At 39.5% G+C, this 72089-nt stretch overlaps 2 protein-coding genes across 2 annotated transcripts; both read left to right on the top strand.

Moving 5' to 3' along the window:
* Positions 1–49657: 49657 nt before the first annotated feature.
* Positions 49658–58883, top strand: LOC111141108 (purine rich element binding protein A). The gene is made up of 2 exons (XM_022493447.1): positions 49658–49872; positions 55628–58883. Exon 2 carries the CDS (start codon positions 55772–55774, stop codon positions 56738–56740), a length of 969 nt encoding a protein of 322 aa, XP_022349155.1. The 5' UTR covers positions 49658–49872; positions 55628–55771; the 3' UTR covers positions 56741–58883.
* Positions 58884–64709: 5826 nt separating this feature from the next.
* LOC111141265 (IgA inducing protein) lies at positions 64710–70355 on the top strand. Its single transcript, XM_022493714.1, has one exon. The coding sequence runs from the start codon at positions 70035–70037 to the stop codon at positions 70194–70196; it is 162 nt and encodes a 53-aa protein (XP_022349422.1). The 5' UTR covers positions 64710–70034; the 3' UTR covers positions 70197–70355.
* The last annotated feature ends 1734 nt before the right edge of the window (positions 70356–72089 follow it).

Here is a 72089-nt window from a genome sequence, read left to right as displayed (position 1 = left end):
CATGGATAGGCCCAGTTCCCAATGAAGAGAGGGCATGATTCAATCATTTCTAGCTGGGGGCTATGTCAGGAGTCCAAGGGTTTCCACTGTCCAATTTGATGAAAAGGGCAGCAATCCCTCTGTCCGAGTTCTTCCATCTGGGATAATAATACTTATTTCTTTGTAAAGTGCTTGGAGACCTTTATATGAAAAGTGCTATGTGAGTCCAAATTATTATCTCTTTTCCAGAGATCACTTTTAGATTCAAATCCAGAAGCTGCCTAAAATAGATCACAGCAGAGGTATCATCTGGACAGAGACTATCAGGTTTATATCATCACAGTCGAATAATATGTTCGCATTTCACACCATCAGTGGTTTTCTTTCATATGTCCGAGTATATCTAATTGAGATTGGGGGGAAAATGAGATGTCCTCAAGCTGCACGTTCTTACTGGTTAACATTCGAAAATTTGCCTCCCTCTGTTTTCCTGATTTGTGTATTTGGAATCCTCTCCTGAGGTCAACAGGAACTCTGAGGTTGATTCGACTCTGGGGGAGTGAAGTAGGATGAGGAGAAGAAAGTGTTCTTTTATTCCTAAATCCTCAGGCTAGTGTGCCTTAGAGTGTCCAAAGCAACCTTGTCTCTGTCTCATAATTTCTAGGTCAGAAATGTTAAGACTTTACCTTTCCTGAATTTTCTTTCCAATTCACAAGCTCATTTATTCATTCTCCCAGAAAGCATTTATTGAAAACCTACTATCCACACTGGCCCAGATGCTAAAGAAATAATTGTCATGGTTCCTTTTAGTTAGAGCTAAAATCTAGGTAAAGTGTAAGTCAGGAGCTAGCACTTGCCCTTGACCTCTCCCTGCCCCCTCTGCAAACACACACACAATTTTATCCTGTAAGGTCACCTTCTTCTTTACCTCTCAGGCTCAGTGACCCACCATTCTTTCAGCTCTCCCAATTCTGAGGGCAGAAAGAATTTTGCCATGCAAATGCTAGGTCCTCAATGTCTGCTAAAAATGACAAGTTCAATTCCACTAAGGGGTTAATACCTATTATGGCCTAATGCATCATCTCCTTAAGCTGGGCCTTAGTTTCTTAAACATTCCACATTATTCATTCCCATATGAAGTTCCCAAAAAAGTTTCTTTCATTCCTTCTCTTAAAAAATCCATTTAACACAGGAAATCCCTGCTCTTGAGATGCTTAGACTCTTAAAGGGGGATAGACGCTAAAAAGGAAACATGACATGAAACAATTTAGGAAGAGAAAGAAAAGAGGAAGAGAGAGGTTGTGAGTATGACTAGATTGGAAGTGACTTGGACAGATTACCACTTGCAGGGGTCTCTCTAAGAAGGTAGTATTTATTTGAGCTGAGATCTGAAGGAGGAAGAGGGGTTATCATACAGAGCTCAAGGAGCAGGGCTTTTGAGGCAGAGGGAAGAACACCATACAGAGGGCCCGAGAAAATAACAAACTCAACATGATCAAAGTATGGAAGGAAGGCCAGCAGCGTTGGAAATTGTTATAGCAAGGGGAAAGTGTGGCATGGAACGAGGTTAGGGATATCGGTAGGGATAAGACGTAGGCTGAGCCTTGTCAACCTATGATAGGTTGGATTTTATTCTGAGTACAATGGGAAGTCACCGGGGGGCATAAGTAAGGGGAATGGCATGGTCTGGTTTATGTACAAAGAGATCAGTCTCAGATGTGGGGCAGAGACTGTAATGATCACAAGAGTGGAAGCAAAGAGAGCAGTTAGTAAGCTGTTATAGTACTGTGGGTAGGAGGTGACAGTGGCTTAGACTGGGGTAGTGGCAGAGGAGATGAAAAATGGGTGGAATTCAAAATGTAATTTGAAGGTAGAACCAACAAGGCTTGCTAGAAGATGGGGTGAAGTGAGTACAGAAAATGAAGTGATTGAGGATGACTCAAATTTTGGCTTGAGTAACTGGACAGATCGAGATGGGAAACTTAGCAAGTAACGTAATGGGGCTGGAGGGAACAGAAGATTCCAGTTTTGACATGCAAACATCTCAGATACCTATTAGACATTCAGATGGAAGTATCAGCTGCACAGTTAAGCTGCACAGTTAAGTCCTCAAACCAGAGGTCAGAGTTAAAGGTTTGAACTGGGGAGTCAACATATAGATGTTATGTAAAGCTATGGAACTGGATAATGATGAAATGAGAAATCTGGTTGGGAAAATGATCTTGAACTACTGTCTGATAGAAATATATGTCAGATACTATATAATTTTGAATTTTCTTATAGCCTATTTAAAAAGTAAAGAAAACAGATGACATGAATTTTAATAACCCAATATATCCTGGGGTGCCTGAGTGGCTCAGTCAGTTGTTCGTCTGACTCTTAATTGGGCTCTAGTCATGACCTTTGGGTCATGGGATCGACCCCTGCATGAGGCTTTGCATTGGGTGTGGAATATGCTTGAGATTCTCTCTCTCTCTCTCTCTCTCTCTCTCTCTTTCTCACCCTGCCCCTCCCCCACCCGCTCTCTCTCTCTCTTAAAAAAAAAAACCCACAAATATATGCGAAATATTATTTCAACCGATAGAATAAATTTTAATGAGATATTTTATATACTTTTTTTCACATTAAGTCTGTGAAATTCAGAGTGCATTTTATGCTGACAGCAAATCTTATTTCACACTAGCCACATGGGGGTAGCGTTAGTCTAGAACTCAGCCCTGGAGCAACCCAACATTTAGCGATTGAATAGAGGAAGAGTCAGGAAAGGAGACTGAGAGTATGGTGCCATGGAAGCCAAGTGAAAAAGTATTCTAAAGACAGGCTGGGCAACTGTGTCCAGTGTTTATCAGAGACTGAGGATGAGAGAGAGCAGTAGAATTCACCAACGTGGAGTTCACTTGTGACCTTGACTACAGTTTTTTCAGTGGAGTGATGGCTTCCTGGAAGGAAGCCAGGATGGAGTCAATGAAAGGTAAGGAAGTGGTGGCAGCCAGTAAAAACAACTTTTTCAAAAAGTTTTGCTGGGCAGACAAGCAGAGAAATGAAGCACTAATTGGAGGGGGATGTGGAGTCAAGGGAATGTTTTCACCAAAACAGGAGATGCTAGAGGATGCTTATACGCTGATGGGACTGTTCCAGTAAGAAGGAAGACATTGTTGTGGGAGAAAGGGCATAAGTGAAGAGGGAGGTCCTTCAGAAGACAAGAGAAGATGGGCATGGCGGGGGTAGTGCTGCTCTTTGACAGGAAAAGCGATCCTTGTATTATAACCGAAATGAAGACAGGGATGTAGATAGTGTCCAAGTAGACAAACGGATTAGCTTATAGATTTGGATAACAGGAATCTTCATTTTAACATAAAACTCAAGCTGTAAACAACACAGAACAAACAGCAGAAGATACATATTTGAGAAATGCAAGCCAGAAAGTAAAAGGGTAGTATGTTTGTGGAAAGGGAAAGATGGAAAACTGTATTCTTTTTTCTTTCCCTCTGTAAAAATGACAATATGATGAATATAAGAGAAGACTATCCTTTTTCGGGTCTGGAATGCTGGTGTCCACCCTCCAAGGTATACCTTTTTCTGGATCAAGTTACCTAGGAAACCCATTTAGTAATCACAAGGTTCCTGGATGATCAGTCCCAGGGCAGTGAATAATCTTGAGTTCATTTCATCAAGCTGTAAAAAAGGCAGATGAGCTATCTCTGATACCTATAACAGGATTCGCCTGTCCATCATATTCAGAGTCTCTCTCCGCTGAACGGGGTTGGAAACAGAGGGATAAAATCTCATGATCCAATCTGTGGGACAGTCCACCTGAAGCCTATTTAATCTTACACCTATTCGGAAATCCAGGCTTCCTCCATGCCTTTAAGAAATTTGAAAGACTACCAAGGGGGAAATAGATCGAGCAGGATCCCAACCAGGAAATAATATTCTACTTGAAACAGTTTACTGAAAATAATTTACTAAAGGGACTATTTACAAGGATGTGGGCAGAGTTAAAAGAAAAAACAAGTATGGGGCCTCTGGGTGACTCAGTCATTAAGCATCTACCTTCTGGTCAGGTCATGATCCCAGTGTCCTTGGATCGAGCCCCAGGGAGCCTGCTTCTCTCTCTACTGCTCCCCTGTGCTTGTGTTCCCTCTCTTACTATCCCTCTCTGTCATAAATAACCAAAATCGTTAAAAAAAGAAAAGAAAAGAAAGAAAGAAACAGCAGGTAGGTCAAGGCAGAGTTTGTGGAAACCTTCCCTTCCCTAGACATGCAGGGGCAAGGTGAGGAGAGGGTTCCAGGATCCCAGGGAGTGCTGGAACAAAATGGGGGGTGTTGTTGGCAGCGAGGACAAGACCACCGAAGTAGGGGAAAAGGAGAGAGAAGAAGTCCCCCATTTCTTTCTTCTTCTTCTTCCTACCCCTATGCCAAGCTTCTGCTGAGCCCACCTGAAGCCAGAGGTGATAGCCCACCGAGGTTGGTCCTACATGGTTCAGAGCAGGGCTGGGCAGGGGGGAGAGTGAATCTGGTGGGGGGTGGGATGGTATGTGGAAATGGCTGGAGTGGGGCACCAAGAGTATAATTAATACAGCAAGAGGAGCTGTCCTTATAGGAAACAATTAAACAACTAAGTAGAAATATCAACTATGGATGATGTATGGAGCACTAAGTAGGTGATAGAGTTGAGGGAAGGGGTGGAGGGTAAGCTAAATAGAACTAGAATTCACAGTCGGGCTGCAGTAACTCTGAGGTTTCAAGCTTTCATTGATCTTTCTTATTAGAACAGGGATTTGGAGGGGTGAGGTTGATTATTTTGTGCTTTGTTTTATTAAAGAAAAGCATTTATTTCCCCTTGACTATGTAAAAGGCAAAAAAAAAAAAAAAAAAAAAGAACTAAAAGTAAAAATATTTGTTTGTTTGCTTAGAAAAGAAATCCTGGGCAGATTTTCATATCCTATTATTCTCGGTTCTACTATCTCCACCTCCTTCCACCTGCACCACTGGAAAGAGGCCTAAACCTCCAGGAGACACTGGCTTACTGAGGCTTAAATTTAGACAAAAGCTTGATGCAGACATTTGAGGTCACTAAGCTTCTATCACCATATGGACACAATCAAACAGAAAGCAATACAGCACTGTGGTTGAGAAGGTAGGCTCTGAAGTCAGACAGCTTGCGTTTGAATGCTTGTTCTGCTACTTACCTTGGTAAGTGACTCCTCTTTTCCTCTGTGCCATCTGTAAATGGGGTTAATAACAGTACTCACTCCACAGGGTCATCTTAGGATGACATAAGATACTTCATGTAAAGTACTTTGGATATTGTCTGGCATATAGTGAATGCTTAAAAAGAGTCTTGTTATTAAAAAAGCCAATTTTCTGATTCCAAAGTACTCTGTAGCCAATTCTAACTCTGTAATGAGCTGGCCTTGGTCTTCTGGTCACTTCTTTAGATCCTTCTCTAGAAACCTCTCTCTGACTCTGTGTCTCTGTGTGTGTCTCTGTCTCTCTCTTTCACTCACACACACACACACACACACACACACACACACACACACACACACACAGTAGGTAGTGGAAGCATCATTTATACCAAAGATATATGGATGCTTTTAAATTCATTCATGGGCTAATTTATTTATTGAATATCTCTTATATTCCAGCTACTGGACTATGTGCTAAGTATAACATAAAAGTGAGAAAAAACAAACTTAGTCTTCACCCCTAAGAGCTTGTGATCCAATGAGGAATAGAGACATTAATCAAATTACTAGGAATAAAAATTATGATAGGGCAATATCTTCTACTGAATTATGATATTGCAGTTCAGTTTTTTCAGATTCTGAGAAAAAAAGAGGTGAGCAGAATTTTGCAATCAACAAGTGAGACACCCAGGCTTTCCTGTCCAACATGGTAGCTACTCCCCACATGTGGCTCTTTAAAAATTGACTGTAAGCAATTAAAACTAAATAAAATGTTAAATTCTGTTCCTCACTTGCTCTAACCACATTTCAAGTGCTCAGTCACCATATGTGACTACAGATTACTATTTTAAACAGGGAAAATAAAGATTTCCATCATTGTGGAAAGTTTTATTGGACATGCCCTGCAGGGGACCTGAAATGTGAAAGAAGTTCACAAGGTCTTGAAAGGATATTTTGCAGGCAAAAGTAGAGAAAGTGCTATACATTCCAGAAAGAGGTAAAGTTTTCCAAGTCAGAACCATGATTTCTAGTAAACATAACAGTACAGGCATAGATTTACAATGTCTGTAGTCTCACATGGGCTCTCTTCCCTATCGATCACTTCCTCACCAAAATGACATGTTTTCAGTGGAGCTTCAGGTATTTTTCAGTTTGCAATTTTGTGATATGTCCAGGGAAAAGCAGAATGCCCTTTAAAATGAATTTTAATGTATACAATTCAGGGTTTGCTTGTTTTTTTATTGGAAACCTAGAGGGGCCAAGTGGCTCTTCCCAGAAGATACATTTTTAAAATGTCTATCAGTTAGCTCTCTTTCATACTTTCCTGTCTCCCCTGTTTCTTACTCATGAACGTACAACTTTTTCACCTTTCCTTTTCACCATTCTCTCTGGAACACAAAGCTTTGAGTCTAATTTCACATTGACTATGTTTCAATCCATGAAGTCAGAAGCAAGAGCTCTTCATTTCCCCTACGTGCAATCATTCTTTCAATGCTCCCCTTATTTTTTGTATATGACAAGTCATCCAAAAAATTCTGTAACTAGTATGGGGGGAAAATGGGACTTTAACATTTTGCATTCAGGATAAATCTGTCATGTGCATGGAAAAATAAGAGGAATCTTGGTGACAGGTGGCAGTTTTCTACCTGGAAAAAGAAATGCAAGTCACCAAAAGAGAAATGAAGCTTTGCCTCTTTTCTGGGTCTAAGAAAAATCTCAGGTGTTGTTGCTAGTGTTAAGAATTCGTGGGGCACCTGGGTGGCTCAGCCCTTTAAGTGTCCGACCATTCATGGGTAGTGGGATCCAGCCCTGTGCTCCAAGCTCAGTGGGGATTCTGCCTGGAGATTCTCTCCGTCTGCCCCTTCCCCTACTTGCACGCTCTTTCTCTCGCTCACACTCTCTATAATAAATAAATTAATCTAAAAAAAGAATTATTATCAGACAGTTTTAATTAGCAAGACAAAATATGGATACGGCTTCCCAGCTATAGATTTTAAGGGTAAATTTAAAAATGTGACTCCAGAAGCTGAAAACTCCCCAATATTGAATGCCTTCCAAACAGCCAAGCAGTTCAACATGTAGGAAGTGCTTCTCGCTTGAGGCTGCCATGACATGAGGAAGCTTAAGCCTCTGTGTGGAGAGGCCCACAGGCAGGAAAAACAAGGCCATTACCAACTGTCAGCCATGAGGGTGAGGCCATCTGGGACATTCCTACCATTCTCAGTGCCTCAACCAACACAACAGGATCCACCGAGTCAATTCACAGAATGGTGAGAAATAATCAATTGTTCTAAGCCCCGTAAGTCTGGAAGTCGTTTGCTAAAAGGCAAGAGATAACTAAAAGCATATCTTAGGCAAGACTATCAAGAGACTATAGCTTACTTCCTTTACGCACCTTATAGGTAATAGTAGGCATAGCTTTTGTGTTGATGACCTCAGCTATGTTGTGGTAGAAGAAAGAAAACTGAGAGGCCTTTCCCCTTCTTCCCACTACCAAGTACCCCAGTCTCTCCATAGCAAGGCTCACACTCTCTGCCTTTCTTCTCTCACACTGGAACAACTGTTCCTGTCCCTGTCAAAAGCCAACGCTGCCAGTTGTGTTCCGGACCCTCTTTCTTGCCCTTTCAAGGACTCACTCAATTATCTTTTTATTCTGCTACATCATCAATTTTTCCCCATCTTTTGACTCATTCCCATCAGTTCACAAAATGCCTTCATATCACCTATTAAAAAAGAAAAAAACTTCTTTGTCTCCATAGTCCCTTCATCCATTGTTCCCTTTTCTTGTTTCCATTCATAGCAAAACTTCTTGAATTAGTTGTCTCCACTTTTCTTTTTTTCTTTTCTTTCATGATTTATTTATGTATTTGAGAGAGAGAGAGGCAGGGAGGAGAGCACAGAGGGAGAGTGAGATGGAGAAGCAGACTCTCTGCTGAGCAGAGAGCCTAGTGTGGGGCTCAGTCCCAGGACCCTGAGATCATGACCTGAGCTGAAAGCAGAGGCTTACCCCACTGAGCCACTGAGGCACCCTCATAAAAATGTTTTATATGACAAAACACTATAAGCAAAGTCAAAAGACAAATGACAAAATGGGATTTAATATTCCCAATATGTATCACAGGGAAAGGGCTATAATTTTAAATTTACTTCTTAAAAACCTTCTAACAGTGGAGAAAAGGAAGACCAAAAATACTATAGAAAAATAGGCATGAGGTATGAACAGAAAATTCACAAAGAAATACATAATGATGGTTTTAAACACATAAAATGATGTAGATAACAAGAGATAACTAAATTACTGAAGCATATTGAGATATCATTTCTCATTCATTATGTTGGCAAAAAAAAATCTGACAAGACACTCAGTTGGTAAGGATATAAGAAAACAGATGTTCTCATAGATTGCTGGGGGAGAACATGGCAAAACCACATACAAATTTCCCCTTTAACATAGAAATCCCACTTGTAGAAATTTATCCTGAAGTACAACTCCAATAGTATTAAAATATGATGAACAAGAATATAAAACAAGAACAAGAATGAACAAGAATATAAAAATGCACATGAACATTGCAGCATTTTTTGTAATTTCAAAATATTGGAAATGACCTAAATAAGTGAAGGACCTAAATAATTTCAAAGCAATAGTACATTCATACATTGGAGTACTATGCAGCTGTGAAGAAGAATGAGGACACTCTCTGTGAACTGATCTGGAATGATTTCCAGGATGCATTAAATGCAAAAAGCAACACGTAGGGGCATCTGGGTGGCTCATTAGATAAGCATCCAACTCTTAATTTCCACCCTGATCTCAGGTTTGTAAGATCTAGCCCTGCGTTGGGCTCTTCACAGGCACAGAGCCTGTTTGTCCCTCCCCCTCTGCTCCTGTCCCTGCTCTCTCCCCACCCGCCTCAAACACACAAACAAACAAAACTTTCCCAAAAAGGCAACAAGCAAAAGAGCACATATAATATGCTACCTTTTGTATAAGGAAAAAAAGATCATTGAGAAATTACCCATTACCTTTACAAAACAAACAAACAAACAAACAAAACCAAAAAAAACACAGGAGGGATAAACTAGAAGTCAGTGAAGTGTGTTTCCCACAAGGAGTAAGGGTTCAGGAATGAATGGACGGGACACAGAAGGGAGTCATCCTTCTCTGAGTGTAACTTTTTGTATAGTTTTGACTTTTGAAAGCATGTTAATATCTTATATATTCAAAAATCAAATCAATAAGAAGGGAAGACAAAACTAATGCCAAAGCCAAATGAAACAAATGAATGTAATTTATTTCAAATGAGTACTATGCCCCCACTGAATGGGGAAAAAATTAAACAGAATGAACTAATCCAAGGAATTTATGAACACAATATATCCTAAGTTTTGAAGGGGGGTAGAGAGAAAAAAGTGCAAACAAATCCTGAAGTCTCTTTAGTAGGGTTGTTCATTGTCCTGGGATGGACAAAGCATTCTGAAACTATTTTAGATGTAATCCAGTATTGAGCAAATGAGTAAATGTGTTGCCACTCTTGGAAGGCAAGTTTCTCACGAGAGGAGGAGCATGGAAGTATGGAATGGGGGAAGGCAAGAAAGAATTCTGCGGAGATGGGTTGGAATTAAGGCAATTGGTGTGAACTCATGATTTCTAAAATATGAATATGTATGTGTACATATGTGCTTATGTATGTGCCCATGTATATGTGTATGTGTATTTGCATGTCTGTGCCTCCCAACTCTGGCTGTTCAAAGTTCCAAGAAGCAATACAACCCAATAGCAATGAGCATGCTTAGTGCCCAGATCTTGGTTTCCAATACCATTCCCCACTCAAGAGAACCTTGACTCCTTCAAAAAATGGCTAATTCTAGGGATGGGGCAAGGTAGGATCAATTGGAACCTAGAACATCTTATTATGCCAGAAAATAAGTGCAAAAAGATGATGGGAGTGTGTTGTGAGGACTTGGGGGCTAATTTGAAGAGGCTCCCATTGGCCAAATCTGGGACAATTTAAGCACCAAACTAAGTAAAAATAGTAATGAATTAGAAACTATTTAAAAATAACAATCTAGGAGCCTACATTACTAATAGATAGATGATAAATAGATAAATGAGGGAAAAGGGAGGTCTCTTACTTAGAATGCCAAGAGCCCAGAGCCAACGTATCCTTTAACCACAGTGTCTAAAGCCCTTGATACTTATTTTTTTAAGTTGGCTCCATGCCCATCATGGGGTTTGACCTCAAAACCCAGAGATCAAGAGTTGCATGCTCTACGGACGAACCAGCCAGGCACCCCAAAGCCTAGGTTGCTTTTAAAAGCCCACAAAAGTGTTTTAATTTTTATTTCTTTTAAAAGGAATCAAAGACTGGGGCACCTGGGTGGTTCAGTTGGTGAAGCGTCCCTACTCCTGATATCAGCTCAGGTCCTGTTCTCAGAGTTGTGAGTTCAAGCCCCATGTTGGGGTTCACGCTGGGCGTGGACCCTACTAAAAACAAACAAAAGATATCAAAAGAAAAATAATTGTCGTAACAATAAATCCGGCCTGGATCACAATCTTCTTTTACAAACACAGTCATAAAATGCAATTTAAACAAATTTTTATGGAAAAAGGGGCCCACGAGGCAAAGAAGAGCATAGGGCTCATGAAAATCATAAAGAAGCCCTGTGGGGGATAACTGGTATATATGGACAGGGTGCACATTGGAAAATCATCATTTTGCAATGTTCATGATAAAGATTGGATGCAGCAAGAGCCATCAAAGATGCTAACTCTTGGCCTGCCTGGGTGGCTCAGTCAGTTGAGCCTCTGACTCTTGATTTGGGCTCAGGTCATGATCTTAGATCTGGATTGAGTCCCCTATTGGGGGATTGAGTCCCCTATTGCTCAGCAGGGAGTCTGGTTGGGGATTTCTCTCCCTCTCTCTCTGTCCCTCCCCCCACTCATGGGCATGCTCTCTCTCTTTCTCTCTCTCTGGAGTGAATGGATAAATCCTTAAAAAAAAAAAGATACTAAACCTAGAAGAAATATTGGGTGAAGAATAAAGAATAGGACATTTACATGGTCTTAAACCATCTTACCCCCTTCCCCAACTTTTTGGTAGTTGAAAGAAAGAAAAAGAAAAGATAATCATACTGTGGGGAAATCAAGTACCACCTTGGCTGGGTGATCAAAATTAATATCCCCTACAAGGGACAGATGAACACCATTCACCTCCCGATGTAATACCAAGAGGTTAGGACAGCATCTACACAATATTCCTGCTAGAAACATATAAACTCAATATAATCATAATTTCCCTAATAATCAATGTAAACAAAAAATGTTCTATTTTCCAAAAAGTGTGGAGGAATTATGTACTTCAAAAATGGCAATGTCAAAAAAGGACAAAGAAAGCCTGGTAAATCTTCCAGATTTAGGAGATATGACAACTAAATGCTCCACCTGACCCTAAAATTGAACCTACACTGGAGGGGGAAAAACCTACAAGGAACTTACTAGATCAACTAAAAAATTTGGAATATGGGCAGTAAATTGGATGAAGTATTATACCCACGCTAACTTATGAAGTAAACAACTACATAGCAAACCCTGTTCTTCAGAAATCTATAATGAAGTATTTAGGGGCAAAAAACTATAATGTATATAACTTACTTCAAATGATTCCATAAAAAACATTGTGTGTGTGTGTGTGTGTGTGTGTGTGTGTGTGTGTGGTGAGAGAGAGAATAAAGGATAAAGCAAATGGGATTAAATGATAACAATAAGTGGATCTTTGTGAGGGGTATAAAAGTGTTCCTTGTACTACATTTATTTTTGCTACTTCCTGTAAGTTTGAAGTTATTTCCAAGTAAGTTTTTAAATCTTAAAAAATCAAAACACATGCTAGAGTGTCACATATTGATTATAACTAATATAGTATGAATAACATTGGCTGGATTTTTCATATTACAAATAGTCTCTCATGTTATTACATAATCTCTGAATATCTCTTAAAATGTCTGTGAATGGGATGCCTGGGTGGCTCAGTGGGTTAAGCGTCTGCCTTTGGCTCAGGTCATGGTCCCAGGATCCTGGGATCAAGTCCCACATCGGGCTCCCCGCTCAGGAGGGAGTTTGCTTCTCCCTCTCCCTCCGCCTCTCCCCTCCTTGCTTGTGCACATACTCTCTCTCTGACAAATAAATAAGTAAAATATATTTTTTTAAAAAATCTGCAAACATTCTATCAAATTGCACTCTAGAGTTTTTGAGCCATTTCCTTGTTGTTAAATATTTAGATTATTTAAAAATTTTCCTGATTTAAACCATGTTTATAGTACTTAAACTTAAGAGTTGCAGAGTCTTATTACCTATTTTGAAATCTCAACTCTGTTATCTACTATCTATGTAGGCTTGAGTCAATTACCTATTTTCTATACCCCAGTTTCTTCAAGTAAGCATAACAGCATTCACAGGGTTGTTGTATTAAATGAGATGTGTATGTAAAGAACTTACGATTGTGCCTAGCACATAGTAAGCATGCAGCAAATATTGGCTGTTTGTATAATTTTCATGCATTAAGCTTTTTATGTTCTAATCTTTTGCAGTATTAACAGTTTAATGTAAAGGCAATGCTAACATTCAGAATATGGGAAATAATTCATCATGTAGACATAGGAGTGATGGTATTCTGAACAATGACACCAATGGTTTTCCAACCCTTGCTTGCTTTAATTTAAAGAAAGGGTGCAGGAGTTCGTCTAATGAAAAGACATCTGCTATCCTAAACTGTACCACAAGGTGGCAGCATAACCAATTAATTGGCAATATTAATGTAAGTAGGTGGTTTTCAAACTCAAATTTACAAAAATCCCAAAATAGAAAGAGGGCTCTTTGAAAAGAAGTGTGGTCACACCAGACAGATTACATCTATGGCTGGTGAATCAGTTGAGGTATAACTGTCCCAACACCTCATTACATTAGGTTGGCTAGACATCCCTGAACTTACTCCATCATTGCTTCAACTTCATTTCCATCCAGCTTAGAAACCTTCCTCATCATTGCTTCAACTTTCATTTCCATCCAGTTTAGAAACCTTCCTCCTCCAGACCTTCCCATCTCAGTAAACAACACTACAGCAGGGCCATCCACCTAACTGCTGATGGCAGAAACTAAAAGTCATTCTATTGTGGCATGGAGCTTTGTGTTGTTCATCTCTAGTTTCGCTATATTATGGTTAAAAAAAAAAAAGTAGTCTGTATGATATCAACTCTTCTGTTACTTCTTGAGATTGGCTTTGCAGTAAAATTTTATAGGTTCTCTCTTTTTATAGGTTCACTCTCTTTTAGGTGAAGGATTCTGGTTATCTCCATTAAATCAAGTTTGTTAATTGTCTTATTTGTATCTCCTATATTCTTAGTAATATTTTGTCCATTTTTTCTGTTTCTGTAGGAAATGTAGGTAAAAATTAACCTCCCAGGGGCCCGTGAGTGGCTCAGCAGGTTAAGCATCTGCCTTGGCTCGGGTCATGATCCCAGGGCCCTGGGATGGAGCCCCCTGTTGGGCTTCCTGCTCAGTGGGGTGTCTGTTTCTTCCTCTCCCTCTCCTCCTGTTTTTTCTCTCTGTCAAAAAAAGAAATAAAATATTTTTAAAATAAAATAAAATCTTCACTCTTCACCATATTTGTCACTTTAAAGGATATTTTGTCTGGCATTAATATTATCATACTGACATCTTTTGGAGTAATATTTTCCCATTCATTGGCTTATGTTCTAGCTGTGTCTATAGTAAATAGTATATTGCTACATTTTTAAAAGATTTTATTTATTCATTTGACACAGAGAGAGAGAGAGAGAGAGATCACAATTAAGCAGGCAGAGAGAGAGGGAGAAGTAGGCTCCCTGCTGAGCAGAGAGCCCAATGTGGGGCTCAAGCCCAGGACCCTGAGATCATGACCTGAGCTGAAGGCAGAGGCTTAACCCACTGAGCTACCCAGGCACCCCTCGCTACATTTTTTGCACTATTATCTAGTATAAGCAGTTCTGGCTTTTAAGTGACAAGTTTCATCTATTTATATGTTGAAATTACTGACATATTTGGACTTATTACAGCAATTCTGATATTTTTTTCTAAATGACAATGCTATTTCTCTGATTCTTTTTTCCCACCTCATATTCCTTCTAATGGATTGATCTAGTTTTCCTTATTCTTTCTTTACCCTTATTGTTTTAGAGTCTTCATATTATGTCTTTATCGTTTTGGCAATTATCCTTACATTTTATTTTATTTTTTTAAGATTTTATTTATTTGACAGAGAGAGAGAGACATCACAAGTAGGCAGAGAGGCAGGCAGAGAGAGAGAGGGGGGAGGAAGCAGGCTTCCTGCAGAGCAGAGAGCCCGACTTGGGGCTCGATCCCAGGACCCTGGGATCACGACCTGAGCCGAAGGCAGAGGCTTTAACCCACTGAGCCTCCCAGGAGCCCCTATCCTTACATTTTAAACATGTATATTACAAAGTCTAAAGTTAATTTATCTAGTGTCTTCCTTGAATAAGGAAAAGTCTTAGATGGGGTGCCTGGGTGGCTCAGTGAGTTAAGCATCTGCCCACCGGTTCAGGCTCTGATCTCAGGCTCCTGGGATTGAGCCCCACATGGTGCTCTGTCCTCTCTCTCTCTTTCTCTCTCTCTCTCTGTCAAATAAGTAAATAAAATCTTTTTAAGAAAAAAAAAGCCTTTGAAAGCTTTATCTCTAATCATCCTCCCTCCCATCTTGTTCTTCACTGTTATCTAGTATTTTAGTTTCAACATCTTCTCAAGTTAGGCTTTAATATCACTGTTAATCTTGTTTACAATCAATGCTTATTTGGAGATGCTGTTGTGTGTAACGATTTTCTTGCTTAGCATTACTTTTTGGATTATGTTATTCCCTTGATTAAAATCCTTTGGTAGCTTCACAGTAGAAAGACTAATACCCAAATCCTCTGCGGTAGCCTACAAAGCTCAGCAGGATCCGGTCCCCGCGTGCTTCCCGAGTCTCCCCCGTGCTGCTCTTGCCCATTGCTCACTGCCCTTCAGCTACCATCATCCTCTCTCAGCTTTGGGAACAGGCTATGACTGAACACCAGTTTCTTTCCCACCTCAAACCCTAGGCACGTTATTTTCCTTCAATTTAGTATGGTGTTCTTTCTATTCTTCCTCTTGCTGGCTGTCTCTCCTTAGCTGAAATGTAATAATCTTAAATGATATTCTCAAAGAAGTTTCCCTTTGCCACCTAGAGAGATTAGGTCCTTCCCATCTCATAATTGTATAAAAGCACTCTGTTCCTTCGTGTACTTATCACAAGTCATAATTACATATTTGAATATGTGTTTCCTAGTTTGCTGCCTGCCTCTCTTGCCCAGATCGGGCCCTATAAGAACATCACTGGGAATGAAAAGTCAATGAGAATGAGAAACATCTTAAAAGAAGGAATTACACATTTCTATATCAAATTAGATAAGAGAGCAAATGCAAAGAAAACTTAAAGATATTCTAAGGTTCTCCTTCAAAAGTGTATAAGAGATCCTACTTTCAGAAATAGAGTAATTGGGAAAAGAATTCCATTTGAATGAAATTGAGGAAGGGGGAAATTACTCTTGCTTAGAAATATTAGAGCTATTAGAGCTAAAGCAACAGTAGGACACCCATGCGAAGACATTACAGGGACAATATACTGGTGGAACATAGGTTAGAGGTCAGGATCTGGGGGTCCTGGGGGGATAACTTACACACTTTGTCATCCCTTCTCAATTTATGTTCAATTTCTCATCGAGCCATTCCAAACTTTCTGCTTTGTCCCCATTCATTCAACAAATAGTCTTCTGGCTCTGCTAAATGCAAGGATACTATAGTTAAGTAAGAAGGATGCTATTCGTGCTCTCACGAAGCTTAGAGCATAAAAGGGGAGAAAGACGATTCAATATGCAGTTATAGTAGTCTGACCCACCCTGCCAAGGGATTAGATAAGAGTGCTATTAGGAGCACAGAGCAAGAAAAATTAACCTGGTCTGTGGAGTCAGGGAAAGCTTTCCAGGGGGAAGTCACGCTTTCCTGAAACCGCAAGGAGAATAAGGAGATATTCAGGAAATAAGGTAAAGGGAGACGCCTTGGTAGAGTAAACATGCATGCAAAACTTTAAAGCAAGAAAAAAACCTACATGCTCAAGTGTTCCTACTTTTGTCAAGGAAATATTCTCTATCCAGCCCCGTAAAAAAAATTTTAAGTTGATTGAGGTATACTTTATATATAGCAAAATTCACCCTTTTAATGTGTGTAGCTCTATGAATTTTGACAGACTTATATAGGCATGTAACCCTTACAACAATCCAAATATATGGTATTTCTACCGTCTTACAAAGTTCCCTTGTACCTCTTTCTACCCCTCTTGCCCTCAGACCCCTGGCAACTGCTGATTGGATTTCTGTCTCTATACTTTTTTCCTTTTCCAAATATCACATAAATGGAATCATACAGTAGGTAGCCTTTTCAGTCTGGCTCCTTTCACAGAACATAATGCTTTTCAGACGAGATCGGGCGCGTTCAGGGTGGTATGGCCGTAGACAACATAATGCTTTTCAGAGTGATTTACGTCGTTGTGTGTATCAGTAGTTGGTTTCTTTTTATTGCCGAATGGTATTCCATTGTATGGGTGTACCATGCTTTGTTTTCAGTTTTTGGAAAACACGGACAAAGCTGTTACAAGTACTACCAGCAAGGTTTTTGCGTGGGCACAATTCTTCATTTCTCTTGGATAAATACCTAGGAGTGGGATTGTTAAATCATAAAGTGAATGCAAGTCTAACTTTATAGGAAATTGCCAAACTGTTCCCCGAAGTGGCTGTCTCACATTCCATTCCCACCAGCAGAGGGTAAGAGCTCCAGCTGTACTGCATATCCTCACCAGCACTTGACATTAGCAGTTGTTATAATTCCTGTTGTATTAATTTAAACTGTTCTTCTAGGTGTGTGGGGATATCTCATTGTTATTTTAATTTGCCCTTTCCTAAGGACTGAAAATGTCAAGCATGTCTTCATGTACTTATTTGTCATCTGTCTGTCCTCTTTTGTAAAGTGTCCCAAAGTTTTGCCCGTTTTTCTCTCTTGGATTATTTGTTTTCTTATTATTGAGTTTAGAGAATTGTTTACCTGTTCAGGTTACCAATCTTTCATCAGTTATGTGTTTGTTTGTTTTTAAGATTTATGTATTTAGTTTAGAGAGAGCATGCGCAGAGGGGAGGGGAACAGGGAGAAGGAGAGAGAGTCCTAAGCAGACTCTGTGTTGAACGCAGAGCAGACACGGGTCTCGATCTCACAACTCCAAGATGACGACCTGAGCCCAAAGAAAGAGTCGGTCGCTTAACCGACTGTGCCAGCTGGGCACCCCCAGATATATACTTTTAAAGTGGTTCTTGCCAGTGGGTAACTTGTCTTTTCCTTTTCTGAGACTTTCTTTCAAAGAGCAGAATTTGTTTTTATCTCGCAAAACCTGATTTTTTCTTTTTCTACCCAGCTTTTTAATCCTATTTCTTCCCACCCCTTTCCAATACGGCCTTCTTTCCCTGCGTTCAATCATGCAGAAGTCCCACTTTTTGGCAAAATCTTCACTGCACTTCCTGCCCTTCCCCCATTGTTCCTGTTTTCTCCTTATTTCTCTGACAGGTATTTGGAATGGATATTCTCTGGAAGCGTCCATTTCCTTATTACTTTATCATCTCTAGATCTCTGAAATTTCACATCCTTTCATATCACACTACCAAAACTAACCTCTGGATGTCACCAAAAAACCTCTTACGTGTCAATTCCAAGAATTTTCTAGACCCTAATTCTCTACTTCCTTGTGGCATAATCCTTCTTTCCAAAAATTACTCTTCAGTCTCTTACTTTCTAAGTTCCAAAAAAACTGATTGAAGGCTATATAGTATTCCCTTAGGGATTAATCCAGTTGTTATTTAATGTCATATAAACAAGAGTTTACTTACTGAATAAAAACAACTTTTTTTGTTGTTTTGAATTCAGACTGAGGTAACAAATATGAAATAGGTGTTAAATTGCTCACAAGTAACTGATTTCCTTACATGAGCTGAATATCCCCATTTGTTGTTTTTTTTCCAGTGACGGCATTGTCTTTTTTTAAATCTATATTTCCAGTGATTTAAATTTCAGCACAACCTATGGTAGGTGATTTTTATTATACATCTGAATTATTAGAATCCAAATGAGTGAAGTTCTACCCTAATTTATAATTTATATGTTCATCCACCTGATGATATCATGGATTAGGAAGAAATACAATCCAGGGGGTATCTGCTGGGACAGGAAGAAAAGTCATCATTAGAGTCACAAAGTTGTTTTCTATTATTTATTGGGTGGAAAAACTGAAATACAGTAAAATAGATCGTCTCCTCTAAAGTCAAATATAAAGATGGCATGGAAAATAAATTTCAGTTTTGATTTTTGCCTCATTGAAACCATAAATAACAACTAGTTTTATTCTTCTTGGTTATCCCCCTAATCATCATCCCTATCCTTTCTTTTGCCTTCTCTTTCCTTTTTATTTCCTCTAATTAGCATAATGACCAAGAATGTGGCTAAATTAAATCACCTGGTTCCTTTCAACTCTAGGTCAAAGTAATTATTTGTGTTATCTCATCTAGCTCTTCTGCTAGGTTCCTTTCACCTGCTGGAAGGTCTGCTTTCTGAGGAAACAGCTGGTACTCTTTTCTTCTCAGAGCAAAACAGAGGAATGACTAAAATTTTCCTGAAATTCCTTAGTGTCACAAAGCCAGTCTAGGGAAATCAGTGCCCTGAAGTTTTATATGATTTTGTTTATTTGTTTTGTTTTAAGATTATTTATTTGTTTGTCAGAGAGAGAAAGCACCAGCAAGCACAAGCAGGGGGAGCAGCAGGCAGGGGAAGAAGCAGGCTCTCCGCTGAGCAGGGAGCCTGACGTGGGGCTCGATCCTGGGACCCCAGGATCATAACCTGAGTGGAAGGCAGATGCTTAACTGACTGAGCCACCCAGGCATCCCATCTTGTATGTTTCTATCTTGAGAATAGCAATGCATTCTGAGCACATTGGGAGGCAGCATCATGTAGGAGAAAGAGCTTTGGAGTTAGGAAAACCCTGATTCAGGTCAATTCTGATCACAGCTTACTAGCTTTTGACCAGAAAGCCAATAAATCCTCTGAGCATGTTTCCTCATCTGTGAAAGAGAAAATAACATCTATTTGAACCAGAAGCATGAGGAAAGAATCTGATAGTAAGTACCTAGTACATTCCATTCCCTTTCTTCCCTCATGCCCACAGTAATTGTTTTTCTTTTTTTTTTAAGATTTATTTATTTATTTTAGAGAGAGAGCACACAAGCAGGGTGAAGGGCAGAGGGGGTTAGAGAATCTCAAGCAAACTCTTTACTGAGGGCAGAGCCAAATAAGGGGCTCAATCTCTCACCCCAAGATCATGACCCAAGCCGAAATCAAGAGTGGGACACTCAACCCACTGAGACATCCAGGCAACCCCCAACAATAATTCTTTTAATCAAGAATGACTCTTTGAGGTGCCTGGGTGGCTCAGTCAGTTGAGCATCCAATTTCTTCATTTCGGTTCGGATCACAATCTTAGGGTCATGAGATCAAGCCTCACATTGGGCTCTAAGCTCAGCACAGAGTCTGTTCGAGATTCTCTCTCTCCCTCTGCCTCTGCCCCACCCCCTGCTCACTCTCTCTAAATAAATATATAAAATATTTTTTAAAAATCGCACAGTGACTACAAGTCTGTAAAGAAAGTTCAAGGCACTTTATATCCTTTTTGATCCCGAAATACTGTATGTATACTATGTGAAGTAAATTAACTCTGTTTTGAAACTCTTTTTTGTCACAGAGTACACATGATCTTTGACAATTATACTTCTAGGAATCTGTCCTAGAATATACTCATGTGTATGTATGTATGTGTATGTGTATATATATATATATATATATATATATATATATATATTGATATATATTGATATATGTGCTTATTATAGATTATTTGTACTAACAAAGACTCGAAAAGTTGGTTCAATATTATAGCATACTCATATGATGAAATATTATCAACTCAATAAATAACAAATAATTGGGGTGTCTGGGTGTCTCAGTCAGTTAAATAGCTGACTCTTGATTTCAGTTCAGGTCATGATCTCCTGGGTTGTGAGATTAACCTCATTTTAGCCCTCATCCGGCTCTGAGTTCAACAGGGAATCTGCTTGAAGACTACCCCCCCTTCTCTCTCTCTCTCTCTCTCTCTAAAATAAATAAATAAATAACAACCAATAATTAAATAGCAACTGCCTGCCTAGAACCTTATTAAATGATAAAGGAGCATGAAAAGATGTACAAAGCATGTCTTATCCTGGAGGAGCATACTACCTGTTTGGGAAAGGTCAAGGATGCACATGTCTCTGGCTTCAAATTTTGTGTCTTCTGTGAGACTCAACTCTTTGATTTATGTTCTTGAAAAATAATCTTCCAGGGGTACCTGGTAGAGCATGTAACTCTTAATCTCAGGGTTGTGAGTTCAAGCCCCACGTTGGATGTGGAGCCTACTTTTAAAAAAATATATAAGAAAGGAGGAAAATCTTCTGGACTAGGGGTTGGCAAACTCTGCTTTGTGAAGCATAATCCAAACTCCTTGCCCATTTTTGTAAATAAAATGTTTTTGGAAGCCAGCTACGGCCATTCATTTATGATTGCCTATGGCTGCTTTCCTGATACAGAGCTGAGTACTTGCAACTGAGACCATATGGCCCAGAGCCAAAAATATGTACTAACTGTCCCTTTACAGAAAAAGTTTGTCACCTCCGGTCATAGGACTTAAAAACAAAACAAAAAACCTTAAAAATGGTTTGGAATTAAGCTTGGTGGTTTTACCATTTGTCCATAAGTTTTTTGATACACTTTTCCTTAAAAGGTGAAGCTTAATTCTTCTCTCTTTGAGTGTGGACCAAAACTTGGTGACTTCCTTCTAAAAAACAGAGTATGGCATAAGTAAGTGTGTGTGACTTCTGAGATTAGATCATAAAAGATGTTACAGCCTCCTCTTCGCTCTTATTCAGATCACTTGGTGAGAGGAAGCCAGTTGCTATGTTGTGGGGACATTCAAGTAGTCCCATGGAGAGGTCCATGTGGTGAGAAACTGAAACTTCTTGGCAACAGCTGGCAAGGAAGTAATGACTTCTACTAAGAGCAGTGTGAGGGAAACCATCTTGGAAGTGGATCCCTCAGCTCCTGTCAATCCTTCAAATAACTGGAGCCCGAGCCAAGGTCTTGACTACAAATTCAGGAGAGACTCTGAGTCAGAATGACCCAATTAAGCCACTGCTGAATTCTTTTTTTTTTTAAGATTTTATTTATTTATTTGAGAGAGAGAGAGACAAAGATAGAGACAGAGATAGTGAGATGGAGCACAAGTGGAGGAGAGGGAGAAGCCGCCTCCCCACTGAACAGGGAGCCTGACGCAGGGCTCCATCCTAGGAACCTGAGATCATGACCTAAGCTGAAGGCAGACACTTAGCCTACAGAGCCACACGGGTGCCCCAACCACTCCTGAATTCTTGACCCACAAAAACTGTGAGATGCTAAATATGTTGTCATAAGCTACTATTTTTGAGAGTAATTTGTGATTCAGCAATAGATAACTAATACAAAGCTGAAAACTTGGGATCCTCTAGAACAGTGGGTCCATAACTTTTTTCTTAAAGCCCCAAACAATGAATGCTTTAGACCTGTGGGTCATGTGATCTTCATTGCAGGGACCCAACTCTGCTGCTGTGGCAGGAAAGCAACCACACACAGCAGGTAAACAAATGAGCAAGGCTGTGTTCCAATAAAACTTTATTTACGAAAACAGGTGGCAGGCCTGTAGGCCAGTTTGCCATCCTCTGGTCTAGAGAAAGCAATTTTAATTATATTAAGTAGTGTTTAGAAAAGAGTGGTAGAAGGTGGGGGAATTTTCGGCTTCAGGCTGCAAAGCTAACTACCAGAGAAACCCATGACTGGGAAAGGCAATGTGCGCAATGTCATTACGATTCTCTTTCTTTCTGTGCTATCTTTATCTTTCTATCTTCCTATCTCTATCTTTCTCTGCTAGTTTTTGCCAAGAGGTTAGAGATATAAAATACTTGCAAGGGTCATGGGACCCTTCCCCTAAGAAATCTGATAGAATGAGGACTGAACACCAACCAGAAAATAGGAAAAAAAAACTCCTCTTGTAGGTTTTGCCAACCTCCTAAAACCTGTGGGCATCAGTACCAGAGCTGGTGTTTCAAACAGGCAAAACAAGCTTATTTAGGGTGGGAGGGAGATTATGTCCTATGAACACCTAGAAATAAGAACAAGGGACTGTTAACTATTAGTGGAAATTAAAAAGGAACCCAAACTTCACTTAAGTCTATTTCTTAACATGCTCTAAGTTTATCATATTCTCTTTGTGGTCCTTAGAAGTCAGGAATTGTTCAGATCTGTAAATTTACCAAACTTATTACTATTACTATTTGTTACTATTACTATTACTATTTTAAGTAGGCTCCAACACAGAGCCCAATCTCATGACCCTAAGATCAAGACTGAGCTGAGATCAAGAGCCAGACGTTCAACCAGACGTTCAACGTACAACCAACTCAGCCACCCCTACCAAACATATTATTACGAATAAAACTCATACCTAACTGGAACCACACGCTGACCAGATGTCTGCTAGAAGGAAGCCTAACTGGCTCTTACCATCACAGTCTGAGGTCATTATTTAGGGGCGACTCCTCACACTGCAGGCTCATCACGCAGCCATGCCACCGCAGACCTACTGCAATCATAGCTCATATTTACTGACCACCTACTAAGTGCCCGGTGCTGGGATAAGCGCCTTACCTATACTCCTTCATAATCTCCCTGGTAGCCCTATGCGGTCCGTGTTATCATCCCCGTCTTACGGATGAGAAAAAACAACCGACGCAAAGTAGTTGATCCAAGGTCACTCAGCTACCAAGTCCTAACCACCCACGGTCCTAACTAGCGCCCCCCGCCAGCTCTGAGGAGAAAAGGTTAAATGCAACATTGTGTGATAGCTGTGACCTCACGTTTTCTTTCAGAGAAGGTCAGTTGCGTTGAACGAAGAGAATTCAAATGCACGGATCAATTGGAAAACAGACTTACAAAACACAATAGCAAAAGATCATTCATCCCCACGTGGTGGAACAGCCATCTCATGGGAGGATGCGGGCTGGGAAGGAGACTAGGCAGGTTACTCCACAATTCCTGAGACTTGCTCCTCAAGTACAGTTCTACAGACACCATTTTATAAAGACACAGCAGGTTCTCGTCTCCCTTCTCACACTTGCTCTGTGATGTGTCCTCGGTCGGGAGAATGTTCCTTCAAAACCTGGAATCTCTCTCTTCCCTTTCTCTCCTTTCCTCCTTCTCTGTGGTTCTATAGAGTTGAATGTACATAATTTTTAAAAACGTGTGATATTAGTCCACTGCAATCCAGACCTAGAACAGAACATAAATTCTAAGGTAACCTAAAGTAAAGACTATTGATAAATTATTTTTTTATAAATGCAGCACAGGAGTCACATACTTCAGGAGTAATCTGATGTGGCTCTGTAGTGGTGTGAACACAACATCTATTTTTCCGTAGCCACCTTAGCCACCTTGTGCGTGGACATGAGTCAAGTATAAGAACCTCTATGACAAGAAGAGCAAAATACCCTCTCTGCTACCCTCTCTGCCTGAAATCAGTACGGGAATTGAGGTGCTTCTAGAGACCACAGATGACAAAACATAGCTAGGATCAAGAAATTTCAGAACCACTGCCTGGAAAAGAAAAGTAAGGCCACAAGAGGACAGGAAAGGACAATTAAGAATGTCCTCCCAGGGAACTGATCTCAGAGAAAGAAGGCGAAAAAGAAGGTTTTCTGTACAAACCAGTCCCTTCTACGTATTTCCAGTTCTCAAATTAAGCCAAATTCAGAAGGGAGCATGTTCACAAACAGAATCATTATAAGGTTAAAAAAGCAAAAACTAGGGCCACCTGGATGGCTCAGTGGTTTAAGCCTCTGCCTTCATCTCAGGTCATGATCTCAGGGTCCCGGGATCAAGCTCCGCATCAGGTTCTCTGCCTGCTTCCCCCTCTCTCTCTGCCTGCCTCTCTGCCTACTTGTGATCTCTCTCTCTCTCTGTCAAATAAATAAATAAAATCTTTTAAAAAAAAAGGCAAAAAGGAGGGGCTGAAACAGAGCCAGAGCTAGGATAAACTGAGTGACACATCCCCTTGGGCACCAAATTGAAGAGGTGTCCCCCAAAACTCAGCGATCCAATGAATAATATTGTAATGCAATAGTTTAAAAAATCAAATCGGCAAACTACAGCCAGCCACCAGCTTTACAAATAAAGTTTTATTGGAACCAGGGTCGGGTTCAGGGTGAAGTGACTGAGACAGGGTAGGTAGAATCAGCAAGATAGATTTCTGTCTTCACTGAAAATGCTGACATTTTATTCATTGTGGATTTTCTGCACTGATTTTGAAGTTTTAAAGAACATTGCATTAAAACATTATTTATTTGGATGGCTGGGGATTTGGGCACCCTTTGAATTTTGTGCCTAATCCACAACAGCTTAGTCCTGCCTGGGCTGTAAAAGAGAGAGAGAAACAGGAAGAGACAGTAGTTTAAAAACTCATATGAGGACTTGAGGTCAAGACCTAAAGCAGAAAAGTGGGAGACTCCGTTTTATCCTGCTGTATGCATTCTGTGCCCTGGGCGCCCTCATGCCAGTGAAGGCCGTTCTTTCATTGAGCTCCTTCCCTTGGCTTGGCAGCTGCACTCACTTTTATATGCAGGTTCTGGAATGCTGGGAGCTGTATGGCAGCCAACATCTCTCCTCTCCCTTCTCAAACATGACGTTCTCTGTAATTCAGTTACAGACACCTCTTTCCTTAGCCTTCTCACCCAGGGAGCCTGATCAAGGAATCTAAGAACTAAGCCTCATTTGCCTTCTCTGGGTATGCAAGTGAATTTGCATATATCTTGTGTCCCATTTGCATTCCCCTCACATGGGGCATTTAGAATAAAAACAACATTCATGAATCAAAATGAAGCTTGTTCCATTCTTTCTCTGTCAAAGTATGGTGTAAGTAAAAGGATACCACAGTGTGAGAAGAAGCTGAAATTATATTTGCCAGGGTTATGGGTAGTTTTAAAAGCAATTCAATTTGGTGGCATTTACCACCACAAAATTGGCGTTTAATATTTATGGGTTTTGCCTTGGAGAAATTACTCATGACCGAAATAGCTCCCCCCTTTTCCACTACCATTCTTCTAGAAATTTGGGCCAAGAGCCCCTAGAAGCTAAAACTACTTTTCCTTCTCCAAGTCACCACTGAGAGGATAGGAAGCCTGATGGTTCTACTTAACTGATTTCTCCATTTGGGGTGAAGTGAAGGAAGAACTGGTTACAAAAGAGAAGAAGAAGGAGGACTGTTGCTCTTCATCCTCACCCAGCCCTTCTGGAAGCTGAAAGAACTCCAGAAAGGAAAAGAGCTATCTGGTATGAACACTGCACAAATATTTCATCTAAAGAAACAAACCAGTGGACCGGGGACCACAAGTGCAAAATAAGCTGGAGCTCGAAAGGATGAAAATTGATATCACAAGTAATAAGGGCAAGTTCATTACAGAGTTGTTTAAAAAAGTAGAGCAGATAAGTAAGAATTCACCAACATGCCTCCAGCACTAAGAACACCAGAGGGTGTGAGCCTTGCAATCTGTGTGACAGGTAGAGAGTTCAGTGAAGAAGCATGACTCAAATCCTTCCCAGCTTGGGAAAAAAAATCCCTTTAGTTCATTTAACCTTATTTTAAAATATCCAATTCTTGAAGTGATTTTCTGGTTATAGGAGAATTTGTAACCAAGAAAAGGGGTCCTCTGGACAATAAATTTCTCTTCTCAAACAGATACACCTCCGTAAGATTTAATGTAATGGCCCTGGATTATAATTTGGTTTTGTAAATTTGGTTAGTGGGAATTGATGCCCAATTCAACTCTTGGTTGAATTGATCAAATCAAGCTTCTGACCAACCTGTCACTAAGCCTTATCATTTCTTCCTTTAGAACGTCATAGGCATCTAGAGAAATACCATGATAAGCATGCAGAGATAGATAAGCAGATGAGCTCTCTGTATTCATTTATTTATTTTTCTATTTATTTATTTGAGAGAGGGAACACAAGCAGGGAGAGTGGGAGAGGGAGTAGCAGGCTTTCCCCAAGCAGGGAGACTGATGCAGGACTCAAATCCCAGGACCCCAGGATCATGACCTGAGCCGAAGGGCACTTAACGACTGAGCCACCCAGGTGCCCCTCAGGTGGGCTCTCTTACCATTGTTCTCACAGGCACCAGAAAAATCTTGGAATTAACATAAAGTCTACCATTAGAAGACTGGTTAAATATATTATGGACAATTTATTCTATGTGAAACCCTGATACTACTAAAGAGAGAAAGATAGATTTACATATAACAATATGAAAATATTTCTAAGATGTATTATTAAATAATCTACATTTCAGAACAGTATAAGTATTATGATCCAATTTAGGTAAAACAAAGTATATATACATGTATGTGTATGTATGATATTTGTTTATGATCAAAACTTTCTGAAACAATATCAATATTAATAGTTGTTGAAAGTATTCAACAAGTAACTATTTAGGATTGTGGAACCAGTAGACTTTTATAAAGTACTTCTCTAACCACGTTTACAAAGGTCATGCAGTCCTTTTATATTGAATATTAATTTATAGTATTAATGTATAGTAACGAAGTAATTAATATATTTTATATATGATTTGCTAATTCACACACACACACACACACAAAGTGAGTGCAGGTGTAAGCACTAATACGTTTTAAAGAAAACATGCCAAACAATTATAGTATTTCTCATTAAGTAGTTGGATGCTAGGTACTTTTCATTTTCTTCCTTAAATATTATTTTTCTAGATTTTTATAATGATCCTGGGATAGTTTCCTTACTGTAAATAACATGCATTGTTTATTCTTTTCAAGTTACAAAACTAACTCAGTTTCAAAGTACAAAACATATGGAATTAAAGGAAGTGTATGAAAATTCACCTATAACCTCAGCAGCCAAAAATAACCACAGCTAACCTTTTTGTGCATGTACTTCTAGACCCTTTGCAGTGGTTTTTATCTTGTTGAAAAGATGATCATTATAGGGGCACCTGGGTGGCTCAGGTGGTTAAACGTCTGACTCTTGGTTTCAATTCAGGTCATGATCTCAGGATCCTGGGATAGTGTCCCACACCCAGCCCCACATCAGGCTTTGCGCAGAGTCTGCTGGTCCCTCTCCCTTCCTCTTTACCCCTCCCTACACACACACTCTCTCTCTCAAATATATGAAATCTTTTTTAAAAAAAGATGATCATTATATCTGTTCTGTGATCTGTGTTTCTGTTTGTTAGACATATTATCCAGAACATTCCCCCAGGTACATAAAGTATTATCCAATATGATTTTTAATAACTTCACAGTATTCCATTTTATGGAGGTATCATCATAATTTATTAGGTCAACTCTCTACTTCTGAACAGTCCCAACTGGACATATTTTTTTTACTATATCTTTATATCCAGCCCATTATTTCCTCTGGGTGGATTCCTAAAATTGAAATTCCTGGGTCATACGGTAAGGTGTTACTTTTTCTTATTGTGGTAAAATATATATAACATACAATTTACCATTTAACCTTTTAAAATGTACAATTCAGGGACATCTGTGTGGCTCAGTTGTTTGAACGTTTGCCTTTGGCTCGGGGGTGCTGGGATGGAGTCCTGAATGGGGTTCCTTGCTCAGTGGGGAGCCTGCTTCTCCCCCCACTTGTGTGTGCTCTCTCTGACAAATAAATAAATAATTTCTTTTTAAAAAATATACAATTCAATGGTATTAAGTACATTTATGATGTTGTACAAAAATCAACATCATTCAATTCAGAATCTTGTACCCACTAAGCAGACATTTTTTTTTCTTTTCAGTGTAACAGAATTCATTGTTTATGCACCATACCCAGTGCTCCATGCAATACGTGCCCGCTGTAATTTTTTTTCTTTTTAGATTTTATTTATTTGAGAGAGAGAGAGTTCACCAGAGAGAGAGCAAGCACGAGTGGAGGTCAGTGGGAGAGGGAGAAGCCGGCTTCCTGCTGAGCAGGGAGCTCAATGTGGGACTTGATCCCGGGACCCTGGGATCATGACCTGCTCCGCAAGCAGATGCTTAATTGACTGAGCCACCCAGGCACCCCTCATTTCCTTTTTAAAAAATAATATTTTATTTATTTATGTGAGAGGGAGCATGAGCAGACTCTGCGCTGAGTGCAGAGCCCAATATGGGTCTCAATCCCACAACCCTGAAATCACGCCTAAGCCAAAGCCAACAGTTAGATGATCAAGAGCCCACCCTGGGCCCACCTGGGCACACCCAGGGGCCCCAAGCAATCATTTCCTAATCCCTCCTTCCCTTTGTCCCTGGGAAGAGACTCTATTGGGCCACAGGGATTGACTTGCCTCAGTATTCAGATCTGCCTTTTTTAGACAGTTCATATAAATAGAATCCTGCAACATTTGGCCTCTTGTGCTCAGCTTCTTTCACTTAGCGTAGTGTCCTCAAGCTACATCCATGTTGTAGTATATATTAGTATCATATTCCTTTTTATGACTGAGTAATATTTCATATGGATAGATATTTTGTTTATCAGTTCATCTGTTGGTGGACATTTGGGTTGTTTTTACCTTTTGGCTGCTTTGAACTTTCATGTACAAGTCTTTGTTTGAACTTCTGTTTTCTGTATTTTGGATATATATCCAGGAGCAGAATTACCAGGTCATATGTAATTCTATATTTAACTTCTTCAGGATCTGCCAAACTGTTTTCCATAATAGACTTCACCCACTGACCTTTCCATCAGCAATGTAGAAAAGTTCCAATGCCTTCACATCTTCATTAACACTTGTTATTTTGTTACTGTTGTTTTAAATTATTTTTGTATTCATTTAAGTAATCTCTATACCCCACATGGGGCTTGAAATCATGACCCAGAGATCAAGACTTACACATTGAGTCAGTCAGGTTGCCCCCCTCCTTTTTAATTTGCTGCTGTCGTTCACTGATCACCCCAGCGAAAGTGAAGTAGTATCTCATCTTGGTTTTGATGCACCTTTCCCTAATGACTAATAATGTTGAGCATCTTGTCATGTTCTTGTTGCCCATTTGTATATATCATTTGGAGAAATGTCTATTCAAGTTCTTTGTCCATTTTTTAAAAAGATTATTTATTTATTTATTTATTTATTTATTTACTTGAGAGAGAGAGTGAGAGCAGGGGGAGGGGCAGAGGGAGAGGAAGAGAGTCTTTAAGCAGGCTCTGTGCTCAGAGTGCAGCCCAACATGGGACCTGATCTCACCACCCTGAGATCACGACCTGAGCCAAAACCAAGAGTTGGATGCTTAACTGACTGCACTACCCAGGTGCCCCACTTTGATTCATTTTGAATTAGTTTTTGCATATGATGTGAGGTAGGGATCCAACGTTGTTTTTTTACATGTGCATATTTAATTGTTCCAGCACCATTTGTTGAAAAGACTATTCTTTTCCCCCATTGAGTCATTTTGGAATGCTTGTTGAAAATCAAGGCATTACTTTAAGATCAGAAAACAAAACCAAAGTAATAAAAAAGTAGAGAGAGAATGTGTTTCCTCTTTTCTTCTCTATTACTTTTCATTAGATTCTTATGCCCTCACACTCAGATTGATGTAATAGCATTCTAATTATCTTGTCTATTAGTGACAGAGGAGAGTAATATCTCTTTTTGTTTTGTTTTGTTTTGTTTTGTTTTGTTTTGTTTTGTTTTAAGTAGGCTCCACACCCACCATGGAGCCCAATTCGGGGTTTGAACTCAAGACCCTGAGATCAAGACCTGAACTGAGATCAAGAGTTGGACACTTAACCGACTGAGCCACACATGTTATTGCCACCATGTTATTCATTTCTTCATTTATAAATATTTATTGATTGCCTACTTGATGCAGACAAAGAAATTTCTCACTGGTTGGGATTGAGTGATATAGCTGTAAAACATCCAATAACACTTTCCAAGTGAATAAGATTACTACTACTAAAGTCTTAACTGGTGACTCGACTTCAGAGCAGTTATCCACCAAACTATACTCTTCTGTGCCTCTTAGCCTAAAATAATCAGCCAGCCTTACCCATTGCTTCTACTATAGTTATATTGGAAGGAAAACTGAGTTAAAATATATTCAAGAACAAAGGAGTATGGAGATATATCTTTTTTGGCAGGGAATAAAAATAATACTTCATCCAAAAATCAACTGTCATTTATTCTTTCCACACATTAATTGGATGCCTACTATGTGTCCCAGGATTATAAGAAGGAATAAGATTCAGATGCTGTGCTCTAGCTGTTCAGAGTTTGGAAAAGGAGACAGTTATTTTTAAAGATAAATTATAATCCAACATTGTAAGTGCAATAATAAAAATGTGAGTAAAACACTGTAGGAACACAAGAGTGTAGCAAATTTAATAATAGGAAGATTCTATTTTTTTTTCCTTAATAGACCTGTTAAATTTCTGCTATAATTATCTGGAAACTATTTCTTATGGTATTTCCCCATCACCAGTGTATCTTTTAATTCCTTCATTTACAAATACTTATCGATTGCCTACTTGATGCAAAGAAATTTCTCTTCTGGTTGGGATTGCATTATATAGCTGTAAAACTTTCAATAACACTTCCCAATCTTGTGATACATTTTAAGATTATATAAAAGTAACAAGGGGGCACCTGGGTGGCTCAGTGGGTTAAAGCCTCTGCCTTCGGCTCAGGTCATGGTCCCAGGGTCCTGGGATCGAGCCCCACATCAGGCTCTCTGCTCAGCGGGAGGCCTGCTTCCTCCTCTCTCTCTGCCTGCCTCTCTGCCTACTTGTGATCTCTGTCAAATAAATAAATAAAGTCTTAAAAAAAGATTATATAAAAGTAATATATTAGAAAAAATAATACAGTGTGAGTTAACAGCACAAGAGCTCTGACTAAGACAAGAACAAGATGATTAGTCTAGAGTAATAGTTCTCGGTGTACACCGTGTCGCCTTGTACCCTTAATAGTTAAGATGTCAGAGTTTGTGCATTATTTCATACACAAACTTACCTGTGTATGAATCAAGATCTTCTGTCACCCATGTGTGTCTGGGTGACTCAGCTGGTTGAGTGTCAGACTATTGTTTTTGGCTCAAGTCATGATCTCAGGGTCGTGAGATTGAGCCCTTCATAGGGCTCTGCACTCAGCACAGAGTCACCTTAATGTTCTCTGTTTCTCCCTCTGCTCCTCCCCCCACTCATGTATACATGCTCTCTCTCTCTCTAAAATAAATAAATAAAATCTTTTAATGAAGTTAAATTATAGTCAACATTCTGATTAAGAGAGGGTCAAAGCCTCGGGGCGCCTGGGTGGCTCAGTGGGTTAAAGCCTCTGCCTTCGGCTCAGGTCATGATCCCAGGGTCCTGGGAACAAGCCCCGCATCGGGCTCTCTGCTCAGCAGGGAGCCTGCTTCCTCCTCTCTCTCTCTGCCTGCCTCTCCGCCTACTTGTGATCTCTGTCTGTCAAATAAATAAATAAAATCTTAAAAAAAAAAAAAAAAAGAGAGGGTCAAAGCCTCAAACCAGAGGCCCTTCTCCCAGAAACTTCATCCCAGAGAAAGATTTTTTTTTAAACTTTTATTTAGTTATTCTCAGAACGAAAGAGAACAGCAGGCAGAGAGGCAAAGGGAGAAGCAGACAGGGCAGGGAGTCCGATATGGGACTCAATCCCAGAACCCTGGGATCATGACCTGAGCTGAAGGCAGCTGCTCAAACGACTGAGCCAATCAGGTGCCCCGAGAAAGATTTTGAGGAGAGGAAACCTAAGGTCCTAGAAAGACTATTTCCTCTTTTTTATTTTTAATTTCCAGTATGATTAACTTACAGTGTTATATTAGTTTCAGGTGTATAACATAGTGATTCAACAATTCCATATTCAGTGCTCATCACAATAAGTGAACACTTCATCCCCTTCACCTATTTCACCCATTCCCCACCCACCCACCATCCACCCACTGGAAGCCACCAGTTTGTTCTCTATAGTTGATGGTTAGCTAGAAGACTTTTTCTAACTAAGCAAATGGGAAGGCCAGAATCTTCTAAGAGAGAGAAACTTCTTTTCAGGGAAGTTTTCACTATCTTTCATGGACAGATCAGGAAATGTGAATTAAGTGGAGAGGAACCTCAGGGGTGTTTGGGTTGCTCAGTCCCTTTTAGCAACCAACTCTTGATTTTGGCCCAGGTCATGATCTGAGGGTTGTGAGATTCAGCCCCTTGCTGGGCTCTGTATGCAATCTGCTTGAGATTCTCTCCCTTTCCTCCTCCCTCCCCCTTTCCTCCTCTACCCCTCTCCCTGCTCATGTGCTCTCACCCTCTCAATAAATAAATAAATAAATAAAGTCTTTTAAAAGAAAGAAAGAAAGAAATACATTAAAAGAAAGTTGAGAGGAACCTCAGGCTCAGACAGTGGAAAATATGGGCTGAAATAGTCCTGGTTCTATAAATTGGAACAAACTCTTCTCTCCTTTGTTTGCAAAATAAGTCTAGGCTGCCTTGAGGGGGGAAAAAAGATATACATTTGTTTCAATCCAAAGTAAATACAAGAACAAAATCTGACAAAGCTACAATTTTTAAACAGCTACTGAGAAAATATTAACTAAAATACAGCCAAATAAAATTCAGAAGCATTTTTAAAAAATTAAACACCAGACTAAGTATGATCACATCAGGAAAACAAGAATAGTTCAACATCAGGGAATTTATTGTGATAACTAACCATATTAACAAATCAAAAGAGAAAAAGCATATTGCCATCACTTTTGAGTGATTTTTTTTTTTACTTTTATTTGTTTAGAGATTTTATTTATTTATTTGACAGAGAGAGACACAGCGAAAGAGGGAACACAAGCAGGGGGAGTAGGAGAGAGAGAAGCAGTCTTCCAGAAAAGCAGGGAGCCCAAAGCGGGGCCCAGTCCCAGGACCCTGGGATCATGACCTGAGCCGAAGGCAGATGCTTAACTGACTGAGCCACCCAGGTGCCCCTTGAGTGACTTATTGATTGATTCATTCAGCCAAAAAATTTTCAGTATGCATCTACTTTGTACCAGGTGCTGAAGATATGGCAGTGAGCACAAATGGAAAAAGTTTTGCTGGCAACACCTTACATTTTAGTCAAGGTAGATATACAACAAATAATTAAACAAATGAATATATAACATCTTTAGTTATATGCTATGATGCAAATAAAGCAAATTAAGATGATGATAAAAAGGATGCTATTTAATATAGGGTGACCAGGGAAGGCTCTTTGTTAAGATTACCTTTTTAAAAAATATATTTTACTTATTTATTTGACAGAGGGAGAGTGCACAAGCAGGGGAAGGGGCAAAGGGAGAGGGAGAAGCAGACTCCCCGTTGAGCAGGGAGCCCCATGCGAGGCTCAATGTGGGGCTTGACGCGGAACTCCATCCCAAGACCCCGGGATCATGACCTAAGCCAAAGGCAGACGCTTAACCCAGTGAGCCACCAAGGCGCTCCAGTTAAGATTATTTTTGAGCAAGACCTAAAGAAGTGGGGCTAGCCAAGAGAATGTCTGGGGAAAGAAGTAGAGAAAAAAGCAAATACGAAGGCCCTGAAATGGGAGAGAGCCCGTATTTTCAGGGATGCCAATGTGGCAGGCATAGAGTAAGAAAATGGAAACTAGAAGAACACAAGGTTAGAGAGGCAGAGGGCAGAGAAGACAGATCATGTATGACCTGTAAGCCATGGTAAGAACTTTGGTTTTTATTCTGATTGAGATCTGTAATCACTAGAAGGTTTTGAATAGAAAAGTGGCATGATCTCACATCCATTATAAAAAGATTTCTTCTGACTGCTAGGATGAAAATTAGCTCCAGGGGTAAAGGTAGGAAAGTAGGTGAGCAGATAGGAAAATGCTGCCAGAATCCAAGTAAGGAATGGTAGCAGCAATCCCCAGGATGGTAGTAAATAAAGGTAGGGAGAAGTGGTTATACTCCGGATATGTTATGAATTCTATTATACTATGAAGCTGGCTTTTTGTAAAATTAGGAATTCTTAGTATATATATTTTCTATTAGCTCAGTTTTCTGGAGAAAAATCCTTCTATTTCCTATCTAGAGATCGAAAGTCTGGCTGCAAGCTTTCTGGAGCTGGGTAGGGAAAAGAGCAGAATGTCCTGTTGAGGATACAGACTTTTATGTCTTCATACCATGCCCTTGTTTTCATACCCAGTCCTCAGAGCCTGATAGACCAAAGTCCAAAGCCTCCCTTAATTCAGTTTTTCTGGAGAAGATGACTTCCTTCTCCTGCCTGAAGAGGGAGAGGGAACGTCTGACTACTTGGGGTGAGAATGGGGGGGTGAGTATCTGGGTTCTATCTGGTTCTTGTACAGATAAATTCTGTACAAGAATCAGATAGAACCCAGATACATTGTATTTTGTTTTATTGTGCTTCACAAATACTGTGTTTTTCACAAATCAAAGGGTTGTGGCAACCCTGTGTTGAACAGTTTTATCAGCACAATTTTTCCAATAGCATTTGCTCACTTCACCTCTCTGTACCACGTTTTGGTAATTTTTGCAATATTTCAAAAGTTTTTCCTTATTATATTTGTTACGGTGGCCAGTAATCACTGATTATGACTTCCTGAAGCCTCCGATGATGGTTAGCATTTTCCAGAAATCAAGTAATTTTTAAGTTAAGATACGCACATTGTTTGTTTTTTAGACATAATGCTACTACACACTTACAATATAGGACATACATTACTTTTACAGGCACTGGTTAAGAAAGTATTGGGATGCTCATTTTAATGCAGCAGTCTGGAGGCAAACCCACAGTATCTCCGAGGTATGCCTGCATATATTCTTCACCCCTCCAGTTCCCGTGACTTTCTCAGGTTCTGTGGGACAAATCTGTGTGCCTGTTACTGATGTGCCTGTTACTTCCTCTGTAGTTCCTACGTTTTACCATTCTCTGACTTCCTAAGTCATTCATTTCCCCATCCACTTTTTAGCCTTCACATACTATAACTTGGGGTTAAAAAGATCTCCTAATGTCATTGAGTATAGAGTTCATGCTTATATTTCTTATTATCCTCTTATAAATGCCTTTAAACATATTAAATACGCCATGGGGCGCCTGAGTGGCTCAGTTGGTTAAGTGGCCAATTCTTTATTTCAGCTCAGGTCATGAACTTGGGGTCCTGGGATCAAGCCCCACAATCAGCTCCACGCTCAGCAAGGAGTCTGCTTGAGGACTCTCTCTCTCTCTCCTTCTACCCTCTCCCTGCTATCTCTCTCTCTCTAAAATAAATAAATAAGTCTTTAAAAAATAAATATATTAAATATACCTAATACCACTCAAATTAGGAAACTTCAAATTAACTGGCAAACCTGATTCACAAATTTCCTTGCCATATAAGCCTTTCCATGAGTGGGTTGTCTAAGTGTCCTCAAGACACAGCAGCTGGCTTCCTCCAGGGGGATGGAAGTGATGAGATAGAAAACCGAGACAGAAGCCAGTTTTTTTTTTAAAAACAGCTTTCTTGAGACATAATTCATATACCATACGACTGACCCATTCAAAGTATACAGTTGAATGGCTTTAGTATATTTACAAAGGTTTGCAGTTATTACCACAATCAATGTTAAAACATTTTCATTACTTCCAAAAGAAACCCTGAACCGAGCTATCATACCCCAAGCTCCCTGCACCCCCACTGCTGCAGCTCTAGGCAACTCTCTTGTATCTATAGACCTGCCTATTCTGGACATCACATACAAATAGAATCATACACTATCTGGTCTTTTGTGACTGGCTTCTTTGACTTAGTAATTTTTTAAGGTTCAGCCACGTGGTAGCCTCTGTCTGTATTTCATTTCTTTTCATTAGGAGCTCTCCTTCTTCCCCACTGTCTTTTTGTGAAATTCCTACTTACTTCTATTTACATATACAAGTTTTTCTGTCTCTTACTTTTCTAGATCTAAGAAAGTCTGGGGCCTTTTTGGCTCAGGATCCGGGTTGGAACTTCCCAGTCTCAGAAAAAATGCCTTATACAACTAGTTGAGGTTCTAATCTGGCCTGTGGTCTCTGGGTTCTTAAAGTCTTTTAGAACGTAATGTTTTAAGTGCCCAACCACTACTTCTGCCACATTCTGTTGCTTATACAAACCAACCCACGGAGAATGTGGGAGGAAAATACACAAGGGTGTGAACACCAGAAGGCAGGAATCATTGAAGGCCATCTTGGAAGCTGCCTGCAGCAGGGAGGGTGTTGTCATGTTGCAATCCATGTGCGAAGTAAAGACTTACCTCTAGATTTGCCCCATCTCATAGATCACCACTTACAAGATAACAAAAGCAAAGCAAAACAAAACAAAACAAAATAAGCAAAGAAACAAAAAAACAATGAAAAGCTCACGTATGCCGCATGATATACAGAAAAAGTCCTCACTTAGAGAGAGCTTTAGCAGGAAGTCAGTCTTACTTCAGCAGTAAGTAAGCAACAGTACTTACTTACAGTAAGTAAGTCTTACTTACTTACTACAGTAAGCAGTACATCTTACTTACAGATCAGATGTACCCTGATCAGTACAGAAAGTGAGTATCTGGCATCATGGGAATGAGGAAATGAAGCTTAACACTTGGCTTTAAAAGAAACCAATGGCTGATAGCAATTTGGCTAACTACAGCATTAGCTATATAAATAAGTTGAAAAAACAGTCACCTGGCATAAATGTATTCCCCCTGATGAATGATTATTTCCAATAATAGCTACTGTACCATAGGAAAGAAAGTCAACTGCAGCTTTCTTATGGTTTGGTCATGAATATTCACTCAGTCATTTTGTTAGTCAACAAATATTAATGGTACAGCGGGGACTTTTGCGCTCAATTAATATTCTGAATTCCCTTCAGGATATGACACTATATTTAACAATATAATAAAGAAACATAAGAAACATAAAACAAATACATAGTCCCTCCCTTCAAAAATCTTTCATTCAAAGGCAAGAAAAAAAATACACAAATGACAAAACTGGTATTTGTTTTTAAAGACAATAAACACAAGGGGCTATATAAGTTCTTCTTTAAAATGTACATATATTGCCATTTGTCTTGAATTCTCTTTTTTCATCTCCATATGTTTTTAGTTACTGATGAGTACTGTTTATATACAAATGGCTTTTTCAATTAAAAAAAAAAGGACATTTTAGGGCACAGTATAGCAGCACCCTCTGTTTGGACTCATTCCCCTGTCTGACGTATGGAGATCAGCTCAGTGGGTAACAGCAGTAAGATGATCATTTGGAGTTTTAAAATTCCTTTGAGAGATTAATTTGTGTTATATCATGTAAATATAACCACATCAAAAGAAAATAAGTTGGATCTCTTTGGTACAATTAAAATACAAAGAAATACACAAAGATATCTTTACAAATCTTGATTCTGTGAAAATACTCCAGGATCAACAGATTGAAGAAAGTTTTTGTTTAAAATAGTTTTGCATATAGGTGTAAACTCAAGATCAGATTAATTTGTGATGGGCCAATATTAAAGAATGTAATTTCCATTTCTATAGAACATTAGCAAGAAATTTTAGTTTGTGCATGCAAAATCAACTCAAAAGCAACATGCAAACTACCCAGTTAGCAGCCTCTATCCCATCGCAGTTTCTATACCATTAGCAGAAACTATCTCACAAATAAATGCTTTCTCTCAAAGGAACTCCCAGGCACAATAATGTCAAAAGAGGCTACAAGCTTTTAATATAGAAAGGAAGAGGAAGTTTAAAAAGCTTTAAGTAAAGCTGACTCCTTCCTCCGTCATATAAAAGCAGATATATACATTTTACCCCCACTAGATTGACAAAAGTTACATATAATAATACCAAATATTGACAGTAAGTAGAATTCTTGTAAACTGTGAGAGAATTGAAAACTATTTGGCATTAATAACCTTACAAATTTGAATATCTGTATACTCCCCAACCCAGCAATCCTACTCCTAGGTATACAACTGAGAAAAACACTTTGCATGTGTCACAAGTAGGCATATATAAGAATTTTTATAGCAGTGATGTTTATAATTTTTAAAAGCCTAGTAAAAACACAACTATTTATCAACAGGAGAGTAAATTGTAATATGTTCATGCAATAGAATGATATATGGTATTAAAAATCAATAATCATTATATACAACAACATGAATGAATCTGGGCAACATAGTGTTGAGTATAAAGGGCAAATCTCAGAAAAATATATATTGGAAGACAGCATTTTTCTTTCATTTATTTAAATTCAATTAATTAACATATAGTGTATTATTAGTTTCAGGGGTAGAATTAAGTGATTCATCAGTCTTACACCCAGTGCTCTTTAAATCGCTTGCCATCCTTAGTGTCCATCACCCAGTTACTCCATCCCCCACCCCTAGCAACCCTCAGTTTGTTTCCTATGATTAAGAGTCTCTTATGGTTTGTCTCCCTCTCTGGTTTCATCTTGTTTCATTTTTCCCTCCCGTCCCCTATGCTCCTCTGTTTTGTTTCTTAAATTCCACATATGAGTGAGATCATATAGTTGTCTTTCTCTGATTGACTTATTTTCCTTAGCACAATACCCTCTAGTTCCATCCACATCATTGTAAATGGCAAGGTTTTATTTTTGATGGCTGAGTAATATTCTATTATATATATCCAATATATATCCATTATATATATTATATATCCATATATTATATATTATATATTTACACATATACACATACATACATACACACTACATCTTCTTTATCCACTCATCTGATGATGGACATCTGGGCTCTTTCCATAGTGTGGCTATTGTGGACATTGTTGCTATAAACATTGGGGTGCAAGTGCCCCTTTGGATCACTACATTTGTATCTTTGGGGTAAATCCCTATTAGTGCAGTTGCTGGGTTGTAGGGTAGATCTATTTTCAACTTTTAGAAGAACCTCCATACTGTTTTCCAGAGTGGTTGCACCAGCTTGCATTCCCACCAATAGTGGAAGAGGGTTCCCCTTTCTCTGTATCCTCACCAACATCTGTTGTTTCCTGACTTGTTAATTTTAGCCATTCTGACTGGTGTGAGGTGGTATCTCATTGTGGTTTTGATTTGTATTTTCCTGATGCCGAATGATGTTGAGCACTTTTTCATGTGTCTGTTGGCCTTCTGGATGTCTTTGTGGAATTATCTGTTCATGTCTTCTGTCCATTTCTTGATTGGATTATTTGTTCTTTGGGTGTTGAGTCTGAAAAGTTCTGTATAGATTTTGAATATTAGCCCTTTATCTGATAAGACATTTGCAACTATATTCCCCCATTCTTGTGGCATTTATCTAAAGCTAAAAAACACAGAGGTCAAACAACATATTGTTTTAGCATAGATACATTTGTCATAAAAATAAATTATAAAAAGAAAACTGCAATGAAAAGATAAGGATAAAATTCAGGATACTGATTACCCTTGAGGATGGGGGAAGAGATAGAGGAGGAGTCCAGGCAGAGGTAGATACAAATTACTGGGAAATGTTCTAGTTCTTGATTGGGTAGTTCATGATATTATCAAGATTTATAGCTAATATATGTGTTACATAGGTCTTTTGTATATACTAAAAAGAAAAATGTTAAGAGATTGATCTAGTTCATTCTGACCTACTCCAAGTGAGAGAGAGCTGATAACTTCTTCTTTTTAAGATTTTTACGTTTTTTTAAAAAGTAATCTCTACTCGAACTTACAACCCTGAGATCAAGAGTCACATGCTCTAACAACCCAGCCAGCCAGGCACCCTGAGCTGATGCTTATTCTGCATGTAAAGAAACTGAAAGTAGTATGGCCCTATCTTTAAATAAGTAATGAGACAAAGAGTTCTGCAAAATAGAACCCCTCTCTCAAAGATTTGGATAGCTTTTAAAGAGAATGATTAGCCTAGCTAGAGCCAAGAGATTATAAGTGAAGTTAAATCTAGGTGAATTAAATGGGAATTTTCTAACTTATGGATTATGTGGCAAAATGAACCTCTTACCGGTCAGTCAGAAAACTGATGATCTGGAATGGGATCTCAGCGTCACCAGGTGAACTTAAAATTTTCAGAGATAAAAAGAGCAAGAGAATTTTCAGGAAAACTGAAGGTTCAGAATAGAATACCCAGGATAAAATAGGAAAAAAAATAGACTAAATGAATTGATTTTTTTATTCAACAAACTTTTCTTTAGCATAAATTATGCAGCAGGGAGGGGGAAGTACTGGAGTAATAGAGTAACTGAGACATAGTCCTTACTTGCAAAGAACTGATACAGTAGTAATGAGGAAATACCTTTCAAGTGTATATGAAAGACATACTACTTAGAGAAGCCATAAAAGGGAATTCAGATTGAGAAAGCAAGTATAATGGTCCAAACCCAAGAAAAGGAAAGAATCCTTGAAGGTTTTTAAGAACAATGCAGTTGATGAATCTGGTGGTGAAGAAGAGGAGAGTTTCGTTTTTAAGATTTTATTTATTAGAGAGAGAACACGAGTAGGGGGAAGAGGCAGTAGGAGAAGCAGACTCCCTGCTGGGCAGGGACCCCCCCCCCCCCGCCCCCGCCATGTGAGCCTCGATCCCAGGACTCTGGGATCATGATCTGAGCCAAAGGCATCTGCTTAACTGAGCCACCCAAGCACCTCAGGAAGAGGACAATTTTAATCTTAGGCCAAGGCCTGTGAACTTCAAATCTGAAGAAAAGAAGAGGGGTGGGGAGAGACAACTTGGCTCAGTTCTTGAGAGAGGGCAAGAAAAGTTAATGTCATGTGGGTGGGAGTTCACATTTATTGAGTACTTACTATGTGCCAGATCCTCCTGTAAGTGCTTTTTATGAATTAACTAATTAATCCTCATAATATACCTGTGTGGCTGCTGGCATTATCATCCTTGTTTGATAAATGAGGAAATGGACCTATAGAGATGAAGTAATTTGCCCAAAATCACAGTTAGGAATCTGAAAGCAGAGTTTTGAATCTGAAAGATTGGATTACCCTGACTATGATCTTGACTGCCACACTAAATGAATAGATTAGGGATCTCCTAACTAAAGGTTAGGAAAAGCAGAAGAGCTAAAACAGTTATTCATCACTTGAATTCATTAAAGTATATTTATATTCACTTGAATTGAATTCCAAATATGAAATTTTTACCCCTAAGACATTGTTACACTTTGGCAAATATTAATGGTGTACCTCAAAGTTTTTGTATTGGGTATTATCTAATATAGGATATTGCAGAGGAACTAGTTAGAGAAAAGCTATGTCTCCCAAACACGGTCGTAGGAGAAAATGTCATCTTCTTTATCTCCCAGGAGACAGAGGCAAAAAGGTAATCCTTGACAAAGCCCTCAGTTTTTCATATAATAAACGGATGTACTTTATAACAAATCTCAATGAACATATATATGTATTTAGTCCCTTTTTTCCTTCTCAGCAATTTAATAACTGAGTTGTTGGCTCAGTTGGTTCAACAGGATATTAATGAGGTAAAATTGATGGGTTTAATTCCTTTTTGGCTCTGGTGGCCATGAACTACACCCCTAAATTTAGCAAACATGAGCCGTTGACTCCTGAGAAATTATGTTTGGCTCAGAACAAGTCTATCAACATTACACAAAAGATAATACTTTACTGAGTGTGTGTCAGAAGCTTCATCTTTGTATTCAAGGGCAACACATTAATTTTCACAGAGAACAACTGAAGTGACTTGTTTAATGTCTCACAATGGATTTCTGGGATGCTCAAGAATAGATACTTGGAAAGTTCAATATAATATACATACTCAAACTGACCCTACCTATGTTATACAGTTACAAAAGTCTTTGCTCAACTTCACAAAATATACTCAATCTTGCAATCAATCAATGAATCAATACAAAAGCGATCTCAGTTTCTAATTGCGTATGGAGAATTCTTACCTGAGGACACACTAATGAAAACCAAGTCAGTTCCAATTCAAAAATGTGAATTTAATATGCCTAGAATATAGTTATCTGAAGCAGTTATGTAATTCATTGAGTGCAAGAAACCTACAAATCAGTGTCAGAGCTTTATTTAGCAGGTGGTACTTCTCAGTAAACGAAATGCAATTTTTTAAATGTGATCTGACATCTGACAAGGCCATAATAAGGGAGGTGCCTCATAATTATGTAAGGATATTCAGTGAAGAAAAGGATGGTGAAAGATAAGGTTAACATGAAAACCTATCAGACTGAGAATAAGGATAAGTAAACCCGTGATCTCAGTTGAGAACAGAAATGGCTGAAATACCAGGAGCAAATAAAATGAAAAAAATTACTGAATATTTGTAAAGAAAATGTAAAATTTTGATGTCTGATATTTCAGAGTATAAGTAAAAACCCATGTTCTTGGAAAGGGCTGATATTTAGAACTTTTCCAAAGCAGAGTGGAGGAAGGATAGGGAGAGGGAGAGTTAGTTTATTGGCAAAGAATGCAAGCTAGGAAGGAATATTGTCTAGGTTCAATTCTTAGCTCTGTCACTTAGTAGCTATGTGATTTTGGCAGTTTCCTTAATCTGGCTGCACCTCGGTTTTCTCATTTGTAAAACGAGGAAAATAAAACTTACTCATAAGGCTGTAGTAAGGATTTTATGAGCTAATATATAGAGTGTTTACATAGTGCCAGGTACATAATAAGAGCATTATATAAATATTACACTTTGAATAAAAGATATCTAAAGATTAACATCAATAGTGGTATTTAATCAGAGAATCAAGAAGAAATCTGGTAGATATAAAATCCTTTATCCAAAATCCTTGGGGCCAGATAGGTTTCTGAATTAATTTTTTAATATATTTTAAGAGTGTAACATATTATGCTATCTATATTTTATGTGGCCTGTGTTGTCCTGGGCAGTGACTTCTAATCAAACACATATTTCCATAATGAAATGCATCAACAGTAACACCAAATGGAATAATGAAGACTTTAAATAGAGTCATGTCAGTTCAGATCAGTTTTTACACCAAAAATATAGGAAAAAAATGTTTTGGAACTTAGAATTGCAGATAAGGAATTCTGAAGCTTTGTCTACCATAAATCTTACTTTATTAAATAATGGGATAATAAGCATGGGAAATACAGAACAATAATGATATTAAATGATAAACATTTCTGAAAACCTAATGTGTACCCAGAAAACTGGATGAGTTTTTCTCTTAAGAAGGAAGAAGATGGGGGCACCTGGGTGGCTCAGCGGGTTAAAGCCTCTGCCTTCGGCTCAGGTCATGATCCCAGAGTCCTGGGATTGAGCCCCGCATCCGGCTCTCTGCTCCATAGGGAGTCTACTTCCTCCTCTCTCTCTGCCTACTTGTGATCTCTGTCTGTCAAATAAATAAATAAAATCTTTAAAAAAAAAAAAAAAGAAGGAAGAAGATGTATACATAGTTACCACATGGGATGTTATCTGAATTATAGCTGGGTGACTTTATGTGGCATAAATTTTTCATGATGACTAGAACATCTCCCTAAATATTCTCATGACGACTATTTCAGGTTTCTGCTCAAAAGTTACTTCCTCAAGGAGGATTGCTTGATCACTCTATTTAAAATGTCAGGTGGGAGGCATGCACACACACAATCACACAGTGAACTCTTGCCCCTTTACTGCATTTTTTCTTTTTAGCTCTTATCACTATACAGCGTTATATTATATATTTGTTTATTATCTGTCTTACGAAACTGGAAACTCGATGGGAACAGGGTCTTGGTTATGTTTAAGCATCTGGAACAATGGTTGGCAAAGAGGCAATCGGTACATATTGTTCAATAAATGATTTAAGAAAATAAGCCTGACTAATAAACAGTGATAGGTCCTAAGAACTAGTTCTGATATAGCAGGTAATACTTACTTTCCAAAAGGAAATTCAAGGCAAAAAAATTAATAAATAAAATGCCATCTAAACATCAGCTGTAATACGTTTGTGTAATATATATACATATAAATAGAATTCCAAAATAGTAATTTAAAAACACTTCTTGGGGTACCTGGCTGACTCAGTTGGAAGAGCATGTAACTCTTGATCTTGGGGTTGTGAGTTTGAGCCCCATGTTGGGTGTAGAGATTACTAAAAAAAAGAAACTTTGAAAGTAAATAAATAAATAAAACCATTTCTTCTCTATACACACACTTGCCAGATTACATTACATTTACATTTAGTAATTAATTGTCAGTATTTAGACAAGAAGAAAAGTATACTTAAAAGTATACTTTAAAAAAGTATAATTATTATTTAATAATAATTAATTATAAAGATAAGTATAATAATTTTCAGTATTTAGACAAGTATATGTAAAAGTATACTTAAAGATAAAAATAAAAATATTTAAAGATACAAATAGAGCACAAAATATTAAAGAAAGAACTTACTTTGTATTTATCCCTTGGAGGATTATCTTGATTTTTCCCCTGACATATTTCACTCACCACTGAAAGAAACCAACTGATCATCTAATCACAAAGTGCTACTGCATTTGGTTATAAAAATGGTCTAAATTAGCTTCAGAGGGCAGAGCAATCTGGTTGTATGTGTACACCCACCTATGCAAGCGTGTATTTAGTCTTGCTCCAGGTAGTAAAATTACAATACATTTATATTTTAAAGTAAGCAAACAAAAGAGTTTTGGGGTCACCATAAAATGTTCAACAACATTCAATAGTACTTTCAGTCCAGTTAGATTCACTCTTTAAAAAGGCCCAGATGGGGTGCCTGGGTGGCTCAGTGGGTTAAAGCCTCTGCCTTCGGCTCAGGTCATGATCCCAGGGTCCTGGGATCTAGCCCCTCATTAGGCTCTCTGCTCAGCGGGGAGCCTGCTTCCTCCTCTCTCTCTCTGCCTGCCTCTCCACCTACTTGTGATTTCTGTCTGTCAAATAAATAAATAAAATCTTTAAAAAAAAAAAAAAAGAAAGAAAGAAAGGCCCAGATTTCTTTCTTTCTTTCTAACCTTATCTACAGGTCAGTTTTGACTTGGGAAAGGTACAAATAGGAATTTAGGCCACACTTGCCAAAAGTATCAAAAATAACTTATCATTTTCAAGTTACCATACTGTATCTTACAAATTAACATTCCATTGATCATGGTTAAAAGTAATAGTATCATTTCAACATATGTAATTTTTACTTTTGCACTTTTTTCTTTCCATTACTCTTAAACCAGGAAGAAGAAAATGAAAAAAAAAAAAAGAAAATATTCCAATAACATTTTAATAGCTTTCAAACTGTTACCTCAGATTATGCAAGGATTTTCTCCTAGGATTATTTGAAAAAATAATGGAAATTAAGAAAGCATATGTTTCCCCCAGGAAGAGGGACCTCCTGAAATAATACAAATAAGCACATATAACTGGGCCAAGTACTGTTAACCAATGACTCCAGGATGGGAAAAAGTAGATAAAAAAGATAAAACCAGACAACCAATAGCAAAAAAGATAGCAAAGGCTCCTAGTTATATATGACAGTGAGATCAAGTTTAAATAATTACTGGCCTCTTTGCTCTCAAGTGGTGTGTGGTTGTATTGTAGGTAGGAGGATGAGGAGTGATTTGCCACAGCCCTGTACCCTCAACAGAGAGAGTTCTGCTTACCTGCTTTTGAGAACTGGTTCAATATCATGTTAGCATTTAAGGAGTAAACTAAACGGTCCACTTCAAAAACAAACAAACAAACAAACAAACAAACCAAAAAACCCTACACCAACAAAGAAAAAGCTGCCCTTATTTAGGTGGAAATTCAAGATCACTAACAATCTGTCAGGGCACATATGAACTCTACAAGTCTCATGCTTCTGACTCTTGTCTTCAAGTCCCCAAACTGGAATAAAACCAGATAAATGCCTGAGGAACCACTTCACACCCCAAACACGTGCAAACTTTGTTCAACAGAACAGTTTACTGCCAAAATGGAGTTGGCAGAAGTTTGGAGCAAAGGCCCCCAGGCTGCATGATTTGCTGGCACCAGAGAGCTTAAAAATCTCAGCATAATACTGCTGAGTTTGAGCTCTACCAATTTGCATGAGACTCTCCAAGTTTGACCTGAGAAAGATGGAAGCCATCAAGAAAGACTTTATTAATATTTCATCCTCTACCCAGAAATAATTTGATTTCCCATTCCTGATGGTCATACTTCTACATCCTTTGGTAATTTTGTTTATACTGTAAATCTAACACACTCTATTTTGAAATGCATGTAAATCCAATTTTGTTTGGTTGCTTAGATAAAGGGGGTACAGGAAGAATGACTGTAAATATACAAAATTATGACAAAGTTCTACTAAGAGAATACTCGATCCAAATAGTCCCCATACATCACAATTTATTGCCCTCAAACACTGTGGCAGAAATTAAGATATAGAATAACTGTAAGTTGCTATCAGTTTATATGTAGTTGAGCTTGTATTATCACTTCTCTGAGTTTGAGCAATGGTGGTTTAGTCTGTATATGAACAATTTACGAAATGAGAAAAGGAGCCAGGAGGAGTTCTTCTCTTCCACAAAGGTTAATGATAGGTTGTTATTCGGGATCTTCACAAGTCTGATCCGGTTTAATGAAGAAAACTGCACCCCAATTTTAAAATAGTTAGGGGTGCCTGGCTGGCTCAATCTGTAGAGCATGCAAATCTAAATTTGGGGGGTCATGAGTTCAAGTCCCATGTTGGGGGTAGAACTTAAAAAATAAAATAAAATTGTAGTTAGAATACTGGCAACAATACAACTAGCAAGTTTAATAATAAGCAAGAATTTACAAAAATTCTTAATATGCAGTATTGATAAAGTATGGTTTGCTTTGGAAGGTTATCTTGTGCTGGTTCAGTACAAGATTAAGTTTAGAGTAAAGATGCTACTTGCTCCTCATACAGCTAGAAAAAGAAAAAGCTTTTTAAAACCTTTCAAATATTTTCTTTCAGTAACTCCATGTATTAACCTCTTTTGAAAGGCTTTCTGTTCTTCCTCCTCTGGAACTTCCTAAGTATTCTAATTCTCGGGGATGATTTCATATGTCTAATCTCCACAACAGAGCGGGATGCATTTAGGACAAAACACTCTTCTAGGATATCAAGTTGCAGAAGACTGTAGTTTTAAGGATATTTATATAGTAGTGCTGCCACCTAAAGATGAGGTGAATAAAGAAGCAATTCAAAAGAAATGACCCATCATTCATTAAACTGTCTCAAAAATTTTCTTACCTCTAACTAGGGATTAATAAACATTTTGCAGTTAGTACGGAATCTGAACTGTTCCACAATAACTTATTGCTCAGCTGTAGTTTCCTATGGCAGAAAATTCCAACCTCAAACCTTTTAGAGTCCTCTGTGAATTGGGGTCTCCAGGAATACCTCCCAAATTTGTTTCAGACATTAGGCACTGCCTAAAATACAGAGGGGAAGAGGAGGAGGAGAAGGACGGCATCCAAAGACACCCGGAAGTAAACGATGGAAGGATTTCTGGCTTAGTGGATAAAGTAAGCAATAATAGACCTAAGGTGTTTCCCTTTGTCGGTGACAGACTCCTTGCAATTCTGAACAACCGACTTTTATTTTTGTAACTCGATTTTCTCATCCACAAAATGGGGTTAATTTCAACTCACTCCTACTTGCCTCAGAGGCTTAACTAGATAAACTTCCTAAAAAAGTCTGGTCCTGGGCGCCTGGGTGGCTCAGTGGGTTAAGCCGTTGCCTTCGGCTCAGGTCATGATCTCAGGGTCCTAGAATCGAGTCCCGCATCAGGCTCTCTGCTCAGCCAAGAGCCTGCTTCTCTCTCTCTCTCTCTCTGTCTGCCTCTCTGCCTACTTGTGATCTTTGTCAAATAAATATTTTTTAAAAAAGTCTGGTCCTAATAATTAGTGAGTTTAAAAGTCTAATGTTGCCTAATAAAGGCATATTTTACTGTATATTGGAAGGTAACTTCAAAATAAAATATACTCAGTTAAATAAGTTAGGACAGTGACTAAATTTTCCTAAACTACAGGCTGACTTCTCTGAGACCTATTTAAATAATGATAAAGATGGTAAGGCAGCTTTCTATTTATTTGCAGCTAATAATTTTTAATTGATCCATCTTCCACGTATGCAATGTGACAGGATGGAGATGTGACAGCGTACAAAGTGAGGAAAAAGTTACCGTACACCAAAAATCTTGTCAAACTTGTTAAGATTTCAAGAAAACTCTTAAAGGACAAATTTTATAGTTCTGCATTTCGCCCTCGCGTAGCAATTTATGAAAATTAACTCGCCTCTTACACTTTTCTCCTCTCAGCCCAAGGACGCATAAATAATATTTATCAGGGCTTTGTCCTTAGTCACAGTCCCTCGAAGGGGCCCAGTTTCACCTACACTGCGTGGGAGACTGGGCACCAACCCCACGCTTCCTGTCAAGGATTCCTGGGGCTAAAGCCCGAATGTGGTCTCGCTCTTTCTTCTTTATGCTAATTCTGCCCTTCTAGCCCTCTCCGCGGGCGTCCGAAGGCCAAGGTGAGACCCTCCCGGAAGATGAAAGGCCTATTGCCTCCTGAGACTTGCGGGCGGAACGAGGGCGGGTGGAGAGGGTGACAGAGTGGTAGCTGCACCGATAACGACGCTGAGGGCCCTAAGTTGGAGCTGATGCAGGCCCTACGGGGTTCTAGCCCCGCCTGAGCCTAGCTCCAGCCTTCAAAGCCTAACGAGAGTAAGTCCTCCTAGGGGCGCCACGGGCGGTGAGTGGAGGAAGTGCGGGCAAAGAGGCCACAGGCAGCCCCCTCCTCAGACGCGCCTCAAGGCCTGGGCCGTGGGCTGTTGACGCGCCAACGGCGGAGAAGGCGCGCGCACGCGCAAGAGGGGGGCGGAGGGAGCGCGCTCCGCGCCCGCCGCCGCGGCAACTGAAACGGAGGGACGCGAGGGCGGAGGGCGCGAGCCACGGGGGGAGGATGGGGGAGAGATGGTGGGTAACGCGGAGCGCGCGCTGACGTCGCTCGGAGTCACGCACGTAGCGCCGGGTTACGCGCCGACGTCTGGCTGCCACGACTTGCCGTCTGCGGCGGCGGCGAGCGGATCCCGCAGGGGAAGGAGGAGGAGGAGGGAGAGCCAAGGGGGCTGTGAGTGAGCGGGAGAAGCAGGGTGTGAGCCGGACTTGCCCGCGGGAGGGAGAACGAGCGAGAGCCGAGCCAGCCATCCGAGCCGCCTCCTCCTCCTCCCCTCGGCGTCCCGCCCCCGCCCGCCAGCCCGCCCTCCTTCCTCCTCAGCCGGCAGAGCCCGACTGAGGCGCCGCTCGGCTCGCGCCGCTGTCCAGGACAGGTGTGCGCGCGCGCGCCCTCCTCCCCCCCTCCCCCTTTCCTCGCGCCAGCCTAGCGCCTGCCTAGCGCGCGCCTTCCCTCCCTCCAGCCCGCGCCCTCCCTCACCTGCGGCAGGACAGCGCCCGCCCGCCCGGGTAAGCCCCTCGCGACCTTCCCTGCTGGCACTGCCACAACTCGAGGTGCCGCCCACCCCGTCCCCTTTAATTGCGCTCGTATACCCCAGGAATAATTACTGTACCATCGTAGACATCCTCGCACCCTCCCTCCAGGGACTCTGGCAGTGCAGCAACATTCCCCCCCACCCCCGTAGCGCACGAACGAACGAACGAACTCCCACCTCCAAAAAAGAACAAAATCACACGCCCCTTAAAAAAAAAAAAAAAAAAAAAGACAATCCTACCTCCGCAGACGCTTGTAGACCACCAATGGTGACGTTTGCTTAGCAATCCCTAAGCCCCATTTCCCCTGGCCACCTTCGCCCCGGGCCTGGGACAGTGCGCCAAATGTGGCCGACACTCCCTGCACAGCAACCCTGGCAGGAGGGGAGAGGAAGGAGGGTTCTAGGCTTCACTACCAACCCCTCCTCTTCTCTGTTCAACCCCCACCCCCGCAATGCATACACTCGCCCAGGATGCGTTGTAAAAATAAAAAATAATACATTGGTGCTGACATCGCAGATGAAGGCAGGCCCAAGGATGGGTGGTCCGAACAAGGCATTTTCGGAGCTAGGTCAGCTCAACAGTCTCCTCTGCTTTCGTTTGGGGGCAAAAGGAACGGATGCGAAGCTGGAGGGTCTTCCCTTTGAGTGACAGTGGGCTCCGGAGGCGGTTTGAAATGTCTGTAGAAGGGACCTCCACAAATACATCTGCTTTGTTTCCGAACTTGGGTAGAGAAGGCCCAAGTCCGGCTAGGGCAACTTTCTTTGGCTCCTTGCTGTCTACCCCTGAATTAATGCCACCTTCATTTCCGCTGTCTGTGAGGGACCCTCTTAAGGGTTCCAATTCGTTCTGTCGGGCCAGGTGCTTTTGGAGAGCTTTTTGGCATTGGTGTCTATGTTTGTGTCCCGTGTCCTTGGAAGGGAGGTCCCAGTGCTTTACAATAGACGGAATTTGGTTTGACATCTTTTGGTAGACTGTCAGAGGAGAAAAGGAATTTTTTTTTATTACTTCAAGACCCCTACTGCTTCCAACCCAAACTGACGTTTGCGAATTGCGGCTTTGAAAATTGGAGTGTTGACTAGAGTGTGGAGAGTTGCTGATTTCATTCCTTTGGGTACTAGTAAAACCTTTTAAGTATCAGCCGGAAGAGAGTGAGCTATTGACATTTGCATCGGTTCTGTTTGGGCCTTTTGGGTACATAAAATGTCGGGTTCTCAGAATCTTTGATCGAATTTAGAATGTGTGCTACGTTTATTTAACTCTTTTGCAAATGCTTAAGATGAAAACATTTTGTGAAGTGCGAGGATTCTCTTCAGATTTTGAATGTTTAATTCATATCTTTAAACATTAAAATAGCATTGGAGAGGCATAATTTCAAAGATTAGGTGAGCTATAGGAGGACGATAATGCTTTTTTAAAAAATGATTGATGAAATACTATTACTATTTGTCTTTGTTGTTGTTAAACGTTAACATTTACTTTACCCTTCATTTTTCTGATAGATAGCCCTGAGAAGAAATGGGTAATTCCTCCACTTTAAACCCTTGCAGTACAACATTCCAGTTAGTTTTAATGATTTGAGTATTGAAGATAATTGTCTAGTTTAAGACAGGTATTTACCCTAAGTAGTACTTGACAACACAATTTCTAATATTCTCTTTTATTTTAGAAATCTGTGGTATTAATCAGCATATTGTTTCTGTTGGGAACTCCATAATCTAAAGGGTTTATTACCCAGAGGTAGATTCTCCCCCTCCAAGTTTATTTTATACGTATGTGTTAATTTTTACTTTTAAAGACTAAAGCTGAATTAGATTATTTCAGAATCACCAGAATCACCCGTAGTTAAGGCTGAGGAAGACTGAGGCTTTTTTCCTTTTTGTTCTGCCTAATGTTTGTTTCACTTATGAACAATTTTTTGTTAGTAAGAGTTTGTTAACGACATAGAGATAGTGGGATTAAAAATAAAGCAATCTCTGTTCTCTTCAAAATGTGTGTAGTATTAATAAAAGAGCACAAGAAATCTAAAGATATTTATCAGGTTTTTTAAAGTAAGCAAACTTTGAGTAGAAATAGAATATTATTTGATGATTTTTAGTTAATACCTATATTTTGCTGCATGTTAATATATTTCGTTTACCATTTGCCTTTTCTACATTGTATTGAAATCATCAGTTTAATTTTACAACTGTTTGTTTCAAAATAACAAATTCAAAAAGCTAGACATTAGAACTGACTTTTCATTTTCCAAGTATATTATTTAAGTAATTAGCAAATGGCTAGAAGTCTTTTCAAATCTATAGATTTTCTCATGGAGTTTCAATGTTAGGATCCAAATCTAATTTTGAAATTCTTTTTAAGGTTCTAAACTTTTCAAATCTACAGATTTCCTAATGGAGTTTCAATGTTAGGATACAAATCTAACTTTGAAATTCTTTTTAAGGTTCTAAACTTTTTAAGGCTTTACACTGAGTCAATATTCATTCCTCCCAGACTGTTAAGACTACTGTATTCTGTAGCCTAAGGAAAGCCGCCTTTCACCACCATGCCTTCCCCAGTCCGACCAAAGCCCCACAGTTACAGGCTTATCCTGAAATTAACTTTTTGAGTAGTGAAAATGTACTAAATATCCAATTTACCATTGAATTATTTTGGAAAAGCCATTGTTAACTTTTTTTATCTTTTAGATACATTTGTAAAATAGGAGAGAAACTGGTAATATATAATGACAAAAATTTTATACATATATAACAAATAGTGTAACATAAGTAAGTGCATATTATGTGGAGAGGTCCAGGTCTCAGTTGTTTGCTGATTTGGGCTTAAAATTCCCAGTGTAAGCATGCAAATGATATTTAACTTGTGCTTTGTCTAGAAACTTCATCAGTTGCCTCTGCGCTGGGGAACTAAGAACTCAGTTTCTGGTGACAGATACCTTTTAAGAAAATCAGGGTGTTCCCAAACTCAAACCGTTTCAGAACCCCTGGATATAAATATTGGGGACAGAGAGCAAGAAATTTAGACTCTAAAGTTGTTCCAAGAAGACGAGCAGTTTTAAACCGTAGTTTTCTGTCCTGGAGGGAGCAGTCATTAGTGTGGAAGAATGGGAGGCGCGTGTCCCTTCTTCGCAGTCCCATTGGGCTTCTTGCTGCTGTGAACTCTCTTGAAGGGGCAAGGGCTTGGTTCTGCGCAAGGTAAACCCCAGAAGAAGAGCAGGAGCTCTTGTAGATCAGACTTATACAGATCTTAGCCTCATTTTACAGTTGGAAATGTAATACCCCGCCCTGCTCTGTGTGGAGACCCTGCCACTAAGCCTTTCTGTCCCAGTTTGGGGACAGGGTCTATCCAGGGTCCTGATCGCTACTATGTGAGCCTGGAGGAGCCACTGCTCTTTCTCACTTGAAATTTTGCGCAGTCGGAAGTTCGCCAATAGTTCTTCTCTCCCATTCCCTGCAGACTTGGGGACAAGGGAGGGAGTTCAGAAAAATCAGCACTAAAAGGGTACTACGTGAATCCGGAGGATGCCCCTCCGCCCCCAGCAACTAAGAAGTTTTTTTATGTGGCCCAAAGTCCAGATTTCTGTCTCTCAGAATGGGCCTCCCCCTCAGGGAATCACTTCAGGGACTACTGGACAGGTGGGTGGTTCTGGGGCTGGTTCCCACAGGACTACTCCAGTTTGCTCTTTGGTAGCCATCGTGCTTTGCCCTGTTTCTTGCTCTTTAGCGGGAAGTAGCAAACATCAACCCAGAACTAAAGGAGCTAATATGGGTAGAATGGGACCTTTGCTAAGAGAAAAGGGAAGCTGTGAATACTTCGCAGGCAGGTTTGCCTAGGTGATGAAAGGATATATTAGGAGGCTTTGAGGGCTCAGTCATTGACAAGGCTTATGTACTAGAAGGGTCTGGGTTTCTTGATCATTACTTGATCTACTCCTTCGTTTTCCAGGAAGCTTGCGCAGCTATGTACTCAGCTGTCTCTGGGGCTGAATGAGGGAGGCAAGACTCCTTACTTTGGGGGTTGAGGGATGTTCAGTGGGAATGGAGCCCACAAATGGGACAGACACACTGTTCTAAGGATGAAGGCAACAATCCATGCTTGAGAAAGCCAGGAGTAAGGCTGTGAGGTCTGTATCCCCTGAGCCCGGTGCAGAAGGTGATAAGGAGAGTGTAAGGGGGATCCGCTGGGGTTCCCCTGGAGATAGGCCTTAGCTTTCCCTCAACTGTTAGAACTACAGACTGCAGGGAGGGGTATGAGCATTTGCTGTATATCTAGGAGAAAGGAAACAGGCCCCAGATTATGCCTTAGATCTAGAAAGATGGAATTCACTTATTTCTGAGCCCCTTTCCGAGACCAGACACCCCCTTTAGCAGTCACTGTCCAAAGATTCATTGGTTAATTCGTGGTTGGTAACCTAGCTGTCACCTAAAAACCATTAATCACTTAATGTTTTACTTTTTGAGAGGTGGGGGCTCTCCTTGACACTTTAATAAGAGTTTTTGGGAGGAGGGGTAAAACAGGCGAGCGAACCTGCGTTAATGAAACCCGTAAGGAACTGCGTTTCCCAGGAAATTCCTGACATTTTTAGCTCGTGAATTTCCTAAATCTTGCTTGGTTTTCTCCTCCATTCTGGGTCCTTCCAGTGGGGGAACAAGAGTGGGTCGGGGGCTGAAGCCTCGGCGGGGCCTGGTTCATCCGCAGAGCTGGCCGGCAACCCAGGTTGGGCTCAGCCTTGAGCAGGGTGCCCCCCTTCCCCAAATCTCGGAAGGAGGAGGGGGAGGCAGGCGGGTAGTTGTGGTCCCAAAGGGGGCTGGTTGATGGTTTTTGGGTGAGTGTGGGGTTTCTTTTTGATTGTTGCTGGGGGGGGGGGGGGGGGCAGAGCCAACGCGAACAGGCACTGCGGGCACCCCGGCCCTGGTGCGACTGCCGTCCTCTGCTCGGCTCCCCCCCGCCGGTGAGTGCGCCCGCCCGCCCGCCCGCCCGCCCGACTGTGCGGGGCTGCGGTTGGGGGGAGGGGGGAGCGGGATCATCTGAGGCCAGAGCCGCTGCCGTGCGCGGGGAGGGGGAGCGGCGGGAGTGAGGGGAGGGACGGGCTAGGTGTCTGCTGCTCCGCGCCACTGCTGCCGGCGCCCCGTCCTCATCCCAGGCAGCCCCTTCTGCGCTAAGGGTTACCGCCGCACCATCTCTCCTGTTCTTTGCCCGCCTCTGCGGCCAGGGCTCTGCGGTAGGAGACAGCCCAACCAGGCAGTGGGTGGGCCTGTCTGGGTTTGGGTTTGAGTCTGGCTGGGGCCCACAGGGGTGGGTGGCCGTGACTTGGTGTCCCCTGTCTGCTGCGGGCTCACTTGCCTTTCACAGGCCCTTCCCCCACATCCTCTCTTTGGGGTCACTGGAAAGCAAAGCTCAGGCCTGATCCCTGTGCTTAGTATGGCAGTCCCCTTCTAACCCCTGGTCCCCCAACTCCCTGGGCCGAGGCCGCTCAGGGTCTGGCCAACAGCGACAGCCACAGTGGTGGTGGCGGCAGCAGCTGCGACGCGGCGCGTTCCCCCCCCCAAGCCAGGGGTGTGGGGTGAGGGCCGGCAGGTGGGCGCCGCCTGGCGGGCGGGCGGGCAGGGGGCTGGCATCAGGGACGGGGCGCATGTCACGTGCTGGCGGGCGGGTGGGCGCGTACAGTAGGGCGCCCTGCTACTGTACTGGGGAGTCAGTGCCCTGTTACCGGGTCTCGTCTCTCCCGCAGATCTCGCGAGAGTGGCTGACTGGCTGTGGGGGTTGCGGCGGCAGCAGGCGGAGCCGGGGAGGGAAAGCAGCGGCGGCTGAGGCGACTGAGGCGGCGGGCGGAGCGGCAGGCGGCGGCGGCGGCGCGGCGGCGGAGCGCAGCATCATGGCGGACCGAGACAGCGGCAGCGAGCAGGGCGGTGCGGCGCTGGGCTCGGGCGGCTCCCTGGGGCACCCAGGCTCGGGCTCGGGCTCCGGCGGGGGAGGTGGTGGCGGCGGGGGCGGCGGCGGCAGTGGCGGCGGCGGCGGCGGGGCCCCGGGGGGGCTGCAGCACGAGACGCAGGAGCTGGCCTCCAAGCGGGTGGACATCCAGAACAAGCGCTTCTACCTGGACGTGAAGCAGAACGCCAAGGGCCGCTTCCTGAAGATCGCTGAGGTGGGCGCGGGCGGCAACAAGAGCCGCCTCACTCTGTCCATGTCAGTGGCCGTGGAGTTCCGCGACTACCTGGGCGACTTCATCGAGCACTACGCGCAGCTGGGCCCCAGCCAGCCGCCCGACCTGGCCCAGGCGCAGGACGAGCCGCGCCGGGCGCTCAAGAGCGAGTTCCTGGTGCGCGAGAACCGCAAGTACTACATGGATCTCAAGGAGAACCAGCGCGGCCGCTTCCTGCGCATCCGCCAGACGGTCAACCGGGGGCCCGGCCTGGGCTCCACGCAGGGCCAGACCATTGCGCTGCCCGCACAGGGGCTCATCGAGTTCCGCGACGCTCTGGCCAAGCTCATCGATGACTACGGAGTGGAGGAGGAGCCGGCCGAGCTGCCCGAGGGCACCTCCTTGACTGTGGACAACAAGCGCTTCTTCTTCGATGTGGGCTCCAACAAGTACGGCGTGTTTATGCGAGTGAGCGAGGTGAAGCCCACCTACCGCAACTCCATCACCGTGCCCTACAAGGTGTGGGCCAAGTTCGGACACACCTTTTGCAAGTACTCGGAGGAGATGAAGAAGATTCAAGAGAAGCAGAGGGAGAAGCGAGCTGCCTGTGAGCAGCTCCACCAGCAGCAGCAGCAGCAGCAGGAGGAGACTGCCGCTGCCACCCTGTTGCTGCAGGGTGAGGAAGAAGGGGAAGAAGATTGATCAAACTGAATGGAAAAAAAAAAAAAAACACCCACACACACATGCATACACACACACACACAGCCACACACAGAAAATATACTGTAAAGAAAGAGAGAAAATAAAAAGAAAAAAAGTAAAAAAAAAAAAAAAAAAAAAAAAAGAAATAACTGTTAACTCCAAGGGAGCACCACCCACAGAACCTCCACCAACTGACAGTTTCTCTTCCTGACTTGCCACCCATCGCTGGATGTTGTCCACTTTATCCACCATATAAAACAGTAAGCAGCTGCTAAAAACAAAAAACAAAAAAAATACAAAAAGTAATAACATTATATGAACTGTGTTTCCTACTTGATTAAAAAATATAAAGAACTGAGTGTTTATTTCCCTAATTAACCAAGAACTTTTGTACACGTTTAAGCTATTATTATTAAAAGTGTTTGCAAAATGGTCAAGATTATAATATTGCTGAATTATATAAAAGTCCTTTTCATGTTGAGCTAACATTTGACTTTAGCACAAAAAAGAGATATTTTAGAACACGTAAAATAATATTTTTAGTTTTTCTCATTTTGTTACCAAATTTCAAACCTTACATGGAGGTTATTATAGTATATTTGACACCCTATATACCTGTGATTAGAGATGTGTATATATATGAGGGCTAGGCATGCTGTGTGTCTGAGCTTTGTCTAAATGTTATGCAGAAGTTTGTAGAGTTAAAGGTACGTAGGTTTAATTCATGCAAGGTAAACAATAAGTGCTCTCTTTTATACAATATGCATTGCATCTGGACCTTAAACATATAAAAATGGTCAGTGAAACTTCTGTGAACATGAAGAAATTATTAAAAAAGGCATTTAAATGAAATTTGCTAAGTTGTGATTTTTACGGTTGGAACCAAAGTTATTCAAATAGTAAAAGGAAAAAGAGAAAGAAAGATAAAGGAAATCTCCCATAATATTTTTCTGCATCTGTTTGCTTTGACTGAGTAGGTGTTTTGTCATTATTGTGTATATGAGATGTATCGTTCATAATATATTTTTTTTATTATGTGTAGAAAGATTTTAAAAACTAACGTGCAGCAATTTCCAGTGAACCTGTACTTGGACATCAGGTAGCGAGTCTATTTGTGGTCACTAGCACTGTCTCCTAAACTAGTAAGAGGTCTGAAGCTGTTCTTTGATTTTTGCCAGTGCTATTAACTTATGTAGACCTGTTAAAAAGCAGAGCAACACAATTATAGTTATCCTACTGAGCCATGGATTCTGAGTTTCATTTTAAAAGTGAAAGCCAAGTTGGTATGTGTAAAGGATTTCCATGTAGCTGTGGTGCTAGTTATTACTGGCTACATTATATGCTAAATGTATTTGTGTTCCCCAAGTGTACAAGCCTTCTATCAAAAGTATGTTCTATAACTCCTATAATTCAAGGTGTAGGGTATGAAAATGCAAAGCTTAGGAGAGCACTTTACCAAGTTGGTGTCCTCCAAACTGAAATTGTTTGTAACGATAGTCTTTACAGGATTTCATTTAAAGATGTTCGTGTGCTTTTAATTGACAACTAACTTCTTGCTGCTGTATAGTAAAATATTAATATATTTTTATCATTAAACTGCTGCATGACTATCATCTTTGAGTGAAGAGAAAATGTTATAAAAAAAAAAGATGCCTTAAACAGTACATTTTGGTTTGGAATTCTGTAGAAAGTATTTTGGTTTAAAAAAAAAAAAAAAGGATCTTGTCTGACAGAGAGAGTTCTGGGAATGGAATTGTTTCTTGGCAATCCAGCCATATAGATCTTACTGCTGTATGTAGAAGACACCACCTGTAGGAGCTGGAAGGTATCAGTGCTTCTCACATTGTAAAGCATTGGCCTAGGAAGGTGAAACTGGTCTTTTTGAAGGATTTTTTTTTTCTTCTGCTGGTTCTTTGGGTTTTGATTTGATATTTTAAGCTCCCTGGTTGAGTGTGTTGTCTTTGTTTTTGAGATCTACTGTATGTGTTGAATAACAAGCTATTTCCATTGTACTGTGCATTTTCCCATTAAATTGTTTGCTTTTAATATTCATACGATGTTAAATATGAGGTGACCGTACAATAGTTAGGAATTTCTTTACTTACAAAAATCACTGGAAATGATTAAATTGCTTTTCCCCTTCCCCCAAGGTGCATTTTTCTTATTTCCATATAGTAAAGTTGAGCTTTTACAGTGCATAATGTGACATTTGGAATGCTTATCAACTGCATGTAAACATTAATAACCTGCACTTTTTTGTCTTAAGGTTTGTTGAGCTGTTTTGTTCACTGTACTTTTACTGTGATATGGAAAAGACTGCATTCTCTGTGCTGTTACTAGTTAGGAAAGAGAATTGCTTTGATTTTGTCTCTTGTTTACTATAGCTTCTTAAAAGTTAAGCCTTGTACTACAGGTTGTTGGAGTACTCCTAGATCAGTGTTTCATAGTAGCCAGCAATAAGTAGTGCAAGTCAACAAAAACACAGCAAACTTAGGCAAAGTGTCCTTTCTTTGAGATGCGAGTTCTTTCATGAGGTTTTCTTTAGGGTCAGAGTTACCTAAAGTGAAGCCTTTCTTACCTACAGACTTCAGATTCTGCTTGGAATCCTACCGGATCAATAAGCACATATATTGTGCAACTATCTTTACACTATAACAGTTAAACACAATCTTACTAAGATTTTGAAACCAGTGTCTGATTTATGGTCAGTGGGTTTAAAAAAATCCACATGCAAATCTTTTAAGACTTGAGAGGTGATCTTAGAAAAGACTAAGTGTCTGTAAAGATGCTCTTTTTTGCATCTTACTTTACCTCCCCAAGCACCCTTCCAACCTTCCCTTCCCTCTACTGTTTCATCCTTTACTGGCCCTTCCTCCCAGGTGCTCGGTACTTTACCAAGGTTCTATATCTCAGTGTTTTATGTTGGAGTTTTTCCTTGTTTTTATTTTACTATTTGGTAAACCCTGTTTGTGCTGAAATGAAAAAGGAGATGGTATATTTGACCATATGTGTTATTCCTAGAAGACAGTATGATCAAATGTGCCAAAACAAGCAAACAAAACTTAATTCCTGATAAGTATGCCTTATTTTTAATGATCTGCTTTGTCTTACGATTAAGGTCCAAGAGCTTGGTTAAACTATATTATTTGCCTAAGTATAAAAGAAAACTTGAAATGCATTGCAATATTTACGTTCTTTAAAATGAGAGACACTGTCAAGTAATTTAATCCAGAGATCAGCCACCAGATTTGAAATGCCCATATATGTGTGTGTGTTTGGTGTTGTTTGTTTGTTTTTTTTTTCTTTTAAATCACCAAATCTTTTTTTAAGCTATTTTTTATTTGTGCCTCCTATTTATCATGCTGATGTTAGAAGCAGCAGTCATCCAGCCACAGAGGGAGCTAAAGTTAACTAACCAGAACTGTAGAAATCATTATACATGCCTTTGACAACAAAGGAAGTTCATAAGAAAAGCCATGTCGGCTTTTCCTCTACTAGATACAGATTGAAGGTAGATGAATATTTGCCAAATGGAAAGGAGAGACAATGTGAGTCAGGAAAGACAAACTTTCCCAGCTTCCTAAAAGCCATGGAGAGTAGAAACCAAAACCAACAGGGAAATAAAAACCTTGAAAGTCTCACTTTCTAGTCCCATGCAGGGGTTGAAATTTGACTCAAAGTGGAAAATATATTGTTATGTTTTTTTAGGTCTTCACATCTAGAGATGGATAACTATTCCAATTTGACTTTTCAGGTAATGGAGAAAGCTGCTAGTAATTTTAACCCCTGCCTAAAGAAGACAGATAATTTCATTTGGGAGCAAATACTTATTGCCTTGAAAAATAGCACTGTAATAGCCTATGATAATTAGTTGTAGAATAACCTTTATCCCTTTTAAACTATGCAAATTATTAAATAAGTGTAAATTAGGACTCAATTAAAGATAGTTGATTATATTGCAATCAGATGGCATTCACAAACTTAACTGGAGCATATACAAATGAAATCTATTAGTCTAAGAGTTTTGTATGCTAACAGAAAAATATAATTTAGCTACCTATTCTAAAAATGGTGAATATTATTAATATTGTATAATAGGACTGGGAAGACTGCCTCCTTTTTTGAAGAGAGAGAGATTAAGGATTTTTATAATTGTTTTTCATCAAATTTTAATATTTTTGTCAAATTTTTAGGTATTTAATTTGTAAAACAGTTTGCTTTGTACTGGCATACAGAAAATAGGGTATTGATTTTAAACTTTTTGAAGCCAAGTGATCAAGTACATTTGTAATAAAAGTCAATGGATCTATATCAGTTGTACTCACTGTTTTCATTTCTTATTCTTATTAATACAGGAATGCTATCCTTTTTCTGCAGGAACACTACTAAATTTGGGTGGAAGGGAGGGGAAGAGATAAGTCTGTTGATAATGCGAATCTGGGTGGGTAACCATGGCCCAAGCACTTTATATGATCTTTAAGTCAATTAAGATTTGGTATATTAAAGAAGATGCATATGTCGATTTTTTTCTTCCTGTTTTCATATGGAACTTGATGTTTGTGGGGATTATCTCATTCATTGTTGCTGTGCTGTAACATTTTGCATTTGGCACTGTTGAAACTTTCTAAACATATTTTTCTTTTATGACATTTTGAGTATATGCCAGCTGTGGTGAACCCACCATGGGCATGATTATTACTTCTGTCTCCCACGCATGGTTCGCCCTCTTTTCTTCAATATTCCCACTCATTTTTTCATATTTTACACACACACACACACACACACACACACACACACACATACACACACAGATTACCACATGATTTTAGAATGGAGATTTCTGAAATTGTTGCTGTAGTTGTTTTCATAGCTCCACAATTCATTTTCTTTGTAAGTGAACATACTTTTAATATTTTTCCCCATTTAAAAAAATGAGATACCAAATCTAATGACTTTTTTCCCTTTTCTGAGTTTTTTCAATATCAGAATGAGATCCTGCTTTCTATATAAAAGGATGCTTAAAAGGGGGGGAAATCTTCAGCAACTTAGGTTTGGAACAATTGGTGATAACTCTGAGTATAACATTTATAGTTGAATATCTTTAAATCTGAGTATCTTAATTTGGAGAGAGAAATATTTTTTCGTGAGAGTGGAATGAATAGGAAAGAATTTATTGGAATTGCTTATGTAAGCAAATTCACAAGTTATTTGTGTTTTCTGTTAAAATTTACCCATTTCTAAATCATAAATTATAATATTTCTGGGTTTTTTAATTGCAAGTTAACTGAATTTAGACCATTTGTAATAGAGTACACTATAAAACTAAAATGATCACTGCTATTAAAATTACTCTTTTCACCCAGCTGCATTAATTACCATAGAGAATTTGCAACATATTTTTAAGAAAACCTGATTTTAATATTTGGGGAGTTATTTTATCCTAAAAACCTGAATTTAAGGCCTAAGCCATTTGACAGGCTCTTTTCAAACAAATTTCATTATTATGGGTTAAGTGAGGATCATCTAAACTAGCATTATCATGTCAGGTAGAATTTCATAATGCAAAAACAACCAAGTGAAAAGTAAACAATATGATTGATTCAAGCCAACAGTTTGTCATCTTACAGCTGCTAAACTGACTACCAAGTTTTGATGTTGAGTGGTCTAGGCAATTTATGTCTCTAGGAAAGCTGAGTATGGCAAAGGTCATTTGTTAGAAACATTTTTCTTAAAAAAGTTTCATAGTTACTTATGTATTTTTATTTTGTCCCCATATTACGTTTGATATTTGTTTTTTTTTTCTTTTCTTTTCTTTTCTTTTTTCCCCCTGATGTGCTTTGCTTTTGTGGAAAATTGTCTTGTTTGATAGGTAGAAACATGGTGGTGATCCTCTATGTAAAATAAAATTAATTCTTAAGGACCAGAAATATTTTACTCATTTTGGAATTGCAAGATTTTTGAATTTTCATGAAAGCATGCTTTGTTTTGATGACTATTAGCAGTTTGCTTATTAAAATTTTTGTAACATTTCATAGGAAAAAATTAAGCTAAAAGTTTAATTTTCTTGATTTAGGGTGCACTTTAATAATTTGAGAGGCCTCCAAGTTCAAGGACCAAACCTTTATATTCTGGAATTTTGAGAATCATGGAAGTACTCTTCTTAACAGTGTGTTTTAGTCTAAGCTGCATTAAAACAGAAGGATCCTTAGAGGACTTAGGATGTCCTTATTGTGAAGTAGCAAACTTATGGGACAGGTGACTTATGTATTCACCTTGACTAGCTCAACCAGTAATGAGCATCAGGTAATGAATTATTAGACACATGTTGGGATTGGGTCAAGCACCCATTCAGCTGGAATGGATTGGCAATTTCCAGTGTAGGTAGTTGGTGGCGTTTGACCTACATCCCTACCATATATGTTTGGCTTTTTTTTCTCCCATTCTCCTTTTTCCTTGTTTTGCTCTCCTTCTTTATTCTTTTCCTTACCATAGGCCTGCCAGTGACACTCAAACTTACCCCTTTAAGAGGGAAGTAAAGAAATTGCTGGCTCCTGCCTTAGAACATGGCTAACTGATCCCAGAAAGAGTTCTGTATAATGAGGTAATTGGGCAGTTTTTTCTGAGTGCTATTTTCCCCATAGTCTTAAGCTGGCAATCTGAAGGGCATTGAAATTGTTTAAAAAAATTTATGTATTGAAGAGAGTAAGAAGTATGTGTATTTTAGGTAAGTTACTGGGGGGTGAGATTTATTATGGTTTGGAAATTTGAGAGCAGAAAGGGAACTGTTCAATGTGTTCATGATTTGAAGTGTGAGAGTTAGATAAGGGAATGGTCTGGTGGTAAAATGGGAGAAATTTTAGGTAGGAAAAGATACTAAGGTGGAGTCTTAAATGAGCGTTGTTTGCTAACGACAATGAAGTTGATCTTCACTAATGAAGTTTCAGTAAAGCCGGAGAAAATGGGTCCCTTGTTGGTTATGAGAAAGCTGTTGGTCTGTAGCTAGATATGATGATGATGATGCATTGCACAAATCTGCTTTCAGGTGTAGGATGTTTGCTTTTCTGGACAAATTAAGTAGCACAATAGTGAAATGACAGCTTTTCTGGTCAAAGCCTGTTGGTACTGGGGACTTACTATTTTGAGGAAAAGAAGATAAGAAAATTTCAAACTTTTTCACTTATTTTTAAACTATCAGAAATATTTATTATACAGATTATTTTCCTGGGCTCATGTTACAGTGTAGTTTAGCTTTACTTTTCAAAATGGTCCTTAGTTCACAAAATCCATATCATACCTTCATTTTACAGAACCTTGAGCCTTTGGTCCACATTAATTTCTTACAAGAGGAGAGTAAACCAGGTAAAAACACTAAACTGCAATTTTAGGTATCTTTTACATTTGCATTCCCAATATTTAAGACTGTGGACTTTGTGACCCTCGGTAATACTATATTTCTGAAATTAGACAACATACCTCCCCAAACTCAAATTTCTGTTTGTATTCCCATTTTCTCTGTTACTTTAAAATTGTGGAATTCCCAAGTGTTCATTAGTGGCAGGTAATAATATAATTTAATATATCTTGGAAGTTCTTATGTTCTTCGTAGGGTGAACTGGTAGTGTCTAGATTTCTGTTCCCAATATCCTAGGAACATTTTTAATTAAGATGAAGAATTACTATTACATTTTGTTTTTTTAATTACATAATTCAAATATATTTGGACTCCTTTTTAGTTTAACATGGACTTTTTACCCAAATCTGTATATATTAGTGATAAAATTTCTTGGGTAAAAAAAGAGGTTCTATTTTGTATCTGGAAAGTTACTTTTTTTTTTTTTTTTTTTTTTTTTTTTTTTTCACAAATGCCAAGCTCATTAACAATAAAATTATTATAATTTATTTTTTAGAATTAGCATTTAGTATGCTTTTCCCATCCTGTCAATTTTAAATTATGATACAATTACATTCTGTAACTTGTTTAAATCTGTGCAAAGCCTTCTTAAATAGCCTCTCCCTTAGGAATTATTTTTAAAAAATGAATTCCCAAATCTAGTCAAGAACCAGTGATTTAAATGACTGCCTTCAAAAGGATTCCTCGAGTCTAGTCAATGGAGATAAATGATAGCCCATTTCCATGCTGCATACAGTTGTTAGGGTTTATAGAGTTATCAATATGTAAAAGTACAAAAGCAGGAAAGATGTAAAGTTGCCTATAAAATTTCTAGTTTTCATTATTTGCACTATTTATCTTTGCACTTGATTTTTTGAAAGTTAAGACTAGTCACTTTCACTTTTGTTTCTAGTCTTTTCTAATTTCTTACAGAATTATTTCAATATCCCACCCAAAGCAAAACTTATATGCAATTAAATATGCTTTATAAGTCCAAGAAAATATTTCTTAGTGTTAGCTATGTAGAACAAAAATTTGTTTTGATAAAAGTTTTTAATATGGGCCTTTATTTGCCAATATAATCCTTTGTAAATGTGAGCTTTATTAAACTATTTGAATAGACAAAGTGAAAGCTTAGGGTAGAAAAAAATATATATATATGTATATGAAACGATGTCTTTGAGTTCCAGCTTCCAGCCTGAGATGGCCTGGTTTTGGAGTGTTGATTTATTTTCACTGAAGTCAATGAGATCTGAGTCTAGCTGGGTAGTGGCTTAAAAAGCTGGAAGCTAAGTGGGTGGCAAGTGGCAGCTCCCTCTTTTATGTAGTTTTCCATAATGCTCATAGAGTTTCATCATGGTCTATGTGATATAACTGATATTGAAATAATTACATTAAATGAATATTCCTTTTTGGAATTCAAGGTTCACTCACTTTTTGAGGGGGGGAGGGCAGCAAGGGATAAGAGACTTTATTTTAACTAGAAGCATTCTTATAACCTCAAGATGTGCTCTAGGAAGAATAGGAGAACAAAATGTATACCTGTGAACATATTTTTTGTCTTAGTGAGATTGTGCAACACAGTGTTCGAAATTGAAAAAAAAAAAACCCAAAAAAAACAAAAAAAGGTCGATAGTTTTGTCAATAGAATGTGTTTTGGCTAAAATTAATTTTTGTACGCTATTATTTCATTTTATAGTCCCTTCCCTGTATCCTTTTGGGCGCGTCATACTTTAACGAGTGAGAGGCCTCTCTTTAGGATCTGGTTTATTTTTGGAATGCCTGAGTGTGTTTCTCGATTGGGGGGGGTGCGCACAGGGTGGTGTTTTAATTCTTGACATGCTCTTCTTAGCATGTTTTGGTAGTCATTCTCGATCTCATGTTTATAAATTCTGTTGAAAATTCAGTGATGTATTGAAATGGGTAAGTCCTCTATGACATAGTGTGAATGTTTGTGGCTGGACTTTATTGTAGAACCTTGTGGTTTTGTTTTCAGTTGGGATAGAAAGTTAAACTTCCATTGTTCAAATTTTAGGTTTATCTAGTGGAATTGTGCCCAATAGTTGTCTAACTATGGACCAATTTTGGGGAATGAAGATTGACAAATGTGTATTTGACTCTAGATAATCCTTTACTCAAAATCATAAAGGCTATAGTATTAGAGTTGTCTTAAGTTTTAGGTTGTCAGATCTTCAAATGTGGATAATGATCAGCATTGTGTTTATGAATTTCCTTAGGGAAAAGAGAAAAATTCAGTCTCCAAACCTCTTCTTGGAGACTAAACTTACCATATATGGAAAATGAAAATATTTTAGAAAGTGGCTTTGATTATTTTTTAATGGAGTTTAATCAGCTTAATTAATTATTTTTCTTAGGTTGAAGCACTTATTTCCCAAATTTGAATAAAGGGAAAAGATCAGCAATTTGGCCCCTTTTTTCTGAGGCCATTTTTAGTTTTCTGCCCCCATTTCCCAACCCTAATATAAAATGAATTACGGGTATCCCTCTAAGTCCTTGTAACCCCTTTCTTCACAGAAACCTTTGATAATCTGATGAAAGTGATGGACCCTCTCCCCAGGAAAAAAAAAAATGCACATACACAGATAATTTTTACATGCAACCTCAGGGGCATCACACATCTGAAACCCAAGATAAGGATCTCTGCTCTAAGTATAAACTCTGTAGAGAAAATTTTAATGCAATTAATTGATAAAATTAAGAATTAACTATTGGCTTAAAACATTTCAGATTGGAATTATTGTTAGATGGTGGCCCCTACTAGCAAAATGTGACATTGCAACCAGCTTTGTTAGACATCCAGACAGAAGGAAAAAAGAAGCAATGTTCTGAGAGCTATTTATAAGGAGTCAGGGCATCTTTAGACGTGGGAGCCATTCCTGGTTCAAGGCAGGGGTCAGGGTGCCTGACAGCTTCTAGGAGGGTAGAGTTTGATAAACCACAATGCTCAGGATGCCACGGGGTTAGCCATTATCTTAACCCCTTCCTCACCAAAAGATTTTAGTTTTGTCTATTAGGAAAAAAGATGTCACTGGGAAAAAAGATTTGCCTTACAACTTTGCTGGAACACATCAGTTTGGTGATGTATGGGACACCAGTATTATTTGTGAGAAGGTACATAAAACCAAAGTAAATTATTCTCTATGTAGAACATTATTTACTAGTAACATTTGTTTGGATGTATTAGCTTTGACAATTTTTACCAGTAAATATTGGTTTTATTTAAAACTGGGAATCCAGTTTATAAATAGGATAGTTATTGTATCTGTCCTTTCCCCTATGTAAAGAATAGTTTAAAGATTTATGCATACTTTTTACTTCTCTCTTGATGCCATGGAGTGGGGTGGGTGGGGTGGGGGGAGATTTTTGAGTCAACGACTGACAAAATGTCTTCTCCAAATTTAAAAATTGAGAAATCAGCACTTTAAGTCCTAACTCTACACCATTTTAGTGCATGTATTAGTTTTCATAATGATTTTTGGTGCATGCCTTTGGGCTTCTTCAAAAGTGTATAATAGGAAAGTATATTTCCTTTCTTAGAAAGGAGATTTTTTTTCTACTTTGCAACTTGTGATTACAAAAATCTTCCTCTGTGGGAAGATTAACCATGTATTGAACTACTGAAAAGTATATATTTTTAGATATACAGAAGGAATCTACATGGAGCAGCATTCAGACCTATATAGAAGTCATAGCATTCTGTATAGGACCAAAAAGGAAATAACATTAAACACTTAAACAGACTTTGTTGGGTAGAAATACCTTTAGATCTTGCATTGACTTCCAAAAACAATATACCACAGAAGTTTGCTGAAAACTTTTGTTGTTTGAATTTTCTCTGTCAGAGTATTTAGCCCAAATACAACAGCTTTGGGTTAAACACATACATAAGAATCAAAAAAAACAAAGCTAACTAAATAGATCAGTCTGGTTTGTCAATCCAGCTTGACTGAAATAAGTAAACTAATCACTTGGAACATGAAAAACTGTCCAACTCCTCTAAGGTTTTTAACAAAATAACCTTGGCTGATGTGGGAAGATACCCACTTTGATTTCTGACCTGACAGTGAAGATTCATGCTTGACATGATTTCAAACCTGACAGTGTCTGTTTAAGGAGCTATGGTACAGTTTGCTAATTCAATCCCAGATACCTGTTGATTACCTGTGAGATCTAGAGTCCAAAGTAGCCAGCAGCCATATCCCTGAGTGCTCTGTGCCCATCAGATCTCTTAAAGTAAGCAGGGTTGGGACAGGTCACAGCTCAGATGAGTGACCTCAGGTGCTGTGGACAGCCCCAGATTCAAGAATTGTATCTGTTTTCTTGGGAGTCATCACTGAACTAATGTCCCACATGGTATTACTTACTGTAGATGCTCTCTCAGAGGAGGCCCAGAGCACACATCCTAATCGCTTGTGGTACTCAGAGAGGGGGTGCTAACTCTGAGGCCCTGGCCAAATTCCAGTTTAGGGATGTGGGTCTTCTTCTTGCCATTCTAATTGGAAATTGCATCGCTTCCCATTTTCCCTGTTGACCTCAGTGCAAACTGCATTAGTCTGTTTCTTTGCCCTGGTCCCAAGTAAGATGCTGGTGTGTATTATATGGGCCACGTTCATGCCTTATCTTAATGCACAAGAGTTGAGGAATGAGTAAGCTCCATATCAAAGTGCCCTGTCGTTAGAGGGGAACTCTTGTGATGCTTTGGAGGTGAAATGGGCCCTTTTAGACTGTTGGAGAATATGCACTGGCCGGAGCCTTCCAGCCACGAGGTGTGAATTGAAACCTAGTTCCCTCTTTTCTTATAGCATGTTGAGAAAATCTGTTGGGTTTTCAGCAGTCAGGGAAGGCCGGAGTTCTGCAGCTTTAATCTGGGTAACTGAGGCTGGTTGGGGCAAGACTTTGGTTAATTAACTGGGTTCTCAGATGCCACAGACTCCGTGAAAAGTCACCATTATTTTCAATGGTTGTGATAGAATTTCCCCCCAGTAGCCATTATTTTAAGATTATATTGCAGAGTTGCTTTATTTGAGCTTTTCATGTATACACAATCCCAAACTGGAAGAAATAATTAAAAAAAAAAAAAAGGAATCCTGCTGTGAAAGGTATATATTACTCTAGATTTTTCTTACTGTAAATATTGTAAGATTGTAATACTGTCGATATTTTATTAACCAACAAATGTTAATCTATGTGAATTCAGACTTATTTTAAATGTGCTTCTTATTTACTGTGTGTGGTCCCTGTTGCTGACAGTATTAAGTTATATTCTGATGTAAGATTAACTTTATTAAAGAATGTAAACATTAATGTTTCCTTATGGGAAAACAAATAAAGTATAAAGAAGACAATTCTTTTCATTAAAATATACTGTGTATTTACACTTGCTAGACCCAGCACCACTTATAAATTTAGTACACCGTTCAGAATTTTAGTTAACACGGCTGACATGGTTGTGCTCTGTTTGAAAGTCTAAGAGTAGGTATTGTTGGAATATAAAGTTTGTATTTGTCTGCTGTGAATCATAATCTTGAAATTTCTAATCAAGTTTGTAAAATTTTTATAGTAAAACATTTTAATGACAATTTAAAAATTTACTTCTCTAAAGAATGGTCAAAACAGTATCCTTTCAAAAATAGAATTGTTCTTTAATATCTTTCCAAACTGACTTTGGTTAAAATGGACCAGATGTATATTAGTTAAAATTTAGGACAAAGTTGTGATATTCTTTGAGTTTACAAGTTAATCCTTATTGGAAATGTGCCAATTATACAGTAGAATATCATTAATTTGCACTGTTTGGGGACCCCATTAAGAATGCTGAATTTTGCCAACTAAGAAGTAAGCAAATGCAATTTAAAAAGTAAATTTGAGCATTCTGTATTAAATATGTGCAGTTATTATCACATGAAGAAGCGCAGTGTGTCGGGCTGTAATATAACCATACTTGCTGTCATGTTCTCCCATCTCAGTGCTGGGAACTCACCATGTGGAAACCAAGCAAATGTGTTGTGCATCAGCCGGCTTGAGTTTGTTCAATATCAAAGCTGAAACTAGCGAGGTCTGCTGTACTGCTTATTGAAGTATTGTGATTCTTTTAGGCATTGATTCTTACAAAATATATACTGTAACAGTATACTTTGTACAGATTTAAATTTTATTTGAAAAAATGAAATAAAGTAGGCAAAAAAATAAAGATGTTTATTTTTCATGTGACTATATAAACAGATCAGTCTTTTGTTTCAGTGTCTTTGGGGGGGAATCTGGTTGTTCTTGCATTTTTTTTTTTTTTCCCTGATAGATGGAAACCCTTTTTAGGACTCAGTAACAGGTATAGTTGCCTGATCATTAATTGGCTGTAAGCTTTAAGTGTGTTTTCTCACACCGGAAAACTCTATTTTCTATTTTATTTTAAAACACATTTATTGGGGCGCCTGGGTGGCTCAATCATTAAGCATCTGCCTTTGGTTCAGGTTGTAATTCAGGGTCCTGGGATTGAGCCCCAGAGCACAGTGGGGAGCGTGCTTCACCTTCCCCCATTCCCTCCTGCTTGTGTTCCCTTTCTCCCTGTCTCTTTCTCCCTCTCTCAAATAAATAAATCTTTAAAAAAGTAAACGAATGTCTTTAAAACACATTTACTTATTTCTAAAGACTTTATGTGAATGACTTGCCTTTTTGAGTAGTTTTTTTTTTTTAAGATTTTTTTTATTTGAGAAAGAAAGATAGTACAGAAGCAGAGGCCAAGGGAGAAGGAATGAGAGAAGCAGATTCCCCAAAGAGCAGGGAGCCCAGACATGGAGCTCAGTCCCAGGACCCTGGAATCATGACCTAAGCTGAAGGCAGACACTTAACTGACTGAGCCACCCAGGTGCCCTGAGTCAGTTTTATAAAATTCTCTCGTGGTATGATGGTTAACCTAGCCCATCACAATTGAAGAAAAAAGAAGAACTTTTTTCATACATCATGCTCCTTTCCCATGGAAGGGTTTTTAGTCTTCTGTCGTTTTAAATTTGAAGTTGATTTAGGGTAGTGGAAGACTTACCAAAGAGTACATGACAAAACATGAAGAGAATCTTATGTAGAAAATAGAGGCTGTGCTTAAAGATCCTTTCAGAACTGCTTTTCTGGTGAGCAGAGTGGTAGAGAGTGAAGTTACCAATGAAAATGTGGCCCAGGTGTGATCCTTCAGAATAGTTTTTATGAGGTCTTCTTATAGAAGGTCAGATTATTGGACCAAAAAAAATCCTAGTTTTGTCCTCTCATTCAAAAACCAGTGGAGGCCTTAGGTGTCTGACATTTTCCCCAGCCTTTAGGAGTATAGTTAGAAGTATTATTTCTGCTTTCTCCTCATTTTACCTTTGCTGACGCTTTCATTTACGTTCAGGCTGGATAGAAGGAGGCTTGGAGCAAGTAGTTACAGCGACAAGGTTCCTGCAAAAGTCACACCATAGTGGGGCGCCTGGGTGGCTCAGTGGGTGAAGCCTCTGCCTTCGGCTCAGGTCATGGTCTCAGGGTCCTGGGATGGAGCCCCGAATCTGGCTCTCTGCTCAGCGGGGAGCCTGCTTCCTCCTCTCTCTCCCTCTGCCTCTCTGCCTACTTGTGATCTGTGTCAAATAAAATCTTTAAAAAAAAAAAAAAAAGTCACACCATAGAGAATTTTTCAGTGTATTTAAATGTATGTGACAGTGGTTGTATTCTAAAAACTGATAAATGGCTATAAAAATATCTCAAGATCATAGTATTACAGTTCTAGACTTTCCTGGGTGAATCCTGAGAAGGTTTTGCTATTGTTGTTACTGTTTTTTTTCTTGCTAAAGTAGCCCTTCTTTGTAAAGAACATCAGACTAGCTGTTGGACTAGCTTCTACATCTGACAGCCACCACTCCAGTAAAAATACTTTGCTTATGAAAACTTAAAGCTGAGGGTGTCACTGTTTGGAGGAGG

Source organism: Enhydra lutris, unplaced genomic scaffold (assembly GCF_002288905.1).
Source record: "Enhydra lutris kenyoni isolate GAN:26980312 unplaced genomic scaffold, ASM228890v2 scaffoldscaffold5, whole genome shotgun sequence".
Taxonomy (NCBI): domain Eukaryota; kingdom Metazoa; phylum Chordata; class Mammalia; order Carnivora; family Mustelidae; genus Enhydra; species Enhydra lutris.
The sequence above is the reverse complement of the archived record's forward strand: the minus strand, read 5'-3'. Positions and strand labels throughout refer to the sequence as shown.

Bases quoted from the DNA above. Each gene is read 5' to 3' on its own strand.
- LOC111141108 (XM_022493447.1), top strand. From the start codon at position 55,772: ATGGCGGACCGAGACAGCGGCAGCGAGCAGGGCGGTGCGGCGCTGGGC.
- LOC111141265 (XM_022493714.1), top strand. From the start codon at position 70,035: ATGTGCAGTTATTATCACATGAAGAAGCGCAGTGTGTCGGGCTGTAAT.